The sequence below is a fragment of the Bos taurus genome, chromosome 16, assembly GCF_002263795.3.
Source record: "Bos taurus isolate L1 Dominette 01449 registration number 42190680 breed Hereford chromosome 16, ARS-UCD2.0, whole genome shotgun sequence".
NCBI classification, from domain to species: Eukaryota; Metazoa; Chordata; class Mammalia; order Artiodactyla; family Bovidae; genus Bos; species Bos taurus.
The window spans coordinates 23,303,869-23,375,957 of record NC_037343.1 but is presented as its reverse complement, the minus strand read 5'-3'; the positions used below and the strand labels follow the sequence as shown (position 1 = coordinate 23,375,957).

Sequence of the window (72,089 nt, the reverse complement as noted above, 5' to 3'; positions counted from 1 at the left end):
GGAGAAGTCTTGGACTGAGTCCTTAACGTGTGGGACCTGATGCGATCTGTGGGTTCATAGCGTCAGATTTGAGTTACACTGTAGCACACAGAGCTAGTGTTGAATGTTCGCTGGTGGTGGAAACCCTGTGTCCCACCCCGTCCCAAACACACATTGTACTTGGTGACCAGAATCTTACCAAGAAACATTGCTAATTCATCTCTGTACATCGTCCACCCTCCAACACTGTGTCTGTACACAAAATGAGAATATGTGAATTGAGAAGGGCACGGCAACCCACTCCAGTATTCTTACCTGGAGAATTCCATGGACAGAGGAGCCTGGGGGTCTACAATCCATAGGGTTGCAAAAAGTCGGACATGACTGAAGCAACGTAGCATGCATACAGATTTATATTCTGGAATACGTTTATGCACTTTTCTCCTTTGCTGTCCAGAATTCTAGACTTCTCTGACTGGCCAGAACTTTCTTTCTGAATAGAGGAAAGGAATATTCAACTTTTGACATCAATATGAGATTTCTAGTTTTTCATATCTTTCTTTAGATTCTTAAGCAACCAACCAGGCTCCTAGAGTCACTGTGTAGTAGGAGAAAGAGACATTATTCACCCTTGGCCACGGGCTCAACCACACATTCTCGTCTACAACCACGGATATAGATTTTAAGAACTCCTTGGAGAAGGCAATGGCACCCCACTCCAGTACTCTTGCCTGGCAAATCCCACGGACGGAGGAGCCTGGTGGGCTGCAGTCTATGGGGTCGCTAAGAGTCGGACATGACTGAGCGACTTCACTTTCACTTTTCATTTTCCTGCATTGGAGAAGGAAATGGCAACCCACTCTAGTGTTCTTGCCTGGAGAATCCCAGGGACGGGGGAGCCTGGTGGGCTGCCGTCCATGGGGTCGCACAGAGTCGGCCACTACTGAAGCGACTTAGCAGCAGCAGGGCAGAGTTGCACATAATATGCTTGAGTCCACCACAGGACAAGATTTACTCTGGAGTTTTATCTATTTATTAAACAAATACAGGGAAACTTAAAATTAATCATTTCTTTTAATTAGAAATAGAGACTCATTTATTCAGTCTCTCATGGCATACTGTCTGAGTGCCCGCCATGTAAAGACGCTGGGCCATGTCCTGGAAGTGGTGTTGGGGTGTGTGGGCATTACAAAGACATCCCAGCCTGAGGTCCAGCCTCCTTGAATATGACAGTAGTTATGATCTCTAACTGGGAAGAGTGAATTCAGCTTTGCCTGATTAAATAAATACATAACTTATGTTTTGATTATATGTAACCAAATGAACCTTACATTCAAGGTTTGCCAAAGCAAATACTAGAGGTAATAACAGACAGACTTGGTGACTTTAAGTGGGAGATTCCAATGTGATAACAGCCCCATAAAAAGCTGCTGAATTGGAATTACCCAGGAGATAGAGTCTGGCTGTCAGTTCACTCAGCTCAAGGTGTTCCGTAAAAGCAAATTCTCCAGGGTAGGAGGAGTAAGCCTGGGCTACTCAGACAGAGGGCCAGATAAATGGGACATCACAGTTCCAGTGCCTTCCCTTTGTGTGATGACTTTCAAATATCTTGAAAGGGCCATCTATAAAGAAAACAGTGTCCTAAAAAAAAACAACCCTGTGTTGACAGCTGAGTCTATTTGAATAGGGTCATTTTACTGGCCACACTTCCTCTCAGATTTGTTGGTGGTTGGAGGAATGTAGTCTGCACACCCAGTCTTTGTTCTTGAGACCACTCACTTCTGTGGCTCATCCCCCCGAGGCCCAGGTCAGCAGAGGGGAGTGCATGATGGCCTGGAAGCCTCCCTGTGGCCTGGATGGGCCAGCAGAAAGGAATGCATGGATGTAGGATGTAAGAAAAGCAGAAAGGATGGAGCCAGAAGGCCTCCTGGACTCAGGGAGGGTGGCTTCCGAAGGTGCCTAGAAACAACGGGAAGAAGATTTACTTTTGCTGACTATTAGGATAAATATTTGGGTTGCTTAAGTAGCTTTAATTCTAGTGGCACGTCTATGTTCATTTCTTGGTTGAATTGTGAAAATTCCAAACAAATGAACAAAGAAATACCGTCCTCTTTTTCTGACAAAAGAGAAAGAAATGTTTAAACACATTTTTAATTTTGTACATTTATTTTATCTAAGTATAGTTGATTTACAATGTTGTGTTCATTTCTGCTGTACAACAAAGTGATTCAGTTATAATACACATACTTTCGTATTGTTTCCATTATTGGTTATCACAGGCTACTGAATATAGTGTTCCGTGCTATACAGTAGGGCTTTTTTGTTTATCTATTCTATATAAAATAGTTTGCTGCTAATCTCAGACTCTCAGTCCACCCTTCCTCTTTGGCAGCCACAAGTCTGTTCTGTCTATCTGGGAGTCTGTTTCTCTTTTGTAGATAAGTTCAAAGAAATGGGTTTATATTTTACTTTTTAGAGATACTTACATGAGTGTTGAGCATCACATTATTGATTTATGGGGGAAAATTACATCAAAATGGCAGAGAGCTTAGATTTGATCATATTACAGAGGCCCTGAATGCTGAGTTATGCATTGCATTCACCAAAAAGTTTGTTCGGGGCTTTCTGTAAAATGTTATGGAAAAATCTGACAACCTTTTTGTCCAACCTAATACTTCGATTTCCTCCACCTTCATCACCGTCCTGGAAAGAAGATGGTTTCTCTGACTCTTCCACACTGTCCATCTTCACATTCCATCTATCTTAGGGTGTCTCTGTTACTTACAGAAAGAGTTCCCACCTGTCCTGCATTTTGGACTACTGTGTACAGATTAAAACTCATATCTAGCATTTAGAGATGGACAGAAAATAGAAAGTGTAGGTTTTCTATATATAAAAATTGCCAACACCAGAAAACATATACAATGCTTAAGATTTATCCCAAATTCAACTTACATTTTGTTTAAAGGACTAAATTCTGCATAGATTTAAAATATATATTAAATATCTTTACAAAGGATCTCAGAAAACTGAGTCAAATTATATTCCCTTAGTACCTAGTAAATCATAGTTTTTTATCCTTGTAAAATGGAAAACCTAATATAGTGATATTTTTAATATTTTAGCATTACATTTATTTTTAAGAAGTCTACCAAAGATTTCTATGTTTATCATAATTATTATTTGAGCAACGTTTTTATTTCTAATGATTTGAAATAAAAAAATCAAAACACCTATAAATATATGGTCCCCTTTGATTTTCACAGGAACCCAAACTAGCTAACTTTTAAATACTTAGAATCTCAGGGGACTGGAATGTAATGCAGTGATTGGTGTGTCTTCTCAGAATTACTGAAAAGTGTGATTTTGTCTCAAACTCAGCGTACATGTACTTAGCTTTCTTCCCATGGTTTTTTCCCCCCGTACTCTCCTCACCCCTCAATATTATTTCTTCCAATTCCATAAACATTCTAAAGAAGTGTCATAAAAAATAACCATGCATTACTTATTAGCATGAACATTTTTGGTCTGCTTCTCAAAGTATAGAGAAAAAAAAAATGCATTGCCTCCAAATAAAAATTAAAAGCTGAAGCTGATCAAAGGCCTGAGTATGAATTTTGTGCTATCTGAATTTTTAAGCTTTGGTTTTAATTTGAGGCATTAAATTACTTTGCTTTATTAAGACTTGGATAACCTGGGTGTTTGAAATGCTTTATAAATAATGATGTCACATATAGGATATGACTAGGGCTCCAGTTTTAAACTCTATTGCTATTCACCATAGACACTTGAGAGCAGGAAGAAAACAAAGGAAGGAAAGAACGAGAAACAACTCGGGACTGGAGTCAGAAAATCTGTGGTTGATACAGAGAACAAACTAGTGATTACCAGTGGGCAGAGGGAAGGTTGGAGGGTCAATACAGGGGAAAGGGATTAAGAGCTACAAACTCTTATGTATAAAATAAGCTACAAGGCTTTCTTGTCCAATAGGGGGAATATAGCCAATATTTTACAATAACTATAAAAGGAGCATTAGCTTTAAAAATTGTGAGTCACAATACTGTACACTTGTAACTTAAATAATATTGTACAGCAACTACATTTTAATTAAAAAAAAAAAAAAGTGCACACCGCAACTAGAGGGCAGCCTCAGCTTGAAGCAACTGGAGAAAGTCTACATGCAGCAATGAAGACTCAGAGCAGCCAAACAAAGAAAATCTGTGGTTAAAACCCAACGTTGTCAAGTCACAATGACAGGAACAACAAATTTTGAGTGACCATCTACTATATGTCAAATGGTTTTTTCCAATTCTTTCACAGACTTATTAGCTGGATGACTCAGAAAGTATTATAACCTTTGTGAAATTCACTTGTAAATAAAAATAATACTGTGCACCCATCTTATCTCATGGTTGCTAGGCGACTCAAATGAGATAACATGCTATATAAACGTAACAGCTACAATTTCCTGAGTATCTAGTATGTGTCAGGCATGGTTTTCACTGCTTTGCAAGCATTACTTCATTGATTTATGTCAACTCTCCTACAAGGCGGGGAGCAATACTTCTTCCTAGACAAGGAAACTGAGGCAAAGACATTTAAGTATCATGCCCCAATTTTTATAATCAACAAGGATTTGAATATATATATATATATATATATATATATATATATATATATAAACTTTCTAACAGAAAAATCTCAAGTTAAATATATTGGGAAGTCCAGTATCTCTAGGATCTTTGGTTAGGAGATTTTCATGAGTTTGTACTAGTTTGATGGAGCTGAAGGAACAGCTCTTGGGACTTGGGATAGAGATCCTTAAGCCTCCAGTTTATATCTTGCTATTCGGGTAGGTCAGTGACCAGTTCAATTCCAGAGTGGGTCCTCTCCTTTTTACTGTCAGGTTCCTGCAGTTCATTCTACCTAGATACTTTACCAATTTACGGTCCACTGGAGATTCGCTCTTTCAGGAGAAAGTGACTTGAATACTTTGCAATGAAATGCAAGTGAAAATGCAGATGAAAGCTGACAAATGTATTTTTACATAAAGAATAAACACTGTCCGCAGAACCTTTTCCCCATCGACCTCCAGGTTATCCTTGTTTCTGGGGCATGTAAGGATGTGACCATGTTAAAATAGAGCAGGTGGAAGAGCAGAGATGGAGGAACACTTTGTTCTCATATATGGAGGAAGCCACGAGGAAATGTAACTCGACTTTTGTTCTGATAATTAGGGAAGAACTTTCTTATGAGGAAGAGATAGGATCTTTAGAGAAGGGGACCCTACTTGCCATTTTAGACTTTATTCTAACCATCCAGAAATTCATAAAGGGATCCTGTGTTGAGTGAGGGTAGACCAGATAGCCAAGGCCACAAGCCCTGTCCTCACCTTGAATTCAGTGTGGGTGAGACTGGGCTCATGATCTTATCCTTATCTCCAAATCATCTCTCGTGATGGCCCTCTTTGTGCCATGGTATTGTGATTATTACCTACCACTGATGTTGGGAAACATAAAACCATTTAGTATAGGTGATCAGAGCACACTGGAGCCAGACCACTCACATTTGACTATTTCATCATCATCAACTCCACCAGCACCAGCTCCACCACTTACACCAGTTGGGTGCTTCTGGGCAAGTTACTCAATCTCAGTTTACTTCTCTGTGAAACTGGGTTCATAATAATGCCTGCTATGTAGCTTTGTTGTGAGGACTAAATAGTTAACATTATGTAAAGTGCTTAGAAGAGCACCTGACACAGAATGCTGCTGCTAAGTCACTTCAGTCGTGGCCGACTGTGTGTGACCCCATAGATGGCAGCCCACCAGGCTCCCCCATCCCTGGGATTCTCCAGGCAAGAACACTGGAGTGGGTTGCCATTTCCTTCTCCAATACATGGAAGTGAAAAGTGAAAGTGAAATCGCTTAGTCATGTCCGACTCTTAGCGAACCCATGTACTACAGCCCACCAGGCTCCTCCGTCCATGGGATTTTCCAGGCAAGAGTACTGGAGTGGGGTGCCATTGTCTTCTCTGTGGCACAGAATGAGTGTTCTATAATAATAAATAAATGATATGGTATTATATATTAGAGGCTTCCCAGATGGCTCAATGGTAAAGAATCCACCTGCCAAGCAGGAGACATGGTCCCAGGGTCAGGAAGATCCCCTTGAGAAGGAAATGGCTACCCACTACAATATTCTTGCCTCTATCCCATGGACAGAATAGCCTAGTGGGCTACAGTCCATGGGGTTGCAAAGTCAAACACAACTGAGCGACTGAGCACACACACATATATGATATTAATAACTTTATTCATTAATATATTAATTATTATCTACTATTAACAATATTATATATCATTACAAATACTATTATTTATTATATTATCTATTCTTAAACAACTACTGATTATTATTATCAGTAACTATTACTATCAATAATCCCTTGTCTGTAAACTCTTGGAGCTCAAGGTCCTTCTGTTTTTTCCATCTTGAACAACTCACTGTCCTCTGTAACTCATCCTTTGGCTTTCTATCAAATTAACTTTTCCAGTAAATGCCTTTCCTCATTTCTTTCTCTTGCTTTCAGCATGGATTGAGCTCACATTGAATATATGATAAAGTCAAACTTCTTTTTTTTAAAAAATTAATAACCTTTATTTTTTAGAGCAATTGTAAATTCACAAAAAAACTGAGCAGAAAGCACAGAATTTCCGTACATCCTTCCCCTCCCATGAAGCTTCCCTGGTGGCTCAGATGGTAAAGAATCTACCTCCAATGCAGCGACCTGGGTTCGATCCCTGGGTTGGGAAGATCGCCTGGAGGAGGACATGGCAATCCACTTCAGTATCCTGGCCTGGAGAATCCCCATGGACAGGGGAGCCTGGTGGGCTACAGTCCATGGGGTCGCAAAGAGTGGGACATGGCTGAGCGACTAAGCCTAGTACAGCACTGCCCTCCCATACCCATACAATCATTCACTGTCAACAACCCCCAATCAGTCAGTTCAGTTCAGTAGCTCAGTTGTGTCTTACTCTTTGTGACCCCATGGACAGCAGCACGCCAGGCTTCCCCTGTCCATCACCAATTCCCAGAACTTGCTCAAACTCATGTCCATCGAGTCGGTGATGACATCCAACCATCTCACCCTCTGTCGTCCCCTTCTCCTCCTGCCTTCAATCTTTCCCAGCATCAGGGTCTTTTAAAATGAGTCCGTTTTTTTGCATCAGGTGGCCAAAGGATTAGAGTTTCAGCTTCAACATCAGTCCTTCCAATGAATGTTCAGGACTGCTGTTCAAGAGACTCCCAAGAGTCTTCTCCAACATCATAGTTCAAAAGCATCAATTCAAGTCTCACATTGTTTCCATTGTTACCCCATCTATTTACCTGAAGTGATGGGACCAGATGCCATGATCTTAGTTTTCTGAATGTTGTTTTAAGCCAACTTTTTCACTCTCCTATTTCACTTTGATAAAGAGGCTCTTTAGTTCTTCTTCTATTGCTTCTTCTTCTATGGCTTCTTCTTCTATGGTTTTCTGCCATAAGGGTGGTATCATCTGCCTATCTAAGGTTATTGATATTTCTCCCAGCAATCTTGATTCCAGCTTGTGCTTCATCCAGCCTAGGGTTTCTCATGATGTACTCTGCATAGAAGTTAAATAAGCAGGGTGACAATATACAGCCTTGACATAGTCCTTTTCCTATTTGGAACCAGTCTGTTGTTCCATGTCCAGTTCTAACTGTTGCTTCTTGACCTGCATACAGATTTCTCAGGAGGCAAGTCAGGTGGTCTGGTATTCAACCTCTTCAAGAATTTTCCACAGTCAAAGGCTTTGGCATAGTTAATAAAGCAGAAGTAGATGTTTTTCTGGAACTCTCTTGCTTTTTAAATGATTCAGTGGATGTTGGCAATTTGATCTCTGGTTCCTCTGCCTTTTCTAGAACTAGCTTGAACATCTGGAAGTTCATGGTTCACGTACTGTTGAAGCCTGGCTTGGAGAGTTTTAAGCATTACTTTGCTAGCATGAGATGAGTGCCATTGTGCGGTAGTTTGAGCATTCTTTGGCATTGCCTTTCTTTGGGATTGGAATGAAAACTGACCTTTTCCAGTCCCGTGGCCACTGCTGAGTTTTCCAAATTTGCTAGCATATTGAGTGCAACACTTTCACAGCATCATCTTTTAGGATTTGTAATAGCTCAACTGGAATTCCATCACCTCCACTATCTTTGTTCGTGGTGATGCTTCCTAAGGCCCACTCGACTTCACATTCCAGGATGTCCGACTCTAGGTGAGTGATCACATCATCGTGATTATCTGGGTCATGAAGGTCTTTTTTGTACACTTCTTCTGTGTATTCTTGCCACCTCTTCTTAATACCTTTTGCTTCTGTTAGGTCCATTCCATTTCTGTCCTTTATTGTGCCCTTTATTGTGCATGAAATATTCCCTTGGTATCTCTAATTTTCTTGAGGAGACCTCTAGTCTTTCTCATTCTATTGTTTTCCTCTATTTCTTTGCATTGATCACTGAGGAAGGCATTCTTATCTCTCCTTGCTATTCTTTGGAACTCTGCATTCAGATGCTTATATCTTTCCTTTTCTCCTTTGCTTTTCACTTCTCTTCTTTTCTCAGCTATTTGTAAGGCTTCCTTAGACAACCATTTTGCCTTTTTTGCATTTCTTTTTCTTGGGGATGGTCTTGATCACTGCCTCCTGTATAATTTCACAAACCTTCATCCACAATTATTCAGTTGCCATAGTTCATGAACTTACACAACTCAAACTTCTCTGATTGCCAGTCAATGCTCTCCACAGCAGGGCTTCAACCATTGTCTCCAAATTTTCATTTTGTTGGAAAGATGCGGACATTTTTTGTTTTAGTTCCGTTTCAGTGACAGCAGCGCCATCTACTGGACAGTCTTTGTTCTAAATAGAACTGAGCATCAACATTCTAGACTCCTAAAAACAGTGATTCCTAAGCCCAGTGGTTCCTCATAATCACGTGGAGAGGTATAATTCTGGTTCTGATTCCCACCCCAGGCCCACCTGCGAATCAAATCAGTGATTGGTGGTAGAATCTATGAAGAAGCGAGGCTCTTGATTCGAGTCCTGAAGCTGCTTTGGAGCAGTTCTGTAGGCTGTTCCTGGATATTCAAAGCCTCCATCTGGGGTCTTGCCACCCCTCCCCGGTCTAACCCTGTGTCCTTCATTGTGATACAGTTTTTTCCTTTACCCTTCCTCCGGTTTAGCAAAGCATCTCTCTCAATATTTCATTCCCTCTCAGAAATCTATCGGAGAAGGCAATGGCGACCCACTCCAGTACTCTTGCCTGGAAAATCCCATGGACAAAGGAGCCTGGTAGGCTGCAGTCCATGGGGTCGCTAAGAGTCGGACATTGACTGAGCGACTTCATTTTGACTTTTCACTTTCATGCACTGGAGAAGGAAATGGCAACCCACTCCAGTGTTCTTGCCTGGAGAATCCCAGGGACGGAGGAGCCTGGTGGGCTGCCGTCTATGGGGTCGCACAGAGTCGGCCATGATTGAAGCGACTTAGCAGCAGCAGCAGCAGCAGCAGCAGCAATCTATACAACTGGAAGGTAAATATATTAAAATAAGCATGCAACTTCTTAAAAGTCAATTTTAATTGTTAAAGTTTGAAATTAAATGTATTAAAATTTGAAACTGGAAATATATGATCATGCTAAAAGAATCAACCAATACAGAAGTATATGAAAGTAGAAAAGCAAACCTCCTTTCTCTTGTGCTTCTCTCATGATGTACCAAAATCTTCCATTCCCATAGCTTCTGTTAATAGCTGGAACAAATCCTTTAAGATTTCTTGGCTACACTGAACACCATACATTCTCTTTCAAAAACACCTTTAAAGGGATTTAACTGGCATAAAATAAATGGCACCTGTTTAAAGCACACTCTTTGATTCATGAAGTGAAATGAAAGTCACTCAGTCATGTCTGACTCTTTGTGACCCCATGGACTATGCAGTCCATGGGATTCTCCAGGTTAGAATACTGGAGTGGGTAGCCTTTCCTTTCTCCAGGGGATCTTCCCAACCCAGGGATCAAACCCAGGTTTCTCCCACATTGCAGGTGGCTTCTTTACCAGCTGAGCCACAAGGGAAGGCCAAGAATACTGGAGTGGGTAGCCTATCGCTTCTCCAAGCAGATTTTACTGACCCAGGAATTGAACCAGGGTCTCCTGCATTGCAGGTGGATTCTTTACCAACTGAGCCATGAGAGAAGCCCCTTTGATTGATATGTTTTGACAAATCCCACACCTGTAAACCTATCACCACACTGAAGAATGTTATCTGTTACCTCCTAAAGTTTAAAAGCAGGAACACAACTTCGGACCTTGAGTTCTACAAGTATGAAAAACACTGCCATGTTTCAGTGCTTTTAAGGGCAACACATTCAGAATATACCAACATCCAAATTCTATTTCTAATACTCTCTGAGTGCATTAAGTATTTTCTATGGACACTCTTCCTTTCTTAAGGAGTGTGTGCATGCTAACTCGCTTCAGTCCCGTCCAGTTCTTTTCTACCCCATGGACTATAGCCTGCCATGCTCTTCTGTCCATGCGACTCTCTAGGCAAGAATACTGGGGTGGGTTGCCAGTGCCTTCCTCCATGGAATCTTCAGGACCCAAGGATCGAACCCACCACCTGGGAAGCACTTCTTAAGGTGTAACATGAGAAAAATCCCTTTTAAACACCCTGCCCCCTGGTGGACAGTTTGGGACTTACATGGTTTCAATGTGCCCCAAGCAGGGCTCTTTTTCATCACGGCGGAGATCACTGTGGGCTGGCTTTTGGTTCATTTATTCGGAGATCCCATTTCAAGGAAGAATAGGGGAAAATCTATGGAAGAGTCATGGAAGTATCATGAATAGTAGCTGTTGTTTCATTTTGAAAGTTTTTGAAATCGTGATTTTAGGAAACAAAAATACTTAGAAGATAATGGTAGAGCAGAGACAACTGGAATAAAGATGGATATCTGTGTCATTTAACAAGTTTCTAGTGACTTCCGTGGCAGTCTAGTGGTTAAGATGTCACCTGCTAACGCAGGGGGTCAGGTTCAATCCCTGGTGAGGGAGCTAAGTTCCCCCATGCCTCTGGGTCAAAAAGTCAAACCAAAACAAACCATAAAGCAGAAACAATACAGTAACAAACTCAATAAACACTTTAAAAATGATCCACAACAACAAAAAGAACCATAAAAAAACCAGTTTTTAAAGAACATTCACTTTATCTTTTTTGACCCTCAAAACAGCCTTGTAGTACAGGTATTCCTGTCCTTTTAAAGGAAACAAAATTGAAGCGCAGAGAGGTTAAATTACATGCTTGAGGTTTTAAAATTAGAACTTATGACCCCTAGTCCCAAGACCTTTCCATTCCACTATACTTCTCCAAACTCTCCCTTATTGATGAGAAAACTGAATCCCAGGGTGGCTCAGCAATGTCTGTCCACTTTTGATGTCTGCAAGTGAAGAGGAGCATGCCAACAAGAGCAGTCTCCTGATTTACAATCTGGCGTTCACGTCACAACCACCTCCCTACTTCGCTCAAACCCCAACAGTGACAGCATCGGGGAAAATTAGTGGGTGAAACTCTTGTTGGAATTTCTGCTCTGAATTGTGGAAGCAGGTGTGTGCAGCGTGAAGACTCTTCTGAGGTGAGTCTGATACAGACCATTAGCAAGATCCCTCCAGGGTAGGGCCAGACCCTGAGCGGGAGGAGAGAAGTGGGGTGGGGGTGTGGATAAGGGGGTAGAGGGGTGAGGGAACACTCCCAGCCTCAGGCCGAGTCCGCAGATATTCCCCGGATGCGCTCTGACCCACATTCTCGGCCGCTCAGAATGCCAGAGAGCCTCTCCATCAAGGCTGTGTCACACCTACCTGCTGACCTGGGGACGACCCCTCTCCTCACTGCAGGAAGCCGGGCGGAAGCTGCGGGAGCCCTGGGTTTTATAAGAACCCTCAGCCAAAACTGAGACGTGCTTCTTGAGCAGCTCTCACAGTTTGAGCTCTGGTGCTAAACACATCGGTGAGGCGAGAAAGTCTTATTTCCTGGTCTCCATTCCTACTCTGGGGAATTTTAATGAAGATTTGATCATTCTCCATGGGCTGTATCTTGGCTCGAGAGTTTCCTGGAAATATAAAAATGTCACCTGGGTTTGCTTGCACTTAGGTAACCCTTGATGGAGCAACTCAGTTTGAAAGAAACCAGGAGACCCTTCTAGTCCAACTATTTCAAGCCATTTAATTATCAAACTTGCACAAACTATAACGATTCTTCTGCAGTTGATTAAATTTTCTAGGACCACAATTCCTGGAACCTGTGCTTTGTAAAACCTATTTAAAAGTATGTGTTCATTCTAGATGCCAAATTAAGCTCTATATGTATTTTTCCTGTATTCTACTATTGACAGGAGATATTGGAATTTTAAATTGTTGGGTGATCAATTGGAGTTTTCAAATTACATAGTGTAATTGTAATTTTAAAAATTCATTTTTTATATTAGAGGAAAATTTTTTTTTCTGTATAAATATCAATTCCAAATATCAGAATCTGAATCATAGATGCTGAGTTATTGATAGGTTTACATCCCATTCTACTCTGCCTTCAGGATGGGACCTTGGAGGATGACAAGGACACACTAGAGAAAGGTATGGCTATAAGGTGAAGATTTAAGGCATAAAGTGGGCTGAGACAGGATTGGGAAAGCGAGAATAAACTGTTAGAAGGTAAAACGTTTTCCTCTTATTTCTAGTATCTGCTATTAGGGGACCAAAGGGGCCTTGGGGGAGGGAGCTGGGAGATTATAAATGTTGCAAAATTGCTGGGGTTAATTGACTAGGAAAAACTAGCCTTTTTGGATGGATGCCTTGCCCTTGACCTCACTGGGGGCCATAGTCCAGGAAGGTAAGCCAGAAGCCAGAAAGAAAGTTTAATAGAGACACGTTGGAAATCCAAGGAAAACTGCCAAGTGGTTGAATCTTCATGGATATTTCTATAAGAGGTACGAAGGACTGATAATATTGCCTGACATAGCAAACCCCCTAAATATCACACTGTGGTTCATCTACCACAAATCTTAATCTTATGGCTGTTTCTAGGGTGAACAGATACTTTTTTTGTCCAGGTTGGGACATTTTTGAGAGTGAAAGGGGTGCTACTGATGATTATTCTTGAGCAATAGGCTTATGCTTTAGCCCGTCCTTGGCAAACCAGGGCAAATGGTCATTCATTGCCTGTCGCTCTGCTCTTCCCTCTATTTCTCTCAAATTCTGGCATCCTCTGGTTCATCTACATTCACTTTTCCTCCCAGCTAACTGGTCTGTAGGATTTATTATGTTTTCCAAAAGGAGTCAGAAGGTAAATCACTGCTTTATCCATGACTGGCGTAAGTACAACATAAACCTGATGATTTCTCAGTTCTCGTTTCTTCCCACCATTGCTCATTCTCTTTTATGTGTTAAGAGGAAGCCACTTGGTTTAGAATCAGAACCACTCCAGGAGCATGAGCACAACTGGCACCCAGATCTTGTTTTCTAAATACCATTCTCCAGTTAAAGGAATCAGGCTCCTTGGAAACATGGCTAGTTCTAGGCAGAGAGCAGGGAAAATACAGGATTGGCCTGGAGGATCTTATAGTGGCAGGAAATAAGGAAGTGCTCACCAAAACGCAATCAAATCTTGAAGAAATATCAGAGAAATCCGAATTAAGAAGCCTTCTGCAGATGAACTGACTTTTATGTTTCATAAATAGCATGTTCCTGAAACATAAAAAAGGTTAAGGAACTGTTTCAGTTTAAAAGAAACTAAAGCAGCATGACCACTAAATGTAACATGTGATTTAAGACTGGATCCTGTACAGGGAAGAAACAAATAGCTATTCAAGGACGTTATTGGTGCAGTTGATGCAAAGTGAATACACTGAGGACTGGATAGTAGTACTGTGTCAATTTGATTGTCTGGATTTTGATAACTTTGCCATAGTTATGTAGGGCCATGATGTTTTTATAAAATACATGCTGAGCAATTTAGTTCAAGAAAAGATACCTCTTGCTGCTTTGTAGAGAAGAGACGATAGGGGTATCAGATGGAAGTTGGAAGCCATTTGAAAGCTATTTGAATAATCCAAGCAAGAGACAAACAAGGGTCTCTGAGGCATGGTTGTGGAATAGTGAGAAATGTCTGCCTTTATTTTGAAAGTGGAACTGAATGGATTTGCTGGTGAATGGGGGACTTCCCAGGTGGCGCTAGTGGTAGAGAATCCACCTGCTGATGCAGGAGACATAAGAGATGTGGGTTTGATCCCTGGGTCAGGAAGATCTCCTGGAGGAGGTCATGGAAACCCACTCCAGTATTCTTTCCTGGAGAATCATATGGACAGAGAAGCCTGGTAGACTACAATCCATGGGATCGTAAAGAGTCAGACACGGCTGAGCACGCAGAAAACCAAACAACAGTGGGAACCTACTATAAATTAGCATAGGGAGCTCAGCTTGGCGCTCTGTTGTGACCTGGATGTGTGGTCTGGGGGTGGGTGGGAGGGAGGCCCAACAGGGAGGGAGTATACGTATCCATATAGCCGATTCAATTCATTGTACAGCAAAAACTAACAACATTGTAAAGCAATTATACTCCAAACAAAACAAGCAAACAAAAACCAAAAAAGTATTTCTTAGCTTGGCCTCATTTAAGCTTTACAAAGGCAGTATTTATTTTTCTTTTCAATATTCTTTTTGTTTCCGTGTAATTGAACTACTTGTTGTTCTTGATAAGGCCAAACCTCAATACTTTTTCTCCCCTTGATGTTTCCCAAAGTAGGATCTGTATACCTTTGTTGTTACCAAGGATTGCTGTGGATGGCATGTGTAGAAATATTTTGATAGTAATATGCTGATTTTAATATATGTTACAAAATGATGGTGCAAACACATTAAAATTGTGATTTCATGCATACTAGTATTAATACAGGTCTTGGTAAAACAGTTGATCAGTTTAAAGTTAATAAAAAGAAAAATATTATACATGATATTATATAGTAATATTACTCAGAAATGGTCCAAATTATGAAGGTGGTACACAGAATCTGAAATTTGGGAAATACTGTACTCTTACAATGTAATTAAAAAATACTTCTTATTATGGTAAAATTTCAAATATACCAACAGTAGACAGAAGGTAGCTTTCATTGCTTTGACCTAATCTCTTGGCTAACTACAGTCTTCTCCAGCTTAGTAAATTGGAGGAAGCAGGCGGTTCAGTGGTTAAGATTTGGCACTTTCGGTGCAGAGGGCGTTGCTTCAATTCCTGGCTGGGGGACTAAGGTCCCACATGACATGTGATGTGGGCAAAAACAAAAACCAAAACAAATGAAGTGCTTTGTTAACCATCAAGGAATTTGGACTTTGTCATTTGAAAATGGGATGTTAGTAAAATTATTTAAATAATGAAATTGTGCTATGAAAGGTTGACATTCCAGTTTAGGACGGCATTATTTAGGAAGTAATAAAGTACATAGGATCATAAGATGTAATGGCTGAGATGGTTTTTTAAAAACCTGGGTTTATATAATCTGATAGCACTCATTATTAACGTATCGTGTAATGCCACCACCGTTCCAATAGATCTCAGCAGGACAAAAGTTCACTTCCTTTAGTACGGCAGACACCCTGGGGAGAACGTGGGGTGTAGAGCCGGGCAGTCCCCAAATGTGAGACTCCAGACCCATAACTTGGTTTTGTCTAGTTACATGGCCTTGGGTAGGTCTCTAATTCTCTGAGCTTTTCTTTCATTTTCTGAGCATGGTGTTTCTACACAGATCTAATAGGACAATAATAGTTGTCCTACTTTTGACCCTAAATCAGAAGTGTTCCATTCTCTTTAGATACACTGCTTTGGTTATTTGGTGTTCTTTGACAATGTCTTACTCCCCACACTCCCAACCCTTAACTCCAAGTCAATTTTTTTTTTTTAATTTGTGTGAGTGAGGACATAGGGATAAATATGGATATGTCTTATAATACATGGAAGAAGGAATAAATAGCAGCAGTTAAAAATTTTGGCCTACAATCCTCTTGCTTCAAGGGAATCAGCAGGTTGTTCTCTGCTAGTGCCTGGGTTGCATTTGGAAATAAAGAAATCTTGATGAAGGGAGGGGATGATGTTGGTGAAGTTCCTCCCTGCTGCTGGCAGAAATCAGAAAGCACTTAAATGTATAGCAGTGATTTTCCTGGCATGCTAGTCATGGAGAAGCAGTGGGATCTTGCTGGGAATAGTTACGCCTTTGGAAAGGGAGAATTTCCTCAATTAGAGGACATAAAACAGTAATGAGACTAAGCATTTGGTAAATTCAGGAAATCAACTTCAGCTTGAGAATCCCAAAAGGGAGTTTGCTTTGTGGGGTAGGGAGCGATTTTCCAGGGTTGACCTTTGTTAAAAGGGAACTTTTGACTTTAAGGTTTAAAGCTCCAAAGGGCTAATTCAAAGAGGAGAAGGGGAAATAATTTCCATGGAGATTCCGGCTAAGATATTTGCATACTGTAAACCAGTTGCCTTTTGGCTGATGGGTTTTGAATTTTCCAGCCTGTACAATTTTAAAAAATTTCCACCACTGAGTAAAATTATTCCCTGAATCAATTTTCATGAAAGGTGATGAAATGAATGTGGGCAGGGTGAACTTCCTGGATTAAATCTTTATTATACTTTAAAGGAGGAGATACTACAGTTAGCAAGTAATTAAATTTTTTTTCCCACCATATTAAAACTAGTAAGGAAGATAATGACCAGATATATTCTGTTTTTACTTGCAAAATATATAGACATGGTTACTGAAGTTAGTCAGTCATAGGATACTAATAATAATAGATATTAAAATCTGAATAATATTTCAAGTGTACAAAGCACATTTATATGTAGAATTTCCTGTGCACTAATTGAAATCTCTGGCTGTAGAGGTGAAACATGAGATTCATCTCCCGTAGAAGTCTTTGACAGCTAGACATAAAAAACATGCTTTTGAAATGCAGTTGTTTCTATATTGTTCACCTTATGATTGTTAACAGTTTTCTTATTAATTTCAAATTTCAAAATTAATTCCTCTTTTTTTCAAGTTAAACTTAAGGAACTTCAAGTTGCATAGAAGATTAATCTTTAATAAGCAAAGTTGTGAAGGGAAAAAACTAGCAAAGAAGGATTTGCCAGGATTGAAACTCAATTGAAGAGTTCTCCTTCCTGGTTATGTATCGATGCCTTCAAGAGGTTGACATACAACACAATAATCTCAATATACAAAATTGTTAGGGTAACTGACTAAAAGATCATCTTAATTTAGTCCTGACCAGTTCAATCTGCTTTGCAGACTCCAGAATTCATAGAGCTAGATGGAAGGCAGCTATGCTCCTCACTGTATCCCCAGCGCTCACAGAACTACATGAATTGGGAAAAACAATGGGAATTTGACTTGATATGTTTGGAAAAGCTTGGCTTAACAGGACTTTACGCTTGAACATGTATGTTCCAGTCTGCACTCTCTTCAAGTCCCTTACTCAATTTCTACTCCTCCTCCCTGAGGAGATGCTAATCTCCCTGCATCACTCACTGGCCTTTCACTAATTCCCCATGAGTTGCAGTTGACATAAACTGAAGCTGTCTAATGTGGCTTAACTTCTGCTCCTACCCAGACTGCTTCTTTCACCGGTTGCCCCTTGCCTTGAATTTGAGTCTCCAGGAGATCAAATGACTGGTAGTTCTGGACATGGAACCTGATAATAGATTCAGGTCCTGTCTCCTGTCTGAAGCAGCCCTCTGTCACCTGTTCCTTTTCACCTGTTGCAAGTTAATTCCCATTCATCTTTCAAGACAAAGCTGTCTCTTTCTGATGAAGACTTCTTCACCCTGTTTGCCTATTCTCTTTACTCTCAAATGACCTTGGAGGTGCTGCAGTGATCATCTTCACTGTGGCATATTTGGAGAAGGCAATGGCACCCCACTCCAGTACTCTTGCCTGGAAAATCCCATGGACAGAGGAGCCTGGTAGGCTGCAGTCCATGGGGTCGCCAAGAGTCAGACACGACTGAGCGACTTGACTTTCACTTTTCACTTTCATGCATTGGAGAAGGAAATGGCAACCCACTCCAGTGTTCTTGCCTGGAGAATCCCAGGGACGGCAGAGCCTGGTGGGCTGCCGTCTATGCGGTCACACAGAATTGGACACGACTGAAGTGACCTAGCAGCAGTAGCAGCAGCAGTGGCATATTAGAAGTGTAATGAAATGCGGTCATTTGTAGAGATGTGGCTGGAACAAGAGTCATCATGCAGAGTGAAGTAAGTCAGAAAGAGAAAAGTCTCGTATATTAAAGCGTATATGTGGAATCTAGAAAAATGGTTCAGATGAACCTAGTTCCAGGGCAGGAATAGAGACACAAATGTAGAGAATGAACATGCAGACACAGTGGTGGAAGGGGAGAGTGGGATGAACTGGGAGAATAGCGTTGACATTTGTCCATCATTGCGTGTAACATAGATAGCCAGTGGGAACCTGCTGAATGGCACAGGGAGCTCAGTTTGGTGCTCAGGGATGACTTAAAGGGGTGTGATGGGGTGGGGTGGAAGGGAGGTCCAAGAGGGAAAGGGCGTATGTGTGCATATAGCTGACTCACTTCCTTGTACAGTAGAAACTGACACTATATTGTAAAGCAATGATACTCCACTTTAAAAAAAGTATCTATTTTCACTCCCCTCACTCTCCACTTGATGAAATTAGATTGTAAGCTCTTAGAGGGCCAGGAGCCACATCTTATTTATATATTTTTTTTCTAGTATTTGAATATGGAAGGTGCTTATTAAGTTTGGATGGATTTTTGAAGTCAAGTCAGATTTTGTCCTCAAGTGGCTTGGGGTGCTAAAGAAAACATTAGAGATTGGGTACTTTTTTCTCTCTTTAAAAAAATCTTTTGGCTGTGCCCCAAAGCGTGTGGGATCTAAGTTCCCTGACCAGGGATTGAACCTGCATCCCCTGCATTGGAAGCATAGAATTTTAACCAGTGGACTGCCAGGGAAGTCCTGAGATTCGGTGCATTTTAATGATGTATCTGCTAGGTGTGTCTTGTCCCATGTGTAACTAGGAAGTCAGTGTCTTATATCTTCAAGGCCCCAGTATGCTTATGATTTCTGAGCCCTTTACATATGATAATAACCCTCTAGTTATCTTGATGCCTTCCTGTTTTAAAATACAGTGTATTCATAAAAAATGTGAGGTATAATAAGACCAACAGATCAGGAGACTCGTCATTGGAAAATAGTTTGTTTCTCATAGTTATCAAGAGGAGAGACATGCTATCCTCTGCCCTAGGGCACACAGGGAAGCACGAGGGTCAGCTGAGAGGCAGAGGGAGAATCTGTGAATAAGAGCATCCTCTCCTCTCCGGTCAGTGGGTCTGTTAGGGGAAGCACACTGATTGAAACCGCCCACCCTGGCCAGGCACCATAGTAACCATTTGCATGAGTTGTTTTATGACAGGAGATCCTGATAAGGAATATGGAACTAATAAGCCACTACCAACCGGAAGAGTTCGGGAAAGGTCTAAAGGAGACACCGCGTGTCCGTCCACTTCCCAGAATCCCTCTCGCTAGCATCCATCTTGGCCAAGCGATGCGTGCGCCACCAGGAAAGACTCTGAATTAGAATGATTGGCCAAAGACCACTTGGAAACTAATCCCATCACCATAAAACCCGAGACTGCGAGCCACGCGGCAGAGCAGTTCTCCTGGGTTCCCTTACCCTACTGCTCTCCACCCGGGCGCCCTTTCCCAATAAAATCTCTTGCTTTGTCAGCACAAGTGTCTCCTCAGACAATTCATTTCTGAGTGTTAGACAAGAGCACAGTTTCGGGCCTTGGAAGGGGTCCGCCTTTCTGCAACAGGCCTGGGTTGGGTGCATGGATGAGGGGGAGAAGTTCCCGACTGTTTTGGAGTTTGGATATAGCGTCAGTCTGGACTAGGGTTGGGTGATTGTTAGAGTTGATCACATTTTACATTGTTTAAGAGTGCTTGAGAAAGTTCTGGGATCTGCCTAAGGCCAAGAAAGAACTTGGTCATAGGTGGGTTTGAAGAGGCAAATGGGGAAAAGAGTGAAGCTGAGTTTTGGTTACAGCCAACTGTTTTCTATTCAAACCTGTTCTACGAACAGAATTATGAAGTTCTGCTCAAGGAGGTTTATTTAAAGCCTCCTTTGCACAGGGCAGCATCCTAGGCACTGGGAGGATGAAGATTAAGCAGACAGACTCTCTGTCCTTAAAGGGTTAGCGGTTTAGTGAGAAGAAACAGCAGGTTAGTCCATGCCAGCAGCCTGTCTCTTGCAGGTCCTGTGACACTGGTTGCTCCCCACTTCAGGTCCGCGGAAGAGTTATGAGCTCAAAGGCAGTGACCTCCTCACTGTTGATCCTGGGCTCCATCTGCATGCTGAAGCTTTCTCATTGGGTTCTGGGTACCAGTCGCTGTGACTTGACCAGGGTGAGGGACCTAGACCTGGCGTGAAGCATTTGATCTTGGGTCAATTACTCAACTGCTTACGCTCCATCTTCCCAGTCACTAAATGGATATAATAAAATCTAGCCCTTGGGCTTAGTGTGAGAATTAAATTAGGTGTTTGTTAAGGGTTTACCAGAGTGCCTTCACACTGAAGTGCTTTTAAATGAAAATTATTGTTATGATCATCTGTGCCAACAGGCCCCTCTCCACCCCTCTGGGCTTCTTGCTTGTGTATTTGAAACCTGATGGATGAGTTTCAAATGACTCTAGTCTGTAGACTGTCTTTATGGTTAGATGCTTCTAGGGGGAAAGAAATGTATTTTTAAAAAGTAAACTAAGAAGTAGTGCACGATGACATCATTCTTAATAAAACAGAGTTGAGGAGTCCAACTGGAAAGGTTGATGACTTTGTAGTAACTTTTTTGTGTGTGTGTGAGCAGACCAGTGAGATTGGGCATGTTAGATACATTCACATTTTGCAGAAGGGAGTAACTTAGCTTTCCTTTGTCTATGATGTTCGTGAAGCTAATTGTACCTGGGATTTATAAGGGCTGATCCACTGAATGAAAATGGAAAGACATTTGAAAACATTATAACATGAAAATATGGCTGTTTGTTGTTCTTTCGTTGGATAATCTTTAACTGCCCCTGCCAGGTAGGTGAGAATTGGTTTTCCCAGAGGTAATTCTGAAGCCTCTGAGGTACCTTGGTTTTCTAATGTGATTAATGAAAATCTTGCCTCTTCAACAGATTGGGACTTTAGGATGAGGTTTGTCTCCTCTGCTTATTATATATATTCAGTATTCTACAGTAATTTTTGTTGTTGTTTAGTTGCTAAGTCATGTCCGACTCTTTTGCGACCCCATAGACTGTCACCCACCAGGCTCCTCTGTCCATGGGATTTCCCAGGCAAGAATATTGGAGCCAGTTGCCATTTCCTCCTCTAGGAGATCTTATCCCCCAGGGATCGAACCTGAGCCTCCTGCATTGGCAGGTGGAGTCTTTACCACGGAGCCACCAGAGCAGCCCTCTACAGTAATTAAATCCCTTAATAATTACTCATTTACTCTGTCTTATGAGTGACTCCTGAATAATCCAAAGAAGTTTAAAAGAACTTTATGGTACTTTTAGTGTTAATCCTTTTCCACATCGTCTTTGAACCCAGCTATTTGAAAATTGGCAATCTGTGTATTTGTTAACCAGAACAGCCCATTCTCAAGCCCTGCCAGGTAACAGGGAGTTCCCTGCATTCTTTTTTATTGTTATGGCCCGCCTGGGATTTGATGAGTGAATGGGATCCATCCTCATACACGTCTTCGCATTTGGATTCATATAGATTCTGAGATACGGAATTCATACTTAATTTTAAATTCTGATGTTGAAATATGTGCCCACCGAGGATTCTGCTGAGTTGGTTTATAGAAAATACATATTAATTTTGTTAAACTGAATGCATTTGCATTTATTTTCCCAAATTACCACCAGCTTGCCTAACAAAAGGCAAACAGAGGCAAATGCTCCTTGGTTAGTGACTTTTCTCTTTTTCTCAGGGATGCCTTCAAAAGAAGAATCTTTGTTTATATGTGTGTGTGTGATATATGTGTGTATTTATATATATACATATTGGGCAGGCAGTAAATGAGAGATGTTATTTAAACTTCTTTTTGGCTGATTTTCCTTACGTTGTCTGAGTAGGTGACATCCTTGATGGGACAGTTTGTCAAACACACACAAGACACCATGTAAGGCCAGGGCCCTGACTGATTAGGTAAAGATAGAATGAGCTGCTTTTAGATTTAGAACATTTATTACTCATATATTCAGCAAAGGGGAAAGCAGCTGATGGCACTAAGTTCCCTGTGGTCATTTCCCCAACCTAAAAACACAGCCTCGAATAAAAGGGGCTGAATCACAGCAGCATGGGTTATGGAAGTCCCCGTTGTCGCAGAGCCAATTGTGAGCTGCAAGAAAGTGTGAGTATGAGACAAGAAAAATCTCTAGCTTAGGCCATGGAAAAATGATAAAAACCATGGAAAACTTGTTCCTTCTTTAGATGGCACAACTATTTTCCTGGGCACACCCCCTCTCCCCTCCCCTCCTCCTCCGCCCCTTACCTGTCACATCCTAGGACCTTAGAGGATTTATTCTCTGCGTTTCCGCTCTGATGGAGGCAGGCCAAAAAGCCTTAGGCCTCATCAGAACCTGGGAGGCTGGGAGTGCTGTCTCCCAACAGCCTTGGAGGTGAGTGGGCAGGGGCCTCTTGGCTGCCTGTCTCAGGCCTCCCATGCTCTTGTATTCTAGGGGGATCATGAGATATTCTTTGAAGGTTTGGGTGAGCTATGCTTCAGGCCCTTCCTTCGTGGCCTGCACGGATCCGTGGCAGGTGGCCAGGGTGTCCTGGTGGAGCCCTTGCTCTTGGCCATCCTTTTGAAGCAGCCACCCCCGTGATGGTTGAGTGAGAAAGGCCAGGGCAGGGCTGTACTGGCTCCATATTGGAGCTCTGGCTTGTCCTGCTTGCCCGGTTTTCTCATAGTTGCTTGGAATCCATCGTGAAGTTTTCCTTGGGTGGGTCTCAGGGACAGGCTCGGAGAGCTTAGGTCTGTTACACTTGACCTTAGGAGGGTGCACCCACTTAATTAACAAAAGGGACTGCTTTCTGAGTGCTTTGCTGCTGATTTTGCTGCACTGAGTTTTAGTTTCCCAGGAGGTGCTAGTGATAAAGAACCTGCTTTCCAGTGTGGGAAACATAAATGTGGGTTCAATCCCTGGGTCGGGAAGATCCTCTGGAGGAGGGCACAGCAGCCTACTCCAGTATTCTTGCCTAGAGAATCCCATGGACAGAGGAGCTTGGTGGGCTACAGTCCATGAGGTTGCAAAAAGTCAGGCACAACTTAGTGACTGAGTGCAGGAAGCGCTTTGTTTAATAAGCACAGCCTAGTGCTCAATGGCTTAGACTCTGTCCTTGGATGGTTCTGCCATTGACTAGCAGGGTGAACTTGAGCAAGTTCTCTCACTTCTGTAGCTCTCCAGTCCTCATCCATAGACTGGGGACAATTGCATGAGAAAGCTGTATGAAGCAGGTCAGGTATATTCCAGTGGTGTCTAATGCATGGTGAGCACCCAACGAATGCAGCCTTAGTTATGGATGAGAACATTCCATGGAGCTGAGCTTTCCAGTGAGTTCCTGGGATAAGGAAGAAAGACAAGGGGGAAAAAACCCCAAGCTTTCTTAATTTACCATGTAGCTGAATTAAAGGGACATGGACAGTCATAAGGCAATCAATCAATGAACACTGACAATGCTCATATGGTGATCTTTGTGAAGGAGAGATCAATGGTCACACGATTTATCTTTTGGTTGGACGGCCTTTAATTTTACCTCTGAGTTGACCCAGCGACTTGTGACTACAGGTGGCAAGTCACTAGGTAAAGGCCATCATCAAACAGTGCTGTCCACAAAATCTCTTTGTAGAATGGTCTTGGCCAGGGACCATGCACACACCTCCATTTTCCTTTCATAGGCCAGCCTGAGGAATACTCACATAACCCATTTGGTCACTTTGACTGGAGCAACTGTGTCATTTCATATCCCATGGGATGTTTGCTGAAGACATGAAACACAGGTGCAGATGGAGGGCTAAAGGCACAACCATTTTCCAATTAGGATCCCTTTGGCTCCCTGAAACCCAATCGCATGGAGTGAACCAGACACCCCTGTCTGGAGCTCTGCATTCAACTCAGGATCCAACTCTCAGTGGAAAATTAAAAACAAAGTCATTATTATATATTAGATTTATTAAAAATGCAACTATTACCAAGAGCCTGTGGGCATGTGTGGAAAATACCATAATTAAATTAAATTAAATTAAATCCAGCAGCTAGCAGTAACATTTTCCACTAAGGAGGAGGAGGAGAAAGAAAAAATAAGCCCATAGGAGAATTCCAAACCAGAAAAGTGTAAGAAGTGGCCAGGATTCTTCTAGGAGAAAGAAGATGTTATAACTGTTATTATTATTATTATTGCTGCCTTGAGATAATGGAAAAGTAATATGTAAATTTGGAACAAGATGGGAACTTTCCAGGCATCGGGAAATGATGTTTATTTGGAAGACGGTGAATAACATTAAAGCCAGAAATGGAACAGCTACTATTATAGGGAGAAAGTTTATTTGTAGTGATTATCTCGAGTAATTATTCAAATAGGGACTATCGGATCAGTGGGAAAGCAGTGCTCTTTCAGTGTTGCCAAGGTCAGAGAAGGGTAGAATTCTCTGCTGGCAGATTCAACACTCATGCTTTATTTCTGGAAGAATTAAAGGAGTGTTAAGATGTCAGATGATGGGTAAGACTGGAGCTTTACTTCTGCTTCTTGTTTTCATTGCTTATGAGGATGGTAGAGAAAGGAAGGTGGAGACTTAGTGTGACAAACCCTTATATGATGTATTTGTGTTTTGTTTTTCTGTTTTTGAGATATGCTTTTACAAAGAGGTTGAATGGCCCCACAGAGGCTCCTCAGCGTATCCCCATGTTGCTTAGAGCAGAAGGCTCTTCTGGTTAGTTGCATTCCTGGACCAGAATCTGTGTGGCCTGATTTGTTGGCTTCTTCTACAGCATCAACATTGGCTACAACAGCACTTTTAAAAATTAGGACAATCTTGGGGTAGTTTTTAAAAATGAAATGGTCCAGGCAGCTCGAGGGTGAGGTCAGAGTACAGTCAGTACTTTGGGGTGGCAGTTCTCTAATCTGCGTGGTCCAAGGAATCCCCTGGCAGCAATAATTGCTTCCCCTGGAAGAAAGTGCTGTTCTCGAGGTTGGTGGTGATGGGCTGTCTAGCTACCAGAAATGCTCCATTTTTTGTATCAGAAATTTCTTTTTTATTCTGTATCTGAGATATTTGTTATTCATCTGAATTCTACCAAGAACCAAGAAGGTATCTTTCCTGTCAGCGGGCTTGTGTTGAGCTTGTTGAACTTACCAATCATTTGGAACATCAAATCTGGTTGATTTATCTGTAGCCAAATAATCTAGTTTGCCTCAGTCAAAATGACTGAACTGGTTGCTTGAATGTAACTCTAGAACATTCCCAGGGGATTGTGAGAGAAAGCTCTGAAGCCCAGGAAGAGTCCTGTGCTCTCCCTCTGGCATTGTTGGGACATTCTGCGCAAGGACTGGATGTACCTCACTCAGTAGAGAAGCATGTGAGGATTTTTAATACTTCTTGGATGGTTTTTATGGTGAGCTCATTCATTGTAGTTCTGGGGTTCTGGGGTGGGGATGGTAGATGATGAATTCTGGCATCTAGGCTGGTACTCCAGTAGTCACTTGGGCTCTTTGGATCTGTAGTGGGGCTATGTTTGTCTCTGGTTGTAAATAAAGACTTGCTCAGTTTACTTAAAAGAGGCTCCCTCATCCCTCACAACCCTTCTTGGGAAGGACTAGAGAAATCAGGGGCTTATTTAATGTAACATAATTTAAAGAAGGGCTTCCTTGGTGGCTTAGATGGCAAAGCACCCGCCTGCAATGCAGGAAACCTGGGTTTGACTCCTGGGTTAGGAACAGCCCCTGGAGAAGAGAATGGCAACCCACTCTAGTATTCTTGCCTGGAGAATTCTGTGGACAAGGGAGCCTGGCGGGCTACAGTCCATGGGGTTGCAAAGAGTTGGACACAACTGAGCAACTAACACACACACACACAATTTAAAGGAACATACAATATCCCTTTAAGATGCACAGAATTTGAGTGCCAAATGCTGTACCTTGAGCAGTCTGGTTTTATTCCTGTGCAGGTTTTCACAGGGTGTTATTGGAGGGTTGCAGCAGAAAGTTTATAGTTTTTTCTTTAATCCTTGCAAAGTGGCAGGACTCGCATTGGAGTGTGAAAGGAATCAGATACTTATAATTATTTTTACCTATTTGGATCAGGTCTGCAAAACGATACAGAAAGCCAGCAAGCTGTTTAAATTGCTACATGATGCAGGAAAAAGAACTGGTTTTACTTCTATGGAAAACCCTGTCATTCACCTGTTGAGACTCTGGATAATTTCAAGTGATTCTTGGAGGTTTCTTCTCAATATATTTGCCAGTTCTCTCCACAAAAAAATGTAGGGAGGATAAGAAGATAGTATCAGGAAAAATAAATCACATTCCTTTAAAATATTTTTTTCCTACGTCTATTTCTAATGCCAATAATAGAAATTATGTGGAAGAAATGTTAATAAGTGTGGCTTGATGGCTTTATGTGTTTGATGGGCTCCCTGATGCCCTCATGAAATCAGGTTGCCAAAAACAAACCGGGGAAACAGGGAAGTGTAGAACACAGAGATGAGTATCAGAGAACTCCATGCTATTTCTAAGGATGTGTATGATTTATGAAAAACACTGTTAAGGTTTTTGGAGTGTGGTATCTCCATTTCCACTTCTGTAAGTGTGGATGAGTTAGATGAAGACTGTAACACACAGCTGGAACATGGCAGGATACTTGACAGCTAGAAGGACCACCCCAGTCCAGCTGCCTTCCTAGCTGGGTTGGAGAAGGGAATTGAGACTGGGGGTAGAGGAGGGGGTGGGGATGGAGTGCAATTTGAGAAAATCAATGGGAAGATTAGTTGAGAGTGATAGAGAATCCCAAATAACCTTTGACACAGACACTACCTTTTTGTCAAGTGATAAACACAGTCATGGGGAAGGTACTGCCCTGTTGAATGTATATTGCTAACTTCATTGATTTTACTTTCATTCTGGTACATCTTATTTTGGTAAATATCATAAATCAGTCTTCATTCTAAACATGATTCATGTAAAATGGTTCACATAGGGTAGGAAGCTGAACTGATCTACGCAAGTGAGAGGTTAGGAAAATAAATGTCTATCTAGGAAATATATATTATTTCCTCTGTATTAAACTGCTTAATGAAAGGTGTGAACATAGCTTTGAACATGGCTTCTTGTTCTGTTTCTTAATCCTGTGAAAGAGAGACAGTGTACGGTTGGGCATGAACTTGAATCAACTGATCTAGATTTGAATCCCAAATCTAGTATTGATTAGCCATTTGATCCTAAGAATGCTGCTTAGGATCATGCTTTTTTCAGTCTTAGTGTAACTGCAAGGATTAAATGAGATGATGGATCAAAAATGCTTTCAATTTTTTGTCTATAATCTGTAGCAGGAAATACATTTTTTTTGCATCACTAGATAATGTACCCAAATGTACACACAGAGAGAAACATACAACTTTAACAAACATTTCATGAAGCGATGGTCACCCTTACTATGTGTAATATACACTGATATTTTCTGTTCCATTCTACTGCATATTTTAAGAAATTCTGGTCATGATCCACTAAGTTAATTTTACAATTCGTCAATGATTTAGGACCCACAGTAAGAAAAACCAGATTTGATACTTAGCACAGTGACTGGTATACAGTCATTGTTCTATAAGGAATAAACATTGCACTTAGGAGGGAATGATGTCATGTAATAGGTTTATTGAGGTATAATTCTTTGGCTAGAGGAAGTTGTAATAAAAATGCTAAAGTTTCTTAATGAGAGTAGCGCCAAGGTTGCCAATATGATATAAAGCACTTTCCCCTCTTCCTCTTCTTTCTGATTAAGGCACATCATTGAAGACCAGAGACAAACAAGTTGGAAAAACTGAAAACAAAACATCATTCCTTTTTCCTTAGCATAATTTAATTAAAATTTCTTAACCTAAAGCTTGATTTCAGAATGATTAATATTGACAACTTTGGAAAATAAATACTCAAAGGAGGAAAGCAGAAAGGATGCTGTTTGTACACAACTAAAGCACATTTAACTAGCAGCAGTGAAGGTGAGGCCTGATGAATTTCTATCCAATAGCTGACTGTGGAGCATCATTTTCTCCTCTCTTTTCTTCTTCAGAAACAAGGAGAAAATTCAGGGTAAAAAAAATGTAAGTATACTTGGCATACAAGGTTTCTGTTGCTACTGTGGCAAATTGCCATAAATGCAGATATTTACAATTCAAATTTCTTATCTTACTGTTTTCATGGGTTGGAAGTCCAAGTGTATCATGGCTCAGTTGGTTCTTTGGCTCTGGGTATCACAGGCTGAATAATGTGTTGGCAGGGCTGTGTTACTTTTTTGGAGACTTTGGGATTGGATCTCTTCTAAGCCGATTCAGGCTGTTGGACCAGTTTGGTTCTTTGGGGTTGAAGGACTGAGGTATGTTTACTTGCTGGCTGTCAGCGAGGGAGGCAGGCAGACTTTGCTCCTAGAGGCTGCCTACAGTCCTCCTCAAGCTGTCCATATGGCTCAACAGAAGTTGAGTTCCTCTCACTGTTTGAATCTCTCTGACTTCCCTTTGTGCCACATTTCTCATCCCAGCAGAAGAATTTTTTCTGCTTTTAAGGGTTCATGTAATTAAATTGGGCCCACACAGATAATTCAGGACCATCTCTATATCTTGAGGTCTATAACCATTATATCTGCAAAGTCTCTTTGTAATATACCATATTCACAAAATCCGGAGAAGTGTGGGCATCTTTGGTGGGGATTTGGGAGAGGGTATTATTTGCCTGCTATATTTGGTTTGGAAATTATTTTCTCTGTAGAGAAGAAATTTTATTGCTGTCAGAGTTTTCATGGCTCTTAGAGTTACTGAATAAATCATAAAATTATAGGATTTTAGAGGGGGACAGCATTCAGGAACTTCAACTTCCTCATTTCACAATGAGGAAACCAAACAGAATTACTTGCTTAGTCTCACAGGAGGTTGGTGAAAGTGTTAGCGGGGCAATCCATGATTCTAGACTTCTGGTCCTTTTTCATGGCTCAGACATTCAGAAATGCTGATGAATTATATTCCTGGGAAGGTGGATCTTGGGGAAGAAATAAATTAAAAGTTAGCAATGGGGAAGCTAGGCTTTTTGTTTTTCTCCCTCTCCTGATCTGACTCCTAGGAAGCATTTGCAAAGAAAAATTCTGAAGCTTTAAGGAATTATTTTATATCATCCTAGAATCGTGGAAAAATTTAAAAGCCTTTCTACTTAAAAATACCAGGGTTCTTAAAAATTTCTCATCCAGTTACTTTAGATGAAAAATGTTTATTTTTCTTCTTTTTAATATGGTGTTAATATCATTGTTTCTGAGGTTAGCAAAGCCTGAGAGAATGAGGAATAAAAGGAGTGAAAGAGGATGAAAAGAGAGCCTAAAACCATCAATTTCAGGGGCCTCTAAAATGGAATTCTCACTGCTATGCTTTTGCAGTCTCAGGCTGAGATGAATACACAAGACCAGTACTGGTTTACTCTTTGTTAATATCAGTGGAAGCTGGAAAGCAGTTCTATCTATCTATTGAAATTTATCTATCAATTATTCTTTCATTCCTACTTCTTTCACTCTTCATTTACTGAGGTCTTGTTATATGTCTAGTGCTATGCTAAGGGCTGTGATACATTGAGGAATAAGATAAGGCATCTGTCTTTAAAAGATCATAGTTTAGCCAGAGAGACAGATATAGGAACAGATATAATAGCATGTTGTCCCAGAATTGTGACTAAAACCCCAATATGAAAGTAAAAGGCTCAAAGAGCCCTACTTCTTTGGCAGAGGGGAGTCAGACAGTTCCTTCTGGGGCTTCCTAGGAGGCGGTAGAACTTCCAGCCGTGATCCTGGTGCCACACCAAGGATGAAAGGTAAGGGAGGGGGCAGTGGCAGTTTACATAAGAAATCTTGAATTTTCAGAGTTGCTAACCTCATGGGGAGTACAGTGCTTGTGGTAAGATGGCATTGCCACTCTCCCAGGGGGAGCAGAGGGATTGCTTTTCCTTCCCTAACTTCGAATAAAGGGACCCCTCAGATACTCATTTGTAAAGCCTGGATGTGTCTGCCACAAGGCAGAAAGAGATGGGCATCTCATACCCCAGGCATCAGACTTGCTGATCTGCCCCTGAACACCCAAGACAAGGACAGGAATTGGAGGGAGACACAAGGGTGCAGAAAAGGAGCAGCAATAGTCTATGACCTGCACCAGCACCAACTGGGAAGGGGCTGTGAGTCTCTAGTGAATTGAGCATACCATCCAGAAGGTGGCCTTGAGCTCTTTTGCTGATAGTTCACATAAGAGGGTTGCCTACAGGATGAGGGCCCCCCAGAAGCAAGGGGCTGTTGGATGGACCAGCCTCTTAGAGGATAGAATAGATGGAGTTGGGAGGATAGATATCCCACATCAGTGTACTATGGGGTGAGGAGGCTCCTCTGATATCCCCATCAACACACTCGTGAACCACACAAAAGAGTCAGCTTTGGGTGTCTGCCCCACATGCCTTGCCTTACTGACCAGTCAAGATTGGGCAGAGAGAGGCCAGACTCCGGTTAAGTAAGGAGAAGTTTGTCTTCCACCAATACTCCTCCTCCCAATCTTCCTTGCCTTTTCTGTCCCCAAAGCATCTGGAATCTGCAGATGGAGAAGGGCAGCCATGAAAGAATGTCTTCCTTCCTGCTCCAAGTTCTTCAAGCCAAATGCCTGACTTGCAGTGAAGGGGAGGGAAAGTTTTGAATCAGATATGAGTCCAGACTTGTTAACAGGATGGGACTGAACTTTAACAACTGAACATAAATAGAAAGTTATGGGACCTGCCCGAAGTGTTAAAGGATTTACTATTGAGCAGGGAAGGAAGATCTGAGAGATTGTGAGTGAAAACAGTGATTAAAAATGTTTTGTTTTTTCCCCACTTATTGGAAATTTTAATCCCTCAATATACTGGTTCCAAAATAAATGCAGAACAGAATTGATTTGTCCTATAATGGTGACAAATAACAAGTGTTTTTTCTTTCTTGCATAATGTTTGTTTTTCCTAGAACTAATAAAATTGTTTTGTTTTGGTTTTTTTTGGTTTGCTTATTACATTTGGTTTTCTATTTACATATCACAAAGTCAACCCCAACCATTTCCCCCTAATTGTCAAAACTCTGGGTAGGTTGAAATACATAAAGTGTTCTATCAAATTCACCTTGTTAAAAAGTCATTTTTAGAATCTTTCCTGATCTACTTCAATTTGAACTGATTGTTCTCTGTGTTTGCCATAGATCTGTCCTCATGTGACCTCCTAAGAATGTTTTTTTTTTTTGTTTTTTAATTTTATTTTGTGATAGATCCTCCATTTTCTGGATTCCAGGTCTCCTTTTTTCTTAACTCACTTCTTTACTTTGGTGGAGCACTTTCTCCAACAACTGAAAAATATTGTGTGAAAGATCGATTTGGGGAGACCTTGCATATAAAAAATGTTTTTAGTCTACCTGTGGTAATTTATTTACCAAACAGCTGCAATAATTCTCCACCTTGAATTATTACCATTGTGCTCAGTTACTAAGTCATGTCCAACCCTTTTGCGACCCCATAAACTATAGTAGCTCACCAGCCTCCTCTGTCCATGGGATTTCCCAGACAAGAATACTAGAGTGGGTTACCATTCTTTCCTCCAGCAGGTCTTCCTGACCCAGATATCAAACCCATGACTCCTGTGTCTCCTGCATTGGCAGGTGGATTCTTTACCACTGAGCCATCTGGGAAGCCCTTTGGTCAATGGGACAGTATCAAACATGAGGTGAGCAGAAATGGGAATGCTTGTACATTGGTGGTGTCTTCTCTTGCAGCTTTTTGGAACCCCAAAACCAACATGGGAAGAAGATGGGTTAGTTTGTTGGAAAATGAGAGACTGTGTGATGTGGAACAGAGATAAGCTGTTTCAACTGAGGGCCCCTCTTCCTTCTGCTTTAGACCTCCAAGCCTGCAACATGTGTGTACAAGGCCATCCTAGATGATCTACCCCCGACTGGAAAGATTCACCAAGTCAGCAGAAAAACCACACTGATGACCCAGAGAATTATGATAAATAATAAATGTTTTGCTTCATTAAATGAATTAATGAATCTTAAGGTGATTTCTTTTATGGCAAAAGCTAACTGGTAACCCTATCATGACACTTCATTGAGAGTTTAGCTGGGTAGAGAATTTTGTACTGAAAATTATTTTCCTTTAACCATTAAAAAAGACAACTTATAGAATGGGAGAAAGTATTTGCAAATGATGCAACAGACAAGGGCCTGATCCCAAAATATACAAAGAGCTCATACAACTCAGCAACAAGAAAAAAAAACAAACCAATCAAAAAATGGGCAGAAAATCTTAACAAACATTTCTCTAAAGAAAATATACAGATGGCCAGTAGGCATATAAAAAGATACTCAACATCACTATTCAGTTCAGTTCAGTTCAGTTCAGTCGCTCAGTTGTGTCCGATTCTTTGTCACCTCATGAATCGCAGCACTCCAGGCCTCCCTGTCCATCACCAACTCCAGGAGTTCACTCAGACTCACGTCCATCAGGTCAGTGATGCCATCCAGCCATCTCATCTTCTGTCGTTCCCTTCTCCTCCTGCCCCCAATCCCTCCCAGCATCAGAGTCTTTTCCAATGAGTCAACTCTTCGCATGAGGTGGCCAAAGTACTGGAGTTTCAGTTTTAGCACCATTCCCTCCAAAGAAATCCCAAGGCTGATCTCCTTCAGAATGGACTGGTTGGATTTCCTTGCAGTCCAAGGGATTCTCAAGAGTCTTCTCCAACACCACAGTTCAAAAGCATCAATTTTTCTGCGCTCAGCCTTCTTCACAGTCCAACTCTCACATCCATACATGACCACTGGAAAAACCATAGCCTTGACTAGACGGACCTTTGTTGGCAAAGCAATGTCTCTGCTTTTGAATATGCTATCTATCTAGGTCGGTCATAACTTTCCTTCCAAGGAGTAAGCGTCTTTTAATTTCATGGCTGCAGTCACTATCTGCAGTGATTTTGGAGCCCCCCAAAATAAAGTCTGACACTGTTTCCACTGTTTCCCCATCTATTTCCCATGAAGTGATGGGACCAGATGCCATGATCTTCGTTTTCTGAATGTTGAGCTTTAAGCCAACTTTTTCACTCTCCTCTTTCACTTTCATCAAGAGGCTTTTTAGTTCCTCTTCACTTTCTGCCATAAGGGTGGTGTCATCTGCATATCTGAAGTTATTGATATTTCTCCTGGCAATCTTGATTCCAGCTTGTGTTTCTTCTAGTCCAGCATTTCTCATGATGTACTCTGCATACAAGTTAAATAAGCAGGGTGACAATATACAGCCTTGACATACTCCTTTTCCTATTTGGAACCAGTCTGTTGTTCCCTTACATAACTGCACAATGTCATTTTTGCACCCCGAGAGGAGCTACCCCACGTCCGAGGTCAGGGGCAGAAGCCGGGAGGACCTCATGCCGGAAGGGCAGCGGCCAAGAGGAGTTACCCCACGTCCGAGGTCATGGGCAGCCGCCGAGAGTGCCAGGCTGCAACAGCGCAGGAACGGCGGAGAAGAGCTACCCAAATCCGAGGTCAGGGGCGGCGGCCAGGAGGAGCTACCCCACATCTGAGGTCAGGGGCAGTGGCCGAGAGGAGATAACCTGTGAACGAGGTCAGGGGCAGCGGCTGTGAGGAGCTACCCCACGCCCCCACGCCCAAGGCCAGGGGCGGCAGGGAGGACCAACCCCACGTCCAAGGAGCAGTGGCTGCACGGGCACAGGAGGGCCTAGAGGAACTATCCCACGTTGAAGGTCAGGAAGGGCAGCGGTGAGGAGATACCCCTCGTTCAAGGTAAGGAGCAGAGGCTGTGCTTTGCTGGAGCAGCCATAAAGAGATATCCCACGCGCAAGGTAAGACAAACCCAAGTAAGATGGTAGGTGTTGCAAGAAGGCATCAGAGGGCAGATACACTGAAACCATCTTCACAGAAAACTAGTCAATCTAATCACACTAGGACCACAGCCTTGTCTAACTCAATAAAACTAAGCCGTGTCTGTGGGGCAACCCAAGACGGGCGGGTCATGGTGGAGAGATCTGACAGAATGTTGTCCACTGGAGAAGGGAATGGCAAACCACTTCAGTATTCTTGCCTTGAGAACCCCATGGACAGTATGAAAAGGCAAAATGATAGGATACTGAAAGAGAAACTACCCAGGTCAGTAGGGGCCCAATATGCTACTGGAGATCAGTGGAGAAATAACTCCAGAAAGAATGAAGGGATGGAGCCAAAGCAAAAACATCACTATTAGAGAAAGGCAAATCAAAACTATAACGAGATACCACTGCATACCAATCAAAATGGCCATCATTAAAAAGTCTATAAATAACAAATGCTGTAAAGGGTATGCAGAAAAGGGAACCCTCACACACTGTCAATGGGAATGTAAGTTGGTGCAGCTACTATGGAAAATATTGTGGAAGTTCCTCAAAAAATTTAAAATAGAATTACCATATGATCCAGCAATCCTACTTCCAGGGATGTATTTAGACAAAACTATAATTCAAAAAGATACATGTGCCACTATGATCATAGCTGCACTACTCACAATAGCCAAAACATGGAAACAACATAAATGTCCACCTACAGACAGATGGATAAAGAAGATGTGGTGCATATATACAATAGAATATTATTCAGTCATCAAAAACCCTGCAAATAATGCCATTTGCAGCAACATGGATGCAATAACAGATTATTATACCAAGTGAAGTAAGTCAGAAAGAGAAAGACAAATACCATGTGATATCACTTATATGTGGAATCTAAAATATGACACAAATGAATTTATCTAAAAAATAGAAACAAACTCACAGATATAGAGAACAGACTTGTGGTTGCCAAGCGGGAGGCAGGTCGGGGGAGAAGGCCTGGGAGTCTGTGGTTAGCAAATGCAAACTATGATATATAGGATGGATGGACAACAAGGTCCTATTGTATAGCACAGGAAACTATATTCAGTGTCCTGTGATTAACCAAAATGGAAAGGAATATATATAAAAAAAAAGTCTGTATGTGTATAGCTGTGTCACTTTGCTGTACAAAAGGGATTGGCACAACATTGTCAATCAACTATAATTGAATTAAAAAAAAAGTTAAATTAACAACAACAACACAAAACTCAAGACCTGTGTGATTGGATCTGATCAAATAAAATTCTTAATTGGAAACCAAACAGAAAGATTATTTTCCATTAGAAGTGTTCAGTTCAGTTCAGTTCAGTTGCTCAGTCATGTCTGACTCTTTGTGACCCCATGAATCGTAGCACGCCAGGCTTCCCTGTCCATCACCAACTCCTGGAGTTCACTCAAACTCATGTCCATCCAGTCAGTGATGTCATCTAGCCATCTCATCCTCCGTTGTCCCCTTATCCTCCTGCCCCCAATCCCTCCCAGCATCAGGGTCTTATCCAATGAGTCAACTCTTCGCATGATGTGGCCAAAGTATTGGAGTTTCAGCCTTATCATCAGTCCTTCCAATGAACACCCAGTACTGGCCTCCTTTAGGATGGACTGGTTGGATTTCCTTGCAGTCCAAGGGATTCTCAAGAGTCTTCCCCAACACCACAGTTCAAAAGCATCAATTCTTCGGCACTCAGCTTTCTTCACAGTCCAACTCTCACTTCCATATATGACCGCTGGAAAAACCATAGCCTTGACTAGATGGACCTTTGTTGGCAAAGTAATGTCTCTGCTTTTGAATATGCTATCTAGGTTGGTCATAACTTTCCTTCCAAGGAGTAAGTGTCTTTTAATTTCATGGCTGCAGTCACTATCTGCAGTGATTTTGGAGCCCCCCAAAATAAAGTCTGACACTGTTTCCACTGTTTCCCCATCTATTTCCCGTGAAGTGATGGGACCAGATGCCATGATCTTCGTTTTCTGAATGTTGAGCTTTAAGCCAACTTTTTCACTCTCCTCTTTCACTTTCATCAAGAGGCTCTTTAGTTCCTCTTCACTTTCTGCCATAAGGGTGGTGTCATTTGCATATCTGAGGTTATTGGTATTTCTACCGGCAATCTGGATTCCAACTTGTGCTTCTTCCAGCCCAGCATTTCTCATGTTGTACTCTGCATGTAAGTTAAATAAGCAGGGTAACAATATACAGCCTTGACGTATTCCTTTTCCTATTTGGAACCAGTCTGTTGTTCCATGTCCAGTTCTAACTGTTACTTCCTGACCTGCATACAGGTTTCTCAAGAGGCAGGTCAGGTGGTCTGGTATTCCCATCTCTTTTAGAATTTTCCACAATTCATTGTGATCCACACAGTCAAAGGCTTTGACATAGTCAATAAAGCAGAAATAGATGTTTTTCTGGAACTCTCTTGCTTTTTCCATGATCCAGCAGATGTTGGCAATTTGATCTCTGCTTTCTGTCTTTCCTAAAACCAGCTTGGACATCTGGACGTTCATGGTTCACATATTGCTGAAGCCTGGCTCACTGAATTTTGAGCATGACTTTACTAGCGTGTGAGATGAGTGCAATTGTGCGGTAGTTTGAGCATTCTTTGGCATTGCCTTTCTTTGGGATTGGAATGAAAACTGACCTTTTTCAGTCCTGTGGCCACTGCTGAGTTTTCCAAATTTACTGTCATATTGAGTGCAGCACTTTCACAGCATCATCTTTCAGGATTTAAAATGGCTCAACTGGAATTCCATCACCTCCACTAGCTTTGTTCGCAGTGATGCTTTCTAAGGCCCACTTGACTTCACATTCCAGGGTGTCTGGTTCTAGGTGAGTGATCACACCATCGTAATTAGAAGTGTAAAGATATGTAAATAGTAACTTGTTCAAGGTCTTGCAAATTTTAACTAGAAGAACTAAGTTTTGAACCCAGGGAGTACAGCTTCAGAACCTATGCTTTTTATCACTGTGCTAACTATTTTATTCAGACACCTGGAAGAGATCTGGACAGGAGAGAATGCACATGATGGTAAAAGGAGTTAAAATCAAGCTAGACAGCGATGGGGATTTCCTGGTGGCTTAGATGGTAAAGAATCTGCCTGCAATGCAGGAGACCTGGGTTTGATCCCTGGGTTGGGAAGATCCCCTGGAGAAGGGAAAGGCTACCTACTCCAGTATTCGTGCCTGGAGAACTCCATGGACAGAGGAGCCTGTCTAACTATAGTCCATGAGGTTGCAAAGAATCTGACATGACTGAGCAACTGAGTAACTCTCTCTGTGTGTGTCTCTCTCTCTCTCACACACACACACAGATAAGTTGAAAACTGTGGGTCCTAAAAGAAAAGACTCACAGGAAGCTGATAAATACCTTTCAATACTTGGATAACTATTAAGAGAAAGAGGAATTGGATCCATTCTAACTACAAAGAAACTAGGATCAATGATTATCAGCTACCATGAAGCAGATTTTTGGCTGATTATGTAGATCTATCTAATGCCCAGGTTTTCAAGGGACTTCCTGAATTGTCTTGAGAAGAACCAATTGCAAGGCATTGGACGTTCTTAAGAAAGAGCAGAAGCGCTGGTGTTAGGATTCAAACATCAGTGAAGGTAGGGGGTTAGATTACCATTATGGTTCAAAATTTTGAGATGCTAGACTTCTATTCAACAGGCCAACGAGAGAAACATCCCTAAATTCCCCAGAATATGGAAGAGAAGGTCATCTGGAAGGTCATTTTTGTCACTCCCCTTATTGCAAGTACATCTGTGTCCGTACCAATGGAAACAGTTAAAAATATTCCACTCCCTCCATCCTCACCCCTCCCTACCTCTCTCTCTGACAGCCTCCAAGGGGAAGCATCATAGAAGCTTAGACTTAAAAGCATTTAGGGGTGAATGGACAGCTATTGTTTAGTGTGATGCTCTCTTTGCAGAAGAGGGGATCAAGAAAGGTGACAGGAGCCTCCCAAGCTCACGCTGCTAGTTTGTGACAAAGCAGAAACTAAAATCCAGCACTCAAGATTGTTAAGTTCAATTTCCTTTTGCAACATACAGTGTTACCACTCACACTCCCTTCGGAAATTTCTTCCTTTTGTCTAACTTAAATTCTTCACTGTGTGCTTTAAATCTAGTTTCCTACCATCTCCACTAAGAGCAATGCATGTTGGCCATTTCTCCTGGCAATAAAAAGTCTTATGTCTTGGATAGTGAAATGCTCTGTTAGCTGTATGTTACAGTCTCCTCCCAGGGGATGGGGCGATGTCTGTTTCACACTTGCAGTCATCCGAAGTTAGCAAGGATTCTAAAGAATAGAAGGCAAAACTGGTAGTTAGCTGCTGTTGGCAGTCATTTCTCAAATACTTGTTTGAGACTGAGACTTAGGTCTGGTCCTCACAGGCCTGTTGGGTTTATCTGGATGTCTTCTCTCTGGGGATGGCAGTTGTCTATTTCATCACTGACTGAAGAGATTGTTCCTACTCAGCAAAGGTGGACAAGCCAATGGGGTCCAGAACTTAGAGTAGTCTTGCCTAGGGCAATCCTTTTCCCACCACTCTCTTCCTTAGGTTCCAAGATCTACACTGACATTCAGTTCCTCTTGAGCTGCACTTTCTAAAGTTGCAGGCACTACCTCTTTGTATGTAAAAACATCTTGGTAATGCTTAGAGCAAGACTTCCCTGTGGCTCAAATGGTAAAATATCTGCCTGCAATGCAGGAGACCAGGGTTCAATCCCTGGGTCTGAAAGATCTGGAGAACAGAATGGCAATCCACTCCGGTAATCTTGCCTGGAGAATCCCATGGACAGCAGAGCCTGGCAGGCTACTGTCGGTGGGGTAACAAAGAGTTGGACATGACTGAGTGACTAACACACACACACACACCCCACTTAGAGCAGGGTTCCTATACATAGGCACAGACACACACACACACACACACACACACACCACTTAGACACACACACACTCACCCATCCACCCACCCCGCTTAGAGCAGGGTTCCCTTAGCTATAGGAAGAAAGCCCAGATGGCTGTAACCCTGTATAACCACTGGAGGGCAGGAGAGGCTAAAGAATGTAAGGAAGACCAGCCCAGAAAACAAACTACTCTTTGTTCACATGTGAAGGTCGACTCATCAAATGATCTGCAAAATGTGGCAACTTTTAAGAACAATAGGGAAGCGGTATGCATTCAGTGACCAGCTTGCTAGCTTCACCATATGTAGCAAAGCAGAGGACTTGTGGGCTCAAGATTTACAGCCTGTGACCTTTGGCAAGTTGGTTAACCCCTTGATGTCTCAGTTTTCTTCTCTGTGAAAATGAACCTGGTATTGCTCATCACCCTGACTTATGGTGGGACCTAAAAATCCTGGGGAAACACCGCCCCTGGTATCCCTGAAGCTCTTCTCAGTAGTTGGTTCTCCACGCTCAATGCCACTCTTTCTTCAGTGCCAAATATCACTCCTCTGAGAAGCCTTCCAGCATCACTTATTCAGCTAAGCCTGGCTAGTGTCCCCAGGGAGAAAGAGGGGAAGAGGGAGGGATCAAGGAGGGAGACCTCAACAAGGGCAAAGTTAACTTGGGGAGGTCTTTAGATTTAAATTTATCTGAATGATATGTTTGCATCAAGTAAAGACCACATAAAACCCCAGAAATCTGTATAAAAGAAGGCTTTGTAATTATTTGAGGATAGAAAAGGGCCAGAAGTATTGAGTCATCATATACCTGGTGTTACCATCTCAGGTCCTTGAAGGAAGCTGTCCTGAAGGTTCATTCATGACCATTTCAGCCAAATGATATCGTCATGTAACTGACTTGGTTATCATTGGTTTTGAGTTTTCTTGATAATTAAAATTTAAAGTTTATTTGATAGTTACATATAAATATTTGTACATATTTGATCAATATTTGTACTTATTTAGGTCACAATTAAAATAATTTTATTCAACACTAAGAAGCTGCAAAAATTTTTTGAGTTCCAACAGGACTGATACTTCAGAAGTCCTGGATTAAAGGAAATTTATGGGAGCTTTTCTTATATCAGAGGGCTTCCCTGGTGGCCTAGATGGTAAAGAATCTGCCTGCAACGTGGAAGACCCAGGTTCCATCCCTGGGTTGGGAAAGATCCTCTGGAGGAGGAATTGGCAACCCACTCCAGTATTCTTGCCTGAAAAATTCCATGGACAGAGAAGCTTGGTGGGCTACAGTCCATGGGGTTGCAAAGAGTCAGACACGACCGAGCGCATAACACTTTCACTTTCACACTTTCTTACATCAGGGTTCAATCAGGGAAGGAGAATCACTATGAGATATACGGAATAAGGCTGTTCCCTAATCTGCACCATACAGAGGGTGGAATTCTGGGAAACTCACTTCCAGCCTACCTCAGCTGCTGAAATACAAAGACCTCACAATGATTCCTGTTCAGATATTCCTGATATGAGCATTTAAGCAGAAACTACTCCAGGGTGTTTCCTCAATGAATTATTACTGAGTGAATAAGTGATTTAAAGAGAAATATTGAACTTTAGTCTCTAGTATCTTCAGTTCAGTTCAGTTCAGTTGCTCAGTCGTGTCCAACTCTTTGCGACCCCATGAATCACAGCACGCTAGGCCTCCCTGTCCATCACCAACTCCAGGAGTTAACCCAAACTCATGTGCATCAAGTCGGTGATGCCATCCAGCCAGCTCATCCTCTGTTGTTCCCTTCTCCTCCTGCCCCCAATCCCTCCCAGCATCAGGGTCTTTTCCAATGAGTCAACTCTTTGAATGAGGTGGCCAAAGTACTGGAGTTTCAGCTTTAGCATCATTCCTTCCAAAGAAATCCCAGGACTGATCTCCTTTAAAATGGACTGGTTGGATCTCCCTGCAGTCCAAGGAACTCTCAAGAGTTTTCTCCAACACCACAGTTGAAAAGCATCAATTCTTTGGTGCTCAGCTTTCTTCACAGTCCAACTCTCACATCCATACATAACCACTGGAAAAACCATAGCCTTGACTAGACAGACCTTTGTTGGCAAAGTAATGTCTCTGCTTTTGAATATGCTATCTAGGTTGGTTATAACTTTCCTTCCAAGGAGTAACTAGTATCTTACTGACCCCAATTTGGCAGTTTAGCACAGGATCTGGCATGTAGTTGGTGCTCTATGAAAATCTGTTGAATAAATAATTGAATGGTGTGACAGGAAGAGAACAGGACTGCCGGTCAGGAGGCTTGGGCTCGTTCTGGTTCTGCCTCTGCTTATTTAGCTGTGGGACTGGGGGCGAATCTCCACAGCTCTGTGGCCTCCACTTGATGGAAGGGGTCAGGTGACATTATCTCTAAGTAATGCTTTTGCTTAGAAAGTTTGCAGTTCTCTGAGTTTGTCAGGTGGTTTTCCAGACATGAAATGAGTTAGGGAATGAATGATTATTAAGAAAAGGCATCATGGAGACTTCCCTGGTGGCCCAGGGGTTGGGACTCCAGCTTCCACTGCAGGGGGCATGGGTTCAATCTCTGGTGGGGGAACTAAGATCTCATATGCCCTGTGGTGTGGCCAAAAAAAATAAATAAAAGAAGAGAAGCCGTCATGGGTGGGGCCCAGAGTTGAGTCCTAGAATCTAGCATTTTGCACGAGGGCCTACTTGGAGGATAGTAAACAGGAAGAAGAAAGACAGATACAGAAAAGGGTGCTGCTGGGGAGCTCAGGACCAACTTTGCCTTCTTGAAAATGGTGTCTCAGGCTGCTCTGACTCAGTCAGAATGTGGCTTCTCCCCTACATCGGTTTTTGTGCAGAGATTTCCCTGGTGGCTCAGAGGTAAAAGAATCCACCTGCCAATGCAGGAGATGCAAATTTGATCCCTGGGTGGGGAAGATCCTCTGGAGAAGGAAATGGCAACCCGCTCCAGTATTCTTGCCTGGGGAAATCCCGTGGACAGAGGAGCATGGCGGGCTGCAGTCAATGGGGTCGCAAAGCTTCAGACACGATTTAGCAACTAAACAACAACAATTTTCCTCTCTAGCCCACAGCAGGTGGCAGTGTCATCTCAGATTCCCAGGCTCTCTGGGACATAGGCCCTTGCATTTGAAACCCATCTGTCTCTGCTTGGGCACCAATTTCTCAAAATCACCCCAAGTCTGCCAGACTTTCTCACACATATGATATTTGTACTAATCTTGGTCAAAGGCTCCAAATTTTTTAGGACTTGATGAAGATGGGATGGGAAGTCCTTTATTGCAATTTCTTGTGCCCTTCTTAAAGCAGCTGTTCTTTTCTTTCTAAATGTGTGAGATGTCATTTGTAGCCTTTGAATATGAGACAAGAAAAATCTTTAGCTTAGAGGAAGGGAAATGATAAAAACCATGGTAAAATCATTCCATCTTTATTTTTTTTTTTTTAAATCTTCCAATTTTATTTTATTTTTAAACTTTACATAATTGTATTAGTTTTGCCAAATATCAAAATGAATCCGCCACAGGTATACATGTGTTCCCCATCCCGAACCCTCCTCCCTCCTCCCTCCCCATACCATCCCTCTGGGCCGTCCCAGTGCACCAGCCCCAAGCATCCAGCATCATGCATTGAACCTGGACTGGCAACTCGTTTCCTACATGATATTTTACATGTTTCATTGCCATTCTCCCAAATCTTCCCACCCTCTCCCTCTCCCACAGAGTCCATAAGACTGTTCTATACATCAGTGTCTCTTTTGTTGTCTCGTACACTGGGTTATTGTTAACATCTTTCTAAATTCCATATATATGCGTTAGAATACTGTATTTATGTTTTTCCTTCTGGCTTACTTCACTCTGTATAATAGGCTCCAGTTTCATCCACCTCATTAGAACTGATTCAAAAGTATTCTTTTTAATGGCTGAGTAATACTCCATTGTGTATATGTACCACAGCTTTCTTATCCATTCATCTGCTGATGGACATCTAGGTTGCTTCCATGTCTTGGCTATTATAAACAGTGCTGCGATGAACATTGGGGTACACGTGTCTCTTTCCCTTCTGGTTTCCTCAGTGTGTATGCCCAGCAGTGCGGTTGCTGGATCATAAGGCAGTTCTATTTCCAGTTTTTTAAGGAATCTCCACACTGTTCTCCATAGTGGCTGTACTAGTTTGCATTCCCACCAACAGTGTAAGAGGGTTCCCTTTTCTCCACACCCTCTCCAGCATTTATTATTTGTAGACTTTTGGATCGCAGCCATTCCGACTGGTGTAAAATGGTACCTCATAGTGGTTTTGATTTGCATTTCTCTGATAATGAGTGATGTTGAGCATCTTTTCATGTGTTTGTTAGCCATCTGTATGTCTTCTTTGGAGAAATGTCTATTTAGTTCTTTGGCCCATTTTTTGATTGGGTCGTTTATTTTTCTGGAGTTGAGCTGTAGGAGTTGCTTGTATATTTTTGAGATTAGTTGTTTGTCGGTTGCTTCATTTGCTATTATTTTCTCCCATTCTGAAGGCTGTCTTTTCACCTTGCTAATAGTTTCCTTTGATGTGCAGAAGCTTTTAAGGTTAATTAGGTCCCATTTGTTTATTTTTGCTTTTATTTCCAATATTCTGGGAGGTGGGTCATAGAGGATCCTGCTGTGATGTATGTCGGAGAGTGTTTTGCCTATGTTCTCCTCTAGGAGTTTTATAGTTTCTGGTCTTACGTTTAGATCTTTAATCCATTTTGAGTTTATTTTTGTGTATGGTGTTAGAAAGTGGTCCAGTTTCATTCTTTTACAAGTGGTTGACCAGATTTCCCAGCACCACTTGTTAAAGAGATTGTCTTTAATCCATTGTATATTCTTGCCTCCTTTGTCGAAGATAAGGTGTCCATAGGTGCGTGGATTTATCTCTGGGCTTTCTATTTTATTCCATTGATCAATATTTCTGTCTTTGTGCCAGTACCATACTGTCTTGATAACTGTGGCTTTGTAGTAGAGCCTGAAGTCAGGTAGGTTGATTCCTCCAGTTCCATTCTTCTTTCTCAAGATCGCTTTGGCTATTCGAGGTTTTTTGTATTTCCATACAAATTGTGAAATTATTTGTTCTAGCTCTGTGAAGAATACTGTTGGTAGCTTGATAGGGATCGCGTTGAATCTATAAATTGCTTTGGGTAGTATACTCATTTTCACTATATTGATTCTTCCAATCCATGAACATGGTATATTTCTCCATCTATTGGTGTCCTCTTTGATTTCTTTCACCAGTGTTTTATAGTTTTCTATATATAGGTCTTTAGTTTCTTTAGGTAGATATATTCCTAAGTATTTTATTCTTTCTGTTGCAATGGTGAATGGAATTGTTTCCTTAATTTCTCTTTCTGTTTTCTCATTATTAGTGTATAGGAATGCAAGGGATTTCTGTGTGTTGATTTTATATCCTGCAACTTTACTATAGTCATTGATTATTTCTAGTAATTTTCTGGTGGACTCTTTAGGGTTTTCTATGTAGAGGATCATGTCATCTGCAAATAGTGAGAGTTTTACTTCTTCTTTTCCAATTTGGATTCCTTTTATTTCTTTTTCTGCTCTGATTGCTGTGGCCAAAACTTCCAAAACTATGTTGAATAGTAATGGTGAAAGTGGGCACCCTTGTCTTGTTCCTGACTTTAGAGGAAATGCTTTCAATTTTTCACCATTGAGGATAATGTTTGCAGTGGGTTTGTCATATATAGCTTTTATTATGTTGAGGTATGTTCCTTCTATTCCTGCTTTCTGGAGAGTTTTTATCATAAATGGATGTTGAATTTTGTCAAAGGCTTTCTCTGCATCTATTGAGATAATCATATGGTTTTTATTTTTCAATTTGTTAATGTGGTGTATTACATTGATTGATTTGCGGATATTGAAGAATCCTTGCATCCCTGGGATAAAGCCCACTTGATCATGGTGTATGATCTTTTTAATGTGTTGTTGGATTCTGATTGCTAGAATTTTGTTAAGGATTTTTGCATCTATGTTCATCAGTGATATTGGCCTGTAGTTTTCTTTTTTTGTGGGATCTTTGTCAGGTTTTGGTATTAGGGTGATGGTGGCCTCATAGAATGAGTTTGGAAGTTTACCTTCCTCTGCAATTTTCTGGAAGAGTTTGAGCTGGATAGGTGTTAGCTCTTCTCTAAATTTTTGGTAGAATTCAGCTGTGAAGCCGTCTGGACCGGGGCTTTTGTTTGCTGGAAGATTTTTGATTACAGTTTCAATTTCCGTGCTTGTGATGGGTCTGTTAAGATTTTCTATTTCTTCCTGGTCCAGTTTTGGAAAGTTGTACTTTTCTAAGAATTTGTCCATTTCTTCCACGTTGTCCATTTTATTGGTATATAATTGTTGATAGTAGTCTCTTATGATCCTTTGTATTTCTGTGTTGTCTGTTGTGATCTCTCCATTTTCGTTTCTAATTTTGTTGATTTGATTTTTCTCCCTTTGTTTCTTGATGAGTCTGGCTAATGGTTTGTCAATTTTATTTATCCTTTCAAAGAACCAGCTTTTGGTTTTGTTGATTTTTGCTATGGTCTCTTTTGTTTCTTTTGCATTTATTTCTGCTCTAATTTTTAAGATTTCTTTCCTTCTACTAACCCTGGGGTTCTTCATTTCTTCCTTTTCTAGTTGCTTTAGGTGTAGAGTTAGGTTATTTATTTGACTTTTTTCTTGTTTCTTGAGGTGTGCCTGTATTGCTATGAACTTTCCCCTTAGGACTGCTTTTACCGTGTCCCACAGGTTTTGGGTTGTTGTGTTTTCATTTTCATTCGTTTCTATGCAAATTTTGATTTCTTTTTTGATTTCTTCTGTGATTTGTTGGTTATTCAGCAGGGTGTTGTTCAGCCTCCATATGTTGGAATTTTTAACAGTTTTTCTCCTGTAATTGAGATCTAATCTTACTGCATTGTGGTCAGAAAAAATGCTTGTCATTCCATCTTTAGAATGTATGCATTTCCCAGTGCACGCCATTCCCCGACTTCCCTACTGGTTACATCCCAGGATCTTAGAGGTATGAGACCCAACTCAGGCTAAATTCTACAGTTAATCTACAACTTAGTCAACCATCAACTGTTTACTGATTATCTACTATGTACTTAGTCGCTCAGTCATGTCCAGTTCTTTGTGACCCCATGGATGGCCTGCCAGGCTCCTTTGTCCATGGGGATTCTTCAGGCAAGAATTCTGGAGTGGATTGCCCTGCCCTCCTCCAGGGGATCTTCCCAACCCAGGGATCAAACCTGGGTTTCCCGTATTGCAGGCAGATTCTTTACCTTCTGAGTCACCAGAGAAGCCCGATTATCTATTATGTTGTCTGATTAAGTAGCTGCTGGGGGGAATCCTGAAGTGTAATGAAATTTGTTTCACTTTTGTAGAACAAATAGTCTTCTTGGAAATAGAACAAATATATGAACAATTAGGAAACTAAAGTACCAGACAGTTGGCTTATAATCATGGCAGGGCTTTAGGAGAAAGCTTTACAAATCCATGTGATTTTCAGAAAAAAAACTTCTTGTAGATGTTGGGTATGAAATTTTAACAGTTGTAAAAAAAGAAGAAAAACACTCTACGTTGGAGAGGAGAGTGATGAGGAGGTGATAAAAAGCATGAAGGGACTTCGTGAGCATGAAGTAGAAGGAATATTGGGGGGATATGCAGTAGGACTTCTGTATGTCTTTAAACTTATTTTTCCTTGATCTTTCTAGACCTTTCTAAGGCAATATGCCATATTGGGGTTTAGGAGCTCCTTGGCATCATCTCAATCCAGGGATGGGAGCCTCTGTCCTTGTAGAACATTTTTAAAGAATTATTGTGCGAGATAACCAGTTTAAAGTCTTGGGCTTACAGCCACATTCCTGGACCCTTTCTTATTTTTACAGTGTGGCTCTCCCTTTTTGCCTCTTTTCCTTCTAGCATTTCAGCTTTTATTGGTTGCAGGTCTAGAAGAACTTTGCAGGTAGTAGGGCTAAAAAAAATATGCCTTCTTCTCTCCTAAAAATACATATTTAATTTATGCCTTTCCATTATCTTGTATACAAGATGTATACAAAAAATGAGACGCACACATAAAGACAAACTGCACTCAATATGCCGAGTGGGTCAGGGAGAGACGGGCATCTTGATCATTACCCAAGGCTCTGTGAGGGATTTAAGTTGCTTGATTCGTTAGCTCCAGGCCTGGTGAAATAGGTAGTATTTCATTTCAATCCTTAGTGGGATTCAGCCTGCCAATATAGAGGCTTTGAAGTGGTTTCACCTCCTGTGATGTAACCGGACTCCCTGTGCTTGAGTCTTGTTTCTCAGACTCACTCCTGTTCTCCCACATGAGTCACTGGTGGCTTGCCAGCCCGTGAACCTGATCTGACTGGTCCTCTGGTTTGCAGCATTTCTCCCTAAAGGTCTATATATCCTAGATAATTTGAGAGATGAAGATTACTGTACGTTCGGCTTGTACTGTGCTCTTTGGAGGGGGCACGTCTTGGGGTGGGGGCAAGTGCTGTGAATTTCAGCTCTCTGGATGTGATCCTGATTAAGAGCAACTCTACTTACCCCCATTTTTTAAACTTTTTGTCCATCCACACTGAAACAGGGCCTGTTTGACCCCTTAGTTCCCATTAGAGCAGGGATCCCCAACTTCTGGGATCTAATGCCTGATGATCTGAGGTCGAGCTGGTGTAGTAATCATAGAAATAAAGTGCACAATAAATATAACATACTTGAATCATCCTGAAACCATCCTCCCCACTCCCATCCTTGGAAAAATTGTCTTCTAAGATGCAAAAAATGTTGGGGTCTGTTGCATTAGAGGTCATTAGCTTTACCCATTTCCTGGCTGATTAGTAAACAAAATGAGTATAAACCAGAATTGTAGAATATCTATATTCCAAGGTTCCCAGAAGTTATGAACCTCAACTGTTTTCCTTCCAAACTTTTTCCATGGCCAGATGTGAGATACAGTTTTTCTTGAGAATTTTCTGAAAGGTAGAAGCAGGCTTTCTCTACCTCACTATGCCTTTGAATAAAATCACTTATAAAGAACCCACCTGCCAATGCAGAAGACATAAGAGACATGAGTTCGATCCCTGGGTCAGGAAGATCTCAGAAGATCTCAGAAGATTCCCTGGAGAAGGAAATAGCAACCTACTCCAGTATTCTTACCTGGAGAATCCCACAGGCAGAGGAGCCTGGTGGGCTACAGTCTATGGGGTCTCAAAGAGTCAGACATGACTTGGCCTGCACTCCTCCAGAGAACCATGTGCCTGGAATGTGTTATGGCTTCGTGAATGCATGATTTCACTGAATTTCACCATGATGTTATGCATTTTGTCTACACTGAGAGAATGACATAGAGGCAACTGTGTGAAACATATTGTGTTTATTGTCAGGAAGTTTTGGAAAAAACATGAATCTATGTCACAGGGTGTCTTCTGATCAGGAAAACAACAACAAAATAAGCATTAATAGAGTCTCCCATGTCTCAGTATTAGGAAAAATGTGTTTCTCCCAAACTGTGGTTTCTTGGGAAAACCAATTTCATAGTAGGTACAAATAAAATCTCCTTGGATTGGTCCCTGCTGACTTGAGATTTCTGGCAGTTTGTACACACGATTTTAATCTTAAAGTTGAGTGTGGCAGATCTTGGAATTTCTCCTCACGGTTCATTCTTTGCAGTCCAGCTTCAAAAAGTTTTCAGCTGCTTTATAATCACGGTCTCAATATACTGCATTTAACGTATGAATGCTCCTTTGTTTTGTAGCTTATAAAATAGTCTGGGGCGAGTAAATGGTATTTATTTGAACATGCTTTGCAATTCAGAGTTTGTATTGTGTTTCTTCTTTTATCGACCCAAATCTTTTCATGTATATCTCTTCACACTAGGTGGCAGAAATGCCTCGTTGAGGAGTTTAATTTCCTTACCCAGGACTTTGATAGCTTCTAGGGGTTGGGGAAGCAGGGGGGAGGTAAGGCAGATGTTTAGGACGGACCTTGGAATATCCTGGTCTGGTGAAGTGAGTGAATGTGTGGCTTGGGTCTCTGACTCGGGGCCTGTGGCCCCCCCACTGTTGCTTTCTGCCCCTATTTTTGTCCCCAAGAGACAATGAGAGAGGGAGGGAGACAGAGACAGACAGATGGGGCTGAAATGGGTAGGGAAAAGAGAAAGATTCCTTCTTTTTACCTTTTATGGGGCTTCCGAGGTGCAAGAGTCTGCCTGCCAATGCAGGAGACCCAGGAGATGCAGGTTTGATCTCTAGGTCAAGATTCCCTGGAGGAGGGCATGGCAACGCACTCCAGTATTTTTGCTTGGAGAATCCCATGGACAGAGGGGCCTGGCAAGTTGTTATAGTCCATAGGGTTGTAAAGAGTCGGACAACGGAAGCGACTTCACACACGCTTGCCTATTTTGAAAGTGACCAGAATAGAATTTAAACGAGAGATAAGAAGTTCCACACTGTCACACACGCTCGATGGTGGACCTCTGGGGAACTGCGGAAGCTGGGGGTCTGCCATTGCCTGGGTAGCTCTGCTCTGTTGATACGTAGCAGGTTAGCAGAGTTCCTGTGTGGAATTTCGCTCACATATTGTTTTCCGATCTTTCAGTTTAGTTAGTGTGGTGAGGAGCCCAGGAATTGGACTGTGTTTGTATGTATGTGTGTGCATGTGTGTGTGACATGGCTTTCTTCTTAGATTTGGTTTTTGTCTTGGGCGAATCACTTAATCTTCCTAATATTAAGTTTGCTCATCTGTGAAAAGAGGATAATAATAATACTCATTTCATAGTGTGGTTTTGAGCATTAAAAGGGATGATACCTGTAAAGAATTTGGCACAAGATAAGTAAACATGTTTGCTGTTGTTGCTTTTTAAAAACATCTTGGACAAGTCAAAGTCTGTGAACTTTAGTTCATAACTGATAGAACAATAGTTTTGAATAATATGATGTCCACAGATTTTTATAGCCTCCAAATCTTGAAAATGTGTGCACTGTGTGTGCAGTCATTCTGAAATGTGTGCTGTGTGTGCAGAGTTTTATATCATTCATAGGGTCTAGTATATAGCTGGGCACACCATAGTTAATCTTGTGTTTGTTAGATGCATGTCGAATTCCAAATGAATAGAAAGCATGAAGAGCTATGCTTCTAGCATGATTTATTTTACATATAAGGAGATGGTGAAGGCATAAGTAATATATTCTGTTTTTTTTTTCCTCTTGTTCATTCATTACTTTTAAATTAGGGAACATTTATGGACCAAATCCTTCCTACCTTCCAGGAACTAAGCTAGAAGCCATTAGGGTTAGAAAGCTGGAAGGTTTAGGTTAGAAGTCAGAGCCCTGACTTCTGGGTGAGAAGACAAACAGTGAAGTGATTCCACAAAATCACCTCTGCATGGGATCCCACAGCAGCAGACAGTGAGTGAACTTGCTACATTAGGACACTGCAAGCTATTGGCGTAGCTGGTGCTGAGTACTTAGCGGGGGTTGCTGGGAGTTGAGGCTGCTTAAAAACATTTTCTAGCATTTTCCTAGTGCATTGGCTGTCAGAATTGCATATTTGAAGTTTCAGTTCAGTTCAGTTCAGTTCAGTTGCTCAGTCGTGTCCGACTCTTTGCGACCCCATGAATTGCAGCACGCCAGGCCTCCCTGTCCATCACCAACTCCCAGAGTTCACTCAGACTCACGTCCATCCAGTCGGTGATACCATCCAGCCATCTTATCCTCTGTCGTCCCCTTCTCCTCCTGCCCCCAATCCCTCCCAGCATCAGTCTTTTCCAATGAGTCAACTCTTCGCATGAGATGGCCCAAGTATTGGAGTTTCAGCTTTAGCATCATTCCTTCCAATGAACACCCAGGACTGATCTCCTTTAGGATGGACTGGTTGGATCTCCTTGCAGTCCAAGGGACTCTCAAGAGTCTTCTCCAACACCACAGTTCAAAAGCATCAATTCTTTGGCGCTCAGCTTTCTTCACCAGTCCAACTGTCACATCCATAGATGACCACTGGAAAAACCAAAGCCTTGACAAGACAGACCTTTGTTGGCAAAGTAATATCCTGGCTTTTCACTATGCTATCTAAGGTTGGTCATAACTTTCTTTCCAAGGAGCAAGTGTCTTTTAATTTCATGGCTGCAATCACCATCTGCAGTGATTTTGGAGCCCAGAAAAATAAAGTCAGCCACTGTTTCTACTGTTTCCCCATCTACTTCCCATGAAGTTTAGACGTGCGTAAAATTCTGCAGTTTTACTTGATGGAAGCATATGCTGGCTTTAACAATTTGTTCTAAAAAACCTCGATAATAGAAATGGTAACAGGAACAATTGTATTTACTCTGCAGTTTATAAAAAGTGGGATTTTTGACACTGGGATTTCCCCGGTGGTCCACGGGCTCAGACTCCCCACCCTCACTGCCTAGGGCCTGGGTTTGATCCCTGGACAGGAAACTATGATTCTGCAAACCTACCAGTGCAGCCAAAGAAAAAAAAAGTTGACACTATTTCATTTGGTTAATTATAACAGTTTTTTTTCCAGTTAATGAGCTCCTATTATTGACCATGTTCTGTTTGACATCTGACATATGTTATCTCACTTATTCTTAATTAGACACTTAAAACAATTAGATTAGGAACTTTTCTATCAAAAGCCTATGTTTACCAATAAGGGGTGCTGAGGTGGGGAGGACCCGATGAAGCTCTGGGAGAGCAGGAACCCCATCTATCCATCCACTTTCCATTATGTACCAGCATCTTGCACGGCCTGGCATAGAACAGGCGTTTAACTGATATTTGCTGACTGACAAAATGACATGACTTGTCCAGGGTGGCACAACTAGGAAGGAATAGAGTCAAACTGAAAGGGAGTTGACTTTGACAATTCAGATTTGACATCATCACGGCTAGAGAAAGTTCATTTTCTTTAATAGAAGAGACTTATGCTCAGTACATGTCCTTTGGCCACAGAGCCTTGCTGGAAACGAACATAGGCTTGGTAGTTGACTGATTTTCATTTATCAAGGATGTCATCTCTTTGGTGAGCCAGTCTTTAGATGTATGTGAGATGGCAGAAGGGAAAGTGAAGGTCACTCAGTCATGTCCGACTCTGTGACTCCATGAACTGTAGCCCACAGGCTCATGGAATTCTCCAGGCAAGAATACTAGAGTGGGTTACTATTCCCTTCTACAGGGGATCTTCCTGACCCAGGAATCAAATCCAGGTCTCCTGCATTGTAGGTGGATTCTTTACCATCTGAGCCACCAGGCTGACAGAGTTGGCAGAGTAGGGACTCTTTACCTCTTTCCCAATCAGGTGGATGTGATGAGAAAAGCAAATGGCAAACTCTCTTATTGCCATGTATCAATGGCCTTTCGCTTTTGTTAGTTTTGAATTCTGGCTCAAAGGAATTTGGGGAGATTCTTTCATTTTTGCTGTATCATTGAGACATGAGCGAGTTCCAAAGGTAGAAATAAATGTTTTCTGTTTCTGAGAAATCATTCTTCTCATTCTTAGTATGATCAAATAGCCTTTAGTCAAGACATTCTATTATTGTTTCAGTTTCCAGTCTTGGAGGCCATTTTGATTGAGGAGAGGTCATTAAAATTTTGGGAAAATGTTTATCTTTAAAGAACATTTCTTTTTTGGACATATTTGAGTTTATCCTCCTTAAAAATAATAATTTTCTGCTCCACCAAAACTAAAACAAAGACTTGGTTTTGCTTTGCTCTTTACAACCTCTTTGAATAAGGTGAAAAGATTCATCCATAAGGAATGTTGCTTTCGAAAAAAAAATAATAATTTTCTATTTAGTGAACTTGCTTGAATAATTTAGCAAATTGTTACTGATTGCTAGGTCTTGTGTTGGGTGCTGGGGATACAAAGATGACAAGACACAACTCTTGTTTCAAGAGTGAGCGATGGAGAAGGGCTTGTAGGCAGATCAGTGCTGTACTTGCTATGTGAGCCCTCAGTGGGGGACACGCAAGAGCCTATGGGTAACCCAAAGAGGCAGACCCAGAGGCCACAGATAGCTTCCCAGCATTGGCAACTAGAGGCTAGGAGAGTGCTATAAGCTGAAATCTTGTGTCTCCCCAATGTATATATTAAAATCCTCACTCCCAGTGTAATGGTATTATGGGGGGGAGACTTTCATTTGTTTTGTTTGTTCATTTTAGTTGCTAAGTCATATCTGACTCTTGTGACGCCATGAACTAGCCCACCAGGCTCCTCTGTCCATGGGATTTTCCAGGCAAGAATACTGGAGTGGGTTGCCACTTCCTTCTTCAAGGCATCTTCCTGACCCAGGAATCGAACCCATGTCTCCTACATTGCAGGTGGATTCTTTACCGCTAAGCCACTGAGGGAGCCCTGGACACTTTCATAGGTGAAGCCTTATGGGATTAATGCCTTATAAAAGAGACCCCAGGGAGCAACCTCATCCCTTCCATCATGTGAGAATACAGTGGGAAGTCAGCCATCTACAACCTGGAAGAGGGCTTTCATTAGAACCTGACCATGGCATCCTGATCTTGGACTTTCCAGCCTCCAGAACTATAAGAAATAAATTTCTGTTGTTTATAAGTCACCTAGTCTGTGGAACTTTATGATCACAGCCTAAACTAAGACAGGGAAAGAAGAGAAAGGCAAGGACTTTCAGGAGAGGCAAAATCACCTCCTGGATAGGAATGGGTGGAAAGTCTTAAATCTCATGGTCCGCAATCTGAAACCTCTACTGCAGCACTTTGATATCCAACAGCTCCCCAGATTTAGCACCACATGTATTATTACAGTCTGTTTCATATTCCACAGCTGAAAGAAGCTGAGCCCTAATAGACCTAGATGGTTCTCAGGTGGAGAGGCTGGCGCTTCATCCTTCTTCCTCCCCTGATGGCCATTGATGTATGTATCTCTCATGGTCATCCTTGGTCTGGATGCTGAGATGCCGACTTGCCTTTGGCCATTTATCTTGAGTCTGTGGTATTATTCACTCTTCTGCAGTCTCTTATTCCCCCCTTTTCTCCCCTTGTTTTTATTACTCTTGTTCAACCCATAACTGAGATTATCCCTATTTATTCTAAGAAATGCAATAAAACAGCTCACGCAGACCAGGGTGCAAAGACTTTTGGGCAGAATGGTTTATCTCCATCTACTCTTCAGACTGAGGGATCCCTGGAGGACCAAGGGCTCCACAACACATTCAATCATCTGACCAGCTCTCTGCCCTTGCTTCCCAATCTTAGTTTGGTGGACCAGACAGAATCCATGATGTTTGTCAACATGTGAGACCAATGTTAAGTCTGAAAATGCCAGCATAACAGTTTGTCTCCCAATTAGAAGCTAAGGGCAGGTAGCAGCCATTCAGAAACTCTGAAATGGCAAAGTTAGGGAGTTGGGTTTTGAAAATGAGTCACCCAAACAGTTTCTTTCCAAACATCTGCAGGTTGTTAGCCTGATTTATTTTGAATTAAAAAATCTTTTTGAGCTGGCTGACAGCTTATTTTAATTCCCAGCTGTTAAAATGTTTCAGCAATTGGAATTAGGGGCTGTGCCATTGCTTTTGATGTGGTGGGAAGCAGCTCAGCACTCAGGTACACCTGGGGGAACTGCCCCTTCTCACCATGGCCCTTCGTAGTTTTATTTCTTTCTGTTTGAAAGCTTGGCGCTTTGAGCTCTTTGTTTATGATCTATTTGCTTGGGTCTTGTAGGATTTGTGGCCAAAGGAGTTTAGCTCATATCCAGGATGTGGTGGCTTTTATCCAGCACATCGTGCTTTGTGGCTGCCTTAGATTCTTTCTGGGACAAGTTGGGGGAATAAACAAATATGCAAATAAGTTTATATTTAATTAATACAGCCTCCTCCTTTCCAAAAATATGCTGAAATGAATTTTCTACTCAAAGCTGTGGTTCTTAAAAATGTTTTCAAGATTTCTGTGCAGATGGTTGGCTTGGTGAGAGCCTTTGACTTGTTCCTCATTTTTCCCTGGTTGTGGGTGAGCACCTCTCTTTACTGTAATTTTGGATAAGGGACTTGGAGACTCTATCTCCTCTCTTCTGATCCAGCCCAGCACTCACAAACACGACCGCCACCATCTTCTACTACCAACTCCAGCAAGAAGCCACTCCTTGTTACTGCCGACTCCCCTACTGTAACAGCCTATATCCCCTTTTGGGGCTAATTTCCCCCTTAAATTATGTCCACTAGCTACTGTCAGCTCTTCAGCTCCCCCACCCCCTGCCTTTTTAACAGACAAAGGCCACACATTTATTTCTTCTTGGACACACGCGTCAGCCTCAGACACGAGGTCCCCAGAAGCAGGAAGCCCTCTGTGGGCCCATATCTTCTTCAGTTGCTCCAGGTCTTCACAGAACTTGTTGTCTAGACTGTTGGCCAGGACTTGACTGTATTTTCTATCCTTCACGTCCTTCTGTCCATAAGAACCAGTCTGGCATCTTGTATTGGTGTAGATTCTACGTGGTGGTGATCACACGTGCCCCCTAATTCTCTGTGAACTCTCCCGCCCTCATGGTGAGCTCGATGTCTGCTTTCCTCAACAGTGCATGAGCGCATCTGTGCTCCACGCCCTTCACTGGAATGATGACAAGGGCAGTTTCCCACTGCCCATTGATGCTGGTCTTGAGGACTTCCAAAACGTGCTGTAACTTCTCAGGGGTTACTAGAGACATGGTGGGGGCCCCAGTGGAGGACCTTGTCAGCTCCTCTTTATGCTTAGCTTTTTCACACTCACTGGGGTTCCGTCCCATCACTCTGTTGAGACTGGACTCTCCAAGGTCACACATGACTTTCTAGTTGGTTCTCAGTCCTCTTGTGACTTGACTTCACTTGTTCCTTGACCTCTGTGTATCTGCATTAAGAGAAATTTTGAAACCCCAAACTAGAATGTTGAATTGGGGCATTAAATATTAGGGTAACATAGGGACTTAGGGTTTCATCCAGTAGGTGTTGGGGACTCAATCATGTTTGTCATCTGTGTAAGGAATACATGAATTAACCCGAAGAGGAAAAATGAGTGGAAGATCTTCACTGTAGCCCAGGTGGAGAAAAGCAGTGAAGGACCACGTGGGGAAAATGGTAAAGGGAATTGAATATAAAGCAAAGGTGGAAGATACGCTGAGGGAGTCTAATAGATAAGACATGGAGATTGGTAAAAGCAGCAAGAGAGCCATGCCCTTCTTTAATTTTGACCTTCATGTTTTTGCTCATATTCTTGCTTTTTTGTTATGTCCGTTCTTATTTATCCTTGTTTATTGAACTCCACACTTCTTATCAGGACTCTCTAAAATTTTTATGAAATCTTCTTTGATCACCCCAGTTAGCATTATCTTTAATTTTTAAGAGTCTTGTAATACTTAGTATATCTTTAACCTTTATCTCATTATTTTACACAATCTCTTCAGTCTGATTCATGTGATTATCTCTCCCTACCTCTTATCTATCTATCTATCTATTAATATTTGGCTTTCCGGGTTGCACCTGTGATAAAGAACTCGTCTGCCAGTGGAGGATGTGTAAGAGATGCAAGTTCAGTCCCTGGGTCAGGAAGATCCTCAGGAGGAGGGCACTCCAGTATTCTTGCCTGGAGAATCCCATGGACAGAGGAGCCTGGTAGGCTATAGTCCATAGGGTCGCAAAGAGTAGGACGTGACTGAAGTGACCTAGTGTGCATCTATTAATATCTGCCTATTTATGAATAAAAGGATATGGAAATAAGGAAAGTGGAAGGAGAATGTTGATAAGTATCAGGTTACATGGTCTTGTGACCAAGGTGAAATTACAGACTCTATTTCATGAGTTTGATTTTTTTCTCTGTTACAGTTTTGCTCTTTTTATTTCAAAATATTTTAACTTGTGATAAGATTTTACAGTCAGATTCTTAGGAGCTTTAGTTATAATAGAATGACTAAGAGGAACTTAGCCTTTGGTAAATATTAGTCACACTTTCCATGTCTCTCGATGAACTGGAAGAGGGTGCTGTTTCTTATTCTTGGAAATTTAAGAATTTTTTTTTGTTTGTTTGTTCATAACATTAAGTTAAACAATTCTCCTGAGAATCTTTCTGAAGAATTTATCCTCATGTGACTGAATGCAACTTAACCAGGTTTCTAGAATTTTGTTGGTCATACCCAACAAAACAAAATTGCTTTTTTTCCACTGAGTTTTCTTTCTCTAAAGAACTTCCTGTTTTGACTCTTAATAAAAATGTAATATTGAGTGTTTGAGTAATACGTTAAGGCAAATGAATTTTCTCTTCTTCTACTTTTCTATTTTAAATATGACTAAACTTTGAGAGTCATTTTAGAAGCCTGGGTAATATTTCTGGTGAAATTCTCCCAGGTACAGTTGAGCTGAGAATGAGTTACATAGATGGTTTCTAAATGAATCATGTTTACACATAAGCACATTGAGATGTCTAGCTTTCTGCTCTTCCTCTTTCTCTCCATTAATATATAATTTATTTGCCTGTTTTTAATGATGAGTAAACTGCTTATATTACAAATGTGGTTTCATACTCAGAATTTACAAGAAATGCAAATTTTTGTGAAAAATGCCAACTGCAGTACCATCTTCAAAGCTTCTGGAGTTTGGGATGGAGCCCCATTTTCTGTTTGTCTTCTTTCTTTCTTTGGCTGCACGGGTTTTAGTTGTGGTGCACAGGCTTGGTGGTTGTGGTATGCAGGCTTAGTTGCCCCACAAAGTGGGGCAGTCTTCTAGACCAGGGATCGATCCCATGTCCCCTGCACTGGCAGGCAGATTCTTAACCACTGGACCACCAGGCAAGTCCCAAAGCCCTATTTTCAATATCCACCATCATCACCCCACCTTCCCTAGAGGATTTAGGTATCTTTGGGGCTGTGCACCACACTTTGAGAAATACTAGAGAAGCTAGAAAAGTGAATTTTGCCTTTCATTATGTAATCTGTTCCCAGTTGCTTCGAGCCCCTCGGGTGTGTGTGTGTTAATCACTTAGTCAAGTCTGACTCTTTGACCCCATGGGGTGTTGTCCACCAGGCTCCTCTGTCGAAGGAATTTTCCAGGCAAGAATACTGGAGTGGGTTGCCATTTCTTTCTCCAGGGGATCTTCCTCGCCCAGGTCTCCTGCATTGCAGGCAGACTCTTTACCATCTGAGCCACCAGGGAAGCCCAGGCCCCCCAGGGAGCAACCAGTAGATTTAGGTTTGTAAGTTTCTTCCAACTCATTTCTTTGGAAGAGTTACAGGGTGTACTGCTACAGCCCAGTACATAAGAATGAAGAGGGTTCTCTTAAGATGACCTCTCTTTATCACTTCTAACCTCTTATGTTTGGTTGTGGCCATTTTGTGTATCACATGGAATCCTTAAATAACCTTTCTAAAAAAGTGCACTAAAAAGTAAATTAAAAGTAAAAGGCATTTTAAATGGTGTTCAGGTATCAGATAAAGATTTGGACTTAATGGCCCTGAGATTCAATAATTCAATAAAATGTGCTTCTGAATGTTACACTGGATGTTAAAATGACATATTAAGATACAGGAAAACTCCTTTCTCTGAGAGAATGTGCTACTAAAGTTGTGAATTTACTTCTCATCTCTTTCCAGCCTTTTCTTTTTCCCCTTTTGTTGGAAATACTTGCCTTTATCATTTGATGTATTATTGTTTTGGTGTTTGGTGAATAAATATTCCAACCACTATGAGTAACTGGACTGGCTATTGACATTGTTTGTCAATTGTTATAAATAAAGAAACCAAGATATGTCAAAATGTCAGAACTGGTTAAAGACGATGTCTCAGCTAGAATGAAGGGAAGTAGGTGTTATTTTTTTATGACACTGTCCCCAGTGTGTTAAACTCCTGTCATCATTTCATTCTTTTTAAAATTTTTATTCTTACTTGAGTCAAATGAGGTAAGTATAGTGATTCCAGTGTTCCTCAGGAGAAGACAGAGACTCAGAGATGAACCTGTCTTGATCACATTAACCAAAGTGGCAGAGGTGAAATGTGGAGCGTGACTTGCCTGTCCCTGAACACTCTGCTTTTGCTACTAGACTGTGCTGTTATGATCCCTCATTCAGTGAAGTGGATGCCAACAGAATCAAAATAGGTTTTGTTCTGCTTCTGATGGGGAACTGACACTTTAGTAAAGTTCCCAGCTGTTGCAGTATAGCACAGGGAGATCAGCCTGGTGCTCTGTGATGACCAGGAGGGGTGGGATGGGGGCAGGGAGGGAGGCTCAAGAAGGAGGGGATATATGCATACATGTAGCTGATTCACACAATTGTATAGCAGAAACCAACACAAATTGTAAAGCAATTATATTCCAATAAAAAACAATAACAACAGAAATAAAGTTCCTAGCTGTTGATTGATGAATGGCAGGGCATAGCTTCTAAGGGGCAGGTACAGAAACCTGGAGAGGTGGGAGAAATCAAGACAGATCAGAAAGAGCTACTTGAAGGGTTTCAAACCCTCCACCAACCCCTGCCTCCTGGGATGGTTTGATTTTGCTGCTCTTTCCTTACCTCCTTCTTTTCAAGACTTAACTTACCTTAACTCGAACCCTTCCTGCTTGTGGGTACCTCATTCACAAGGGAGCAGATACCAGATGGGAGAAACTGAAGAGACAGTTGTGCGGTGATTGTTCTCGTGAGTTATAGACTCATGGTTGGAGGACTCTGATTTGAAAGCTTGCCTTCAAACCCACTGACAAGATAACATGATTTAAGTGGCGAGTTGGAGATGGGGGTGGGAATGGCCTAATTTGTGGACTAATTTGTCCTTTAAATTTACCTAATGGGTTGCAAGGAGGGGAAGTATCTGCTGGGGACACATGATGGATTCTCCTAGGAAACTGACTTCACCAGCTAATTTCTTTAGAAAGTGGTTTCAGAAAGGAGACAAGCGGCATGAATCTACTGACAAAGGGAACAGGCTCTGTGTCTGGGGCTGGGTCAACGACCTGAGAGGCATTCCTGTCACGATACAACTTAGACATTTGATCAGGGGACAATCACTCACACTGAATGATTTTCAAAGCTGTTTCAGGGCATTTTTCAGGCATTTAAACTCTGGGCCCTCTTTCCCACGATGTGAAGGCCAAGAGAAGGGATCCTAAACTCTCTTCCCTGGCCCCCTCGAGGGGAATTCAGGGGGAAAAGGTCACCCATTCTTGTCTCACAAAAGAGAACTTATCCATCCATTGTCAGGCTAAGGAGTTTCAGATCCTGCAAACAGGGGATTTGCTGAGACCTTATCAGCAACACCCAGCTCCACCTCAAGCTGGTGCTTCAGGCCAAGTGATGGTAGCCACAGATCTTGTCCTACTTCAGGTGGAAAGGGGGGTTCATTCTGCTTTCTTTTGACATCTTTCTTTTCCTTTCCATGCCAGTAAAAACATGCACTCCTAACCACCACCTTGTTTACTTTGTCCTGGGGAGAACTTTTGGAGAGAGCATGAGAGAAATGAAGAAAAGGCCAAAATCGCTGTAGTGGTTTTCCAGGTCTCTCTGATCCCTTTTTTCACTCGAGAATGTTTCACATCACAGGATTTTCCTTCTTCTCTTCTGTACTGGTGGTACACTCAAGATCTTCATATCCTTTCAATCACAGGTTAAAGATGCAGAATAGGGGAATAAGAGGAGAAAGTTGTATTTTAAAATTTTGTTCCATTTATATTCAGTTCAATTCACTGACTTTTTGCGACCCTATGGACTGCAGCATGCCAGGCTTCCCTGTCCATCACCAACTCCCTGAGTTGACTCAAACTCATGTCCATCGAGTCACTGAAGCCATTCTACCATCTCATCCTCTGTCGTCCCCTCCTCCTTCTGCCTTCAGTCTTTCCCAGCATCAGGGTCTTTTCAAATGAGTCAGTTCTTTGCATCAGGTGGCCAAAGTATTGGAGTTTCAGCTTAAAACTCTTTGCAGTTCTCGCCCTGATTATAACAGCAGGGGCCATGAGGCCACTCTGCTGTGAATTCATTTCCAGTCCAGCCAACTAGGACAACACTCATATGAATTAACAGGTCCTGCTAGACCTCGGCTTCCCCATCCTTGCATTGCTGAGCACAGCACTGGGCTTCAGTGACTGCAGGCATGAGCACATCCACTCCCACCCTTGGCCCAAAACATGTACTGAACTTGGTGCATGTGAGAAATAAGCTGTTTCTCCAGCACTGGCTGTCAGAGCCAATCTAGCTGCGTTCCTCCACAGGGGGCAGGGGACCTGAAGTCATTTCTCTGCCCCAGTGAACGGATCTTCCTGCCTTCCTTCCCCACATCTATTCACTCTTCTCAATGTGTACTATGCTTGGATCCAGCCTCCTGCGGGAGGTGAAATACGGCTTCTTTTGAGAACAGTTGTGCTTTGCTCATGAAATGGAAGTGCTGGAATCACAAGTCGAAGGTGTGATGATGCCAGCATTTCTTACAACTTAGGAGAGAGCATATCCTAGGAGAGAAAGTTAGGTTAGAGTAAGACGAGCGAATATAATTGTTTTAAGGCTGTAAAGATATTAAGAATTTTAATTGTTCTTAGTTTGGGGCTATGATGTCCTTTTCTCTGGGTAAACCCACAGGCAATGTTGGAGGAAATCGGAACTGGGGGGCATTCGTGTAGGAGCTGAACTGTCAGTCAGCATTGCCATTTTACATTGGGTCTCCCAAGGCAAACCTTCCTCACCTCCCACACTTGTGATTTATCCTGGTGCCTGAGGAGAAGAGGCTGCTTGGATTCAGGGTTTACTGTGCAACAGATGGACAGCAGGGCTGGTGTTCACATCTGCAGGTGGAGCAGGGAAAGAAAAGTGCCTCATGTCTCGCAGTTACTCAGTAATTAATTCATTAATATAATTAATAACTTCAATGTCAGAAATAGATATGATGATAGAAATAGATAATGATTGAGTTAGCTATAACTAATAAATTAAATATATAATAAATAATATAGTGGATTCAAATGTTAGTCCCTCAGACATGTCCAACTCTTTGGGACCCCATGGACGATTGCCTACTAGCCTCCTCTGTCCATGGAATTGCCAGGCAAGAATACTAGAGTAGGTTGCTATTTCCTTCTCCAGGGGATCTTCCTAACCCAGGGATTGAACCCAGGTCTCCTGCACTATAGGCAATTCTTTACTGTCTGAGCCACCAGGGAAGCCCATATAATAAATATTTTAATTAATTAATGAGTGTGTGAAAGACATTTTTTGATAAATTTTGTTTGACGCTTTATTACCCCAGAATCATTGAAAATGTGCTAATTTTTGAGGCTCATGGTTATTACCTCCTTCCCAAAGTTCTACTCAGGCATCAAGTGTGAGACGTAGCAATTACTGTATACAACTTGAAGGAAGGACTGGTGAGCAGTGTTTTGGTTCCTACCTATTACTTCAATGTAAGCCAAATTCCTCTAATTTTTAAAAGATAGGAGATTTCTTATTTCCTGTGCTGCTGGAATAACCCAAACCAATGGAATCCCTGGGGGAAATAAAGCAACTACAACTCAAGAGAATCCACTTACATGAGAGCCTTCAGATGGTGGTTTAGGTTTAACGAGTGAGTGGAAGCATCTTGAGAACGGCGTATTGTTTGGAACAAGCATCTCGTTTGGTCAGCCTAATGTAGAGTGAGATGCGTCTTTAGCCTTTGGATGAGGTCTGTGACCCATGCCAACATCAGGGAAGAAATCCTAAATTGATGTTGTGACTTTTGAGAGCTCTTATGTTATAGTAATTTCTGAATGTTTTAATAAAGTAGGAAAAAAAGATTAGAAAGAAACAAAACTAAAGATTCTTTTTCTGAGTAATGAGACTCTTGAAAGAAAGGCTAGCTTATTTTATAATTGTTTCTCTCTGCACCCCCCATTTCCCGCAGGGGAGGGGAGCTCTTCAATCTGGGTAGCAGGTTGGCATCTCTAGATTGACCCTGGTCTCCTGTGTGTATGAGATGTTGAACAAACTACCGGAGAGTCTCGCTTGAAGGATGAGCCGCAGATACCAACTTCGATTGCATAGGGACAAGAGTTAGCATATGACCCCCACCTCTTTGAATTTCCTTTTTCTCTTGCTAGTGGACATGACAGCCCAGGATAAGGTGACTGGGAGATCACAGGGGCTGTCTTGAGCCTGCCAGCTGGGACAGAAGCTGTCTTTCATAGAGTGGACCGGCACTGGGACCACCACACAATTCTATGGACCAGTTTTGACTTCTCCACATGCAAAGAGAGGAGCCGTGATTACCTTGTGTACATTTTGATAACATCCCTTGGGCCAGAGATAAGGGGAACTCACAAGAGATAAACTCTGCTTTTGCTCCAGTGTTGTCTCCTTTATCTGCAACATGGGGGTGTTGAGTGATGCCACAGGCAGCTGGAAGGGCTCATTTATTTGACCTAATTATTCCCACTGTAGACCTGACTCATCATAATGGGCTCTTCTTCAAAGGAAATGAGAGCCAGATTGTCTCCTTGGCAGCAATGGAAAACAAATGCTATCCACAGAATGGCTGTTAGATTGAAAAAAGGTGCAACTCACTTTTGGGGCCAGCCAATACTTCATGATGTTACCAAGAATAGAGGGCTGGAAAGAGAGCAGTGTCAACTTCTGACATTCTAGCTTTCTAAAAATGTTCTTAATAAAATTAACTTGCCCTAGGATGCCACGGACAAAAGTAACCACATACTCAGAATCAAGAGAAAGATGCAAACCTTGGTTGGAGTGTTTTTATTAATAATTGGCTTACTCCTTATGGCTATACTGGGGGACTTTTCACATGGGGACCTTATTATTTCTTAGTCCTCTTAGATGCTCTATTTAAGAATCAAAATTGTTTCTCTTTTAAGGGATGGGAAAATGGAGAAAGAGAATTGAAATGACTCTCCTATTACTATTAGGCAAATCAAACACAGAATGGGAGCAGCGTGCCACATTCCCTCACTGAAGCCTTGGAATGAACCACATTGCTCAGTGATGCATTTCTGAATGTTGAAGCTTCATCTTAAATAATCACAATTTGTCCATATTGAAACGCAGGTGTGCTGAAAAGAATCATTTCAATGTTCCCTGGTTCCACTTTCTTGTTTCATATTCTGGTTGAGAATGTCACAACTCTAAGAATTTGGGAAAGATATGAGCTTGGCTGATCCCTGTGGCATAGTCTGGCCCTCCGCCTTTTGTTTAGTAATTCCTGAAGCACTGGACTGTGAAGATGCCCTGTTGACAACACCGTTCAAAAGTCAGCCCGTTGTTGATGGAGTGGAACCTCCCAGAACACAGTGTTTGATCTCAGCCTGGTTCCTGCTTGGGGGAAGGAGAGGGAATCCCACAAGCTATTTGTAAAGAGGGTCCTGTTGTTCCATCATGTCCTCTGACACCACAGCAATCCGTGCATACAGTCGCAGTTGGCATTCTGACACGTGCATGATGTTTTCATCTCTTTCCTGGAGTTGAGGCCAAAGCCTGAGGTTCCTTTTGACACAACTCTGAAAAAAACTCTGCTCTCCTGTGCTCTGCAATAACATACCAGCTCTGCGGTGTGGCCAGTGTTTACTTAATTGGTGGGAGGACTCTTTAATATCAAAAGGAAAACATTTCTTCTGCATTCCACATAGGTAAGATGTGGTTTGCTGTTCTACAAGGGTGAGATTTGGGGTGGGGAGGGGGTGGAAAAAAAGAAAAACAATCTCGTGATTTTTTCCTTAGGGCTAAAGTGATGGGTAGGGGAGAGGATGGACAAGAAAGCGAATCAAGCAATGGGGAAAGATGAAAGATCAGCAGACATTGTTTGAAAGAGTCAGAGCTATGACTGAGCATATGCTGGCTTTGCAGTTAGTTCCCAAAATAGATGATTAGTAGTGAGAAGCAACTGGTTTCTGATGCTTATCAGAGGGTCATTTAATATCATTTCCAACTGTTGGGGTAAGATACAGTGTAGGCTATATATCTAAAAGAAAGTGATGACTAGCATCGTAGTGGATTAGATTTCACAGAGCTCTTTGCTGGCCAGACAAAGCTGTGAGCTAAGTAAGTGGAATTTGCCAGGGGATAAAAGGGGCTGGTACCTTTCAGATATTCTATATTTTAATTAGTGCTAATCTACCAGCAATGGAATGGTCATTATGAAATCAGAGCCAGTGAGTGCAGTGTGGGCGGACAGAGGGGACACCTTACCAGTGAAGGGGTGGTCCTATTGGGGGAATTAGTGCTCTGCCTTCTCCAGAGACCCCTGGGTGGGTGACTGTCAAAGCAGTGATTTCCCGAACATCTAATATTATCTGAAAAAGTGAAGAGGCTGAAGGTGCCCTGTTTTCTGGGTAAGAACGACCTTGCTCTAGGTCATGTGAATGTAAATGTTGATACATTTCTACATCTTGGATTTATTTTGACTGTGGTCATTCATGAAGGATGTCTTAGTTTGTCAGTTTCCTCCAAACAGACTCTGCCAAGGACTTTTCCTAGGCTCTGCTTACTTATTACAGGACTCAAGAGTCCCAGCAGGATAGAGGCATGTGGATGGCTGAGAGCAGCACTGAAGTGATAGTATGCTAACCAGAGACCTCAAGACACAACAAGTGTACCAGTTTGACTTCTTTTCTGGATGCACAGCATGCCTTCACTTTGAAAACAAACCGAAAAAAGGGTAGGGTCTTCCCTGGTGGTTCAGTGGTTAAGACTCCATGCTGCCAATGCTGCTAGGTTCGATCCCTGGTCAGGGAAGTAAGATCCCACGTCACCAAAAGATTTTTTTTAAAAAGGGAGGGCAATATGAGAGTTTCTTGAAATGCTCACAAGTCCTTGAAATAGACAGCAGGGATTTTCAGTGATCTGTGTAGACTGGACGTGCTTCAAATGGAAGGTTGATGACTGAATTTTAGTCCCTAGGGCTAACATTCTATTTTATAGATTCTTCTATGCAGCTCTCAAGTTCAAGTTGAGCTCTGAGCAGCTGTTAGGCCTTTGATGCTCATCTCCCCAGAGCCCAATCTTTCAGTTGACTGCTGATTACAGAGCTGTGTATGTCCACTCTGGGAGTGGTACAGGAGGTCATAGCTCTGGTCTCCTCCTTTGGCACAAATGCAAAACCCTAGTTGCTGAGGGGAACACGTGTAGGGTGACAGATTGATTTGTTCCTTTTTAACATTTTTTTTTTTTCATTTCAGATGGTGTGAAACAATTATGTGCAATTATTAGTACATTCTAAAAACACTTCTGGGCATCTGTGTCAGGCTGAGATTCAGAGTTAGATAAGACACAGACCAGCCATGACAGAATTTATATTTCGTTTCCATTTTGCTCGGCTCAGTAGAGTTGGCATGTAAAGTACAGCAGAATTCTTATTTACCTTCTGATCTCTGCCTTCTAGTGTAGAGCCTGGTCCAAAGTGGGTATCCAACACATGTTGAAATGATGTGCCAAGAGAAACTTGCATTGACATTTCTTTCCTTTTCTCTCACCTCACATATATCAACTGACTGACTGCTTCCCCTCCAAATACCAGAAGAGCTTTGCCTGTAGCAAGCTTATTTCCCATTGGCTTCTTACAAGCTGTGAAGAGAAACAAACTTTCCCCCTTCATGGTGATGGTTACTTCCCAAAAGTATGTGTTATGACCCACAGAGACAGGCATTTTTTTTAAAAAAAAGTATTTATTTTTAATCAAAGGATAATTGCTTTACAATGTGGCATTGATTTCTGCCATACATCAACGTGAATCAGGCATAGGTGCACATACGTGCCCTCCCTCTTGAACCTCCGGCCCACCTCCCAGCCCTCCCACCACTCTGTGTTGTTAAGGGGCCCTGATTTGAGTTCCCCGAGTCATACAGCAAATTCCCACTGGCTCTCTATTTTACATACGGTAATGTATATACTTCCATGCTATTCTCTCCATTCATCCCACCCTCTCCTTCCTTTCCCACTTCCGTGTCCATAAGTCTGTCTTCTATGTCTGCATCTCCATTGCTGCCCAAGGTAGGCATTTTTATGTCCTTGCGTTCACTGCTTCCAGTTCCAAAGATATTGTCTGGGGTGTAGTAATTATATGTTGAATTACTTGTAACTATTTGAAAGAATATATGAAAATTGAGCTCATAAGAACCAAAGATCTTACCTATCAGATAGATTAAGTTAAGCTGTGCTGCAGTAACAGACAAATCTGGAAATCTCAGTGGCTGAACATGTATAGGTTTATTTCTCTTTTCCACAAAGTTGACTGTGGGTCTTGCAGCTTTCCAGATCAGTTCCTTTCCCAATGGAACACGACGATCCAGTCTGGCTACATCCCGTAGCTATCTGATGGTTGTGGCTCTCAGGGAAGAGAAGGTGGAAGGGTTGTACATTGACTTGTTTTTGCCTGGAAATGATGCATATCACCTCTGTTCAGTCTTTTGATTCCATGGCTGGGAAATGTGGGTGAGCCCTTGAATATTTGGTGAGCATGCCGCTCTAGCTACATCACGTCAGTGCTTGCTAAATGATACTGTACTACCCGAGGAAAGCAACTGTTGACATCCCTCCCTCACTCTTACCTCTTTAGTGCCTGCTGGTGAATTTCCAAATGCCAACATCTGCATTTCTTGGTTTGAAGTCTATCTTGGGATGCTGAAGTTTTGCACTAGCCTCCTGCTTTGCTTAGCATAGGAGGCTGTCAGCGCTAGGAAACTATCTTAGGTTAGGCTGAGCTTCAAAGTTGAATAAGACATATAGCAACCATCAGGGAGTTTGTACTGTTTAAAATTCTGTCTCCTCCTCTGGACTAAGCTTGTCCAAGGGAGCATCCACTCAATCAGTAACTGATGGGAGTTGGTGTATAAATACCTTGGATCCTTCCCTACTCAGGTGACATAACCCTGAGATGCATTTTCTACACTAACTCTTAGAGGCATCAGCAGGATTAAGCTCCATTTATCCACAGTGGTGTCTTGTTTGATAACAAACGTATTATTGGCTGTCTACTCTTCCTTTCTTCATCTTACTTCCCCATACCCTTGGCAGTTTTTCTTGGGATTCCCTCTCCAACAAGTTGTTTGTCCTTGAATTCATGGCTTAAGATGTTCAAAAGAGGGAGCTCCAAACTAAAATAGAAAGTTACTGGAATAGTTCTCATTCTATGTGAGTATGCGGTGGAGGGGAGGGGCAGTGGGGGAGGGGAGAGCATCCTAGAGATTTGGGAGAGAGCGTAATAGAGACCCGTGTACTATCTCCATTTGTGGAACTGTGTAAGGTGTAAAAATGAAAAGAACATGAGTGAGGGAAGAGGAGAGTCCTTGAGATGCCAGAAAGGCTTTCTCCTGTACCATGTTGTTAAAGATCTAAAGCTTGGATCTCATTATGAAAATATTGTCTCCCTGAAGTCCCAAAGGCTTTCTGTGGTGGGTCCACTCCTGGGTAGTCAATGTGAAATCTGGAATGACTGGAGCATCACATTTCTAAGCACCGTGGTGGGATTCCAGAAGTGTATCTGGACAGGTAGACAGGCAGTCATGGCCCCTCATTGCTGCAACACAGAGTGCAGGCCGCGTAAAGTCCCGAAGTGGTAGTGCTGGTCCTTGAGGGTCCTCTCCTTTTAATGTCTTCTACTCCTTTTTGGTGATCTTCTATGCCCCAGGGTCAAATTATGCTCAAGTGATGTTATAACTTATCATCAGGGCATTTCCCATATACTAATGAGAAAACTAAGAATTCACATAAGCACACCAAAGTCACTCAGCTGGTGCTGCCAGGGTTTGAAGTGGTGCTTTCTTACTGCACCCCCCCTGTCTGCTGATTCTGGCAGGGACTTCATGGCAGAGAGGAAGGGGCTGGGGCTTTGGCATGGGAGTCAGAGCATAGGGGACAGTCTCAAATTTGGTGCTTATGTGTCAAGGAACATTGACAAGTCCTTTGGCTTCTATGGGGCCAGTACCAGTATCTCTAAAGGAGAAGTTTAGGACTGGATAAAAATAACAATAATAACAGTAACAGCCACACTTTGCTGTATACTGAGTGACTCTGCTAAGTGGCTTAAGACTGTTAAGAACATGGATTCTGGAGCCAGAAGCCCTCAGATCAAATCTCAACTCCATCACTTACTAGCATAAGTCACTCATAAATTTTCTTAACAGCCTGGTTACAGAACGATTGTCATACAATAAACTGTGTATATTTAATATGTATAATTTTAAGTTTTTTTTTAAGGTTTAACAATGAATAACTTTTGAGGTTTAATTTTTAAAAATTTTTTTATATATATTCTTTTCAGATTCTTTTCCGTTATAGGTTATTACAAGATATTGAATATTGTTCCCTTTGCTATGCAGTAGGTCCTTGGTTTTTAATCTATTTTATATAAGTGAAAGTGAAAGTCTCTCAGTCACGTCTGACTCTTTGTCACCCCATGGACCTGTAGCCAGCCCACCAGGCTCCTCTGTCCATGGAATTCTCCAGGCAAGAATACTGGAGTAGGCAGCCATTTCTTTCTCCAGGGAATCTTCCCAACCCAGGGATCGAACTCAGGTCTCCCCCGTTGCAGGCAGATTCTTTACCTTCTCAGCCACATGGGAAACCAAAAAGTAGGAAAGAGTAAGAGGTCCCAGAGAGGATCAAACTTACAACCCCTAGTTTACAAGACCAACACTCTAATCACTGGGCTATGCAGCCTGCTTGCTCCATAGCAGTGTGTAATTTTTAAGTTTTGATGTGTGTATATACCCATGAAGGCAAGAAACTATCACTACAATTGAGATAATATACCTATATACTCCCCACCCCCCAATTCCTGCCTTTCCTAATCATCTCCTTACCACTCCTCCCTGGACCCTGTCCTCTGCCCTACTCCACAAGCAACCATTGTTGTTTCTGTCACTATAGATTAGTTTGCATTTTCTAGAGATTTATACAGATCAAATCATGCAGTAGGTACTCTTTTTGGTTTGACTTCTTTCTCTCTGCATAATTCTTCTGAGGTTCATTCTGTGTTGTACCAGTGTTGCATGAGTGCTCAGCTGTGTTCAACTCTTTGCAATTCCATGGACTGTTAGCCCAACAGGCTCCTCTGTCCATGGAATTTTTCAGGCAAGAATACTGGAGCAGGTTGCTGTTTTCTTCTCCAGGGGATCTTCCCAACCAGGAATCGAACCCAAATCTGTTACTCCTCCCACATTGGCAGGCAGATTCTTTACCACTGAGCCTCCTGGGAAGCCCGTGTGTTGTATCAATAGTTCATATCTTTTTATTCCTTGTTATTGGTGAGTTGTCCCTTGTCAAGCAGTTGTCCCTTGTTGTATGACTATATCTTAGCTTGCTTATCTATTCACTTGTTGATAGATATTTAGGTTGTTTCTGACTTTTTGGCTCTTGCAAATAAAGCTGTTATGACCATACATGTATAATTCTTTGCATAGATATATGTCTTCTTTTCTCTTGGGTAAATATCCAGGAGTAGAATGGTTGGATATTATGGTAGGTGTATGTTTAACATTTTAAGAAACTGCCAAATTATTTTCTGAACTATTTTTACATTCTAAATTCTAATGAGTAGTGTATGAGAGTTCTAACTCTTACACATCTTCTTCAACACTTGATATGGTCAATATTTTTAATTGTAGACATTCTAGTAGGTGTGAGATAATATCTAATTAATTTTTTGCTCATGACTAATGAGGATGAACATCTTTTCATGTGCATATTTGCCATCATATATCTTCTTATATAAAGTACCTATTAAAAACTTTTGTTTTTCAGAGTTTTTTTTTTAATGTCCCTAATAACTAGCTCCTTATCAGATATATGATTGTATATATTTTCTCCATTTCTGTGGTTGATCTTTTAATTCTTTATCAGTGTGTTTCATAGAGAAAAAAGTTTAAAGTTTTGATGAAATCGGATTTATCAATTTACTTTCAGGTGTAATCCAAAGTCAGGTTTTTCTCTTATGTTTTTTTATAGAAGTTATAGAGTTTTAGGTTTATCCTTCCGTGTATGATTCATTTTGAATCACTTTTTGTATGTGGTATGGATCAAAGTTTAATTCTTTAACATATAAACTGTCAACTGTTTCAGAACCATTTGCTGAAAAGACTATTTTTTCTCCATTAAAAAGTGCTTTTGCACTTTTGTCAAAAAGCAGTTGTCCATTTCAAACCCAATACAATATTGTAAAGTTAAAAAATAAAATAAAATTTAAAAAAAAAGCAGTTGTCCACATATTGATGGGTTTGTTTCTGGACTATTTTGTTGACTTTAAATTTATATTTATATCAATATCACATTGTTTTATAGGTTTACAATAAGTCTGGAACTAAGGTAGTATTAGTCCTCCCACTTTGTTCTTTTTTGAAGTCATTTTAGCTTTTCTAGGCCCTTAGTATTGCTGTACGCATTTTAGAGTCAGCTTGACAGTTTGCAAAAAAGCCTGCTTTTTTTTTGCAGGCTTTACCTGCAAAAATGTTGTTGATTCAATACATCAGTTTCAGGAGAATTGACATCTTAGCAACAGTGAGACTTCTGACCCACGATCATACAAACTGGGACACAGTGAATAATTATGCTGGGACAGCCAGCATCACTAAGGCTGTTCTGGGCAGCCTGGGAAATTTTGGTCACCCTATTTCGTGCCCTCTTATCACCCCGTCTAATGACATCTCACTGGTGGCATGGTTCCCAGAACTCTCATCTACTCCCGTCAACTTCAAAATTTATTATGCTTCCAGTAGTATTAAGTACATTGCTGGCCCAACTATATCAATAAATAAAGCCCTAAAATCTCAGTATCCCATTGACCATTTTTCCTGCATGACAGGAGTGACAATGGCCTAGCCTGATAAATCAATCTCTAGTAAGAATTACGTAGCAAATATATTATTCTATTAACTTAC

General features: G+C 41.7%; 1 long non-coding RNA gene and 1 pseudogene across 1 annotated transcript; one reads left to right on the top strand and one right to left on the bottom strand.

Moving 5' to 3' along the window:
• Window positions 1-11,613: 11,613 nt before the first annotated feature.
• On the top strand, window positions 11,614-32,431 carry LOC132342420 (uncharacterized). Its single transcript, XR_009490787.1, has 3 exons — window positions 11,614-11,676; window positions 12,631-12,670; window positions 32,183-32,431. It is a non-coding gene; the product is annotated as an uncharacterized lncRNA (long non-coding RNA).
• Window positions 32,432-55,536: 23,105 nt separating this feature from the next.
• On the bottom strand, window positions 55,537-55,929 carry LOC781606 (small ribosomal subunit protein uS13-like; annotated as a pseudogene).
• Between the last annotated feature and the right edge of the window lie 16,160 nt (window positions 55,930-72,089).